Genomic DNA, 72,089 nt, shown 5'->3' with positions numbered 1-72,089 from the left:
CGATCGAACATTGTATAGCTCTCCTTATCAAAGTCTAAGTCTCATTCCTCTTGCATGAGACTCCTCCTCCTCCTTAGCTACTTACCTTGGACACGTTCGAGCCAACACTTAGGAAATCTTGGGAGGCTTGCCTCCTACATACCCTTGGGGTCTCTTAGGACCACATCCTCCTTGGGGTCTCCTAGGACCACTCCCCTTAGCTCTTCTAGAATGCATTCTCCATTTTTTGGGTATAACATTTGTCCCCCAAGTTTATGATACGATTTCCCTTGTATGATAAACTTTTCTTCTAGCAAAATATTCTTGAGATCATTCAAAAGCTTCTATCCGGTTGATAACTTTCCCGTAAACTCCCATGACAACTTGTCTGGTGATTTCTTCAAACTCCATTTTCTTGATACAATGAAAACATAAGCTCCATTTTGTATATGTTGCAAAATCATCATAGTATAGAGACAGGTTGTTGAATATCCTCGATTTGGTTGCGCTAGGATTAGAATTTCGGTGATCGCATCCGATCGGATGAACACTCTTCTTGGCATCTCCAACCACGTCCGATCGGATGAACACTCTTCTTGGCATCTTCAACCATGCCCGATCGGATGTTGCGTACCCTTGGCCCAAAACTAAGTCCATCTTTTGGCTTGTATGGGACTTCTCCTCTGACTTGGTCCGAGCCAACCATTTTGGAAGCTCACCAAGTTAAGGTCACATGCACGGTCTTCTTGGACATAGTCCGATCGGACATATGCATTAGGCTCCTTGGATATGCTCGGCTCCGATCGGACTCTTTGTAGCTTCTCCTTGGACCATGTGATCTGATCGGACTCTTTTGGGTATGCATGGTACCCTCTCCTCGGACTTGGTCCGAAGCAAACATTTTGGAACACATGCATGGTCTCCTCGGACATGGTTCGATCGGAGCTTTCATGACATGGCCCGATCGGACAAAGCCTGACCAAGGAAACGTCCAGCCTTGCCTCCACGCGAGCCCAGCGTGAAGTCCCCCAGGATTTCCGATCGGACGTAGCACGCCCGAGGAGAGGATACACGCCCACGGTCCGAGTGTTTAGCGCCTGGTATGCCTTGCGCCTCCGAAGCTCCTAGCCAGCAGCAACGTTTTATGTCTGATCGGGCATTGAAAACTTTAGGCAATTGTGTAGTCCGATCGGGCATGGGCGTCTAAGGGGGTTCAAAGTCTGCTGCCAAGTAAGTCGGGCACTTCAATGCAAAGACAGGTAAGTGTGGTCCGATCGGAAGTGATCACTCGCCTCGTTCAAAGAAATGCACGCCTCAAGCCTTAACCACAGCCCACCATCTCCGATCGGACGTGAGCTCCCGAGGAGCATAAAGTGTGGTCCGATCGGACCAAGTATGCCCAGAATTTTTGGCAAAACCGTGTTGCCAAAAGCCCCCAAGTACACACTTTGCCTACCCCAGACCCACATCAAATGGGCAAAGTAAATACAGCTGCCTGGACGAATGCTCCTTACTCCGCTCGGACATGTCCGAGCCATATATTTTTGGAAGCTCAAACTCAGGTCCGATCGGACTTTTCGTGACCTCTCCTTGGACCAAGGTGGTTCGAGCCAACCATTTGGGACACATGCATGGCTCTCCTTGGTCATGTCCGATCGAAGCTAAACACATTATCTTTCCTCGAACCAAGGTTCAAGTCAATGACTTGGCTTTTCCTAGAACATGGTCTGATCGGAGCTTGTGTGGCCTTTCCTTGGCCAAAATCTAAGTCCTTTGGCGTGGTCCGAGCCATCTTTTTCTTGCCATCTCCTCGGACCAAAATGGTCTAAGGCACCTCTCCCATGGCATGTCCGATCGAACATGACACCCTTCTCCTCGAACCAAAGTGGTCCGAGTCTATCTCTTTCAAGCAAGGTGCGATCGGACCCTTGGCATACATGCATGGTTCTCCTCGGACATGTCCGATCGGAGCCTTCATGACTTTTCCTTGAACCAAGGTCCACGCCAATAACTTGGCTTCTTCTCTAACATGGCCCGAACCAAGCTTTTGGCTCCTCCAACTAAGGTCCGATCGGTCACTTTGTGGCCTCTCTTTGGCCAAGGTCCAAGTCTATCTCTTGGTCGGATGTAGCACCTTAGGCACACTTCTTGTCCGATCAGACACTTTTTTTCTTGAGGTGCCAAGGACCTAGGTCCGACCGGATACTTCTTGTCTCCTCTTGGTCGGATGTAACACCTTAGGCACCAATATTTCTAGCCTAGATCCTTGGACGTAGGTGAGAGGCTCCTTGGATCAACATGTATCCGATCGGCCACCTCAAAGTATGCTTGGACACCAAATTTTTCAAACACTTTATGTAACGACCCAAATTCAGTGTTTAGGCTTAAGGGCCTGGGGAAGTGTGCCTGGAGGGCATGATGGGATTTTGTGTGTGACTTTAATGAGCTTAATGCATGATTACAATTTATTGCACGTTATGTGATTAGTTAATTAATTGAGATGCACGACTATGTGAATTAGTATGCATGTAGACCTGATTGTCTTAGAATGAGCATGATTGTAATCTGGCCATGTTTGGGCATATCTGTGATAATTGTACTATGTGAATGGTGCCATGTGAGTGCGATGTTTTTGTCAGGATGCACGCATCGAGACGGTCCTAGTGAGCCATTTAGTCTAAAAGTCACAACGGGATGTTGTACCCGGCTCAGGTAAAGCCTAGGGGTACTTTGGGAATCTTATAAGTTGAGTTGAGAATGAGTGGTTGGTTATTGGTTATTGGGTAACTTGGATAACCATTTGTAACTGTGGTGGGTAACAAGTTTTAAGATGGAAAGTGATAGAATTGAAATAGAAGTGTAAAGACTTAAGTGCCCTTGAAGGTTTAGTTAGGAAGGATTATTAAGAAGGGGTAAAATGGTCTTTTGGCAAGGGTAATAGACAAAAGGCAGCTGGGATATAGGGGGGCACGGTTTGGAGTATTGGGCATTTGAGTGTCTTGATAAAATTAGAAGAGAAGGAAAAGAAGAGGAGAGAAAGGCTAGGGCAAGCAAGAAGAAGAAGAAGAAGAGAAGGAGAAGTGGGAGTCTAGGAGGGGATCAAGGACTTGTGTGGATTCTTCATTTGAGGTAAAGGTTTTATACATATCTAAGTATGGATTTTTGTTTTGATTTAAGGAATTTAAATGCCTAAGCTAAACATTGTGGGGTTTTGGGGTTAGTTGCTGAAATTTGAAATCATAGGAGTGGATCTTGGGTGTGTTGATGTTTTGAATTGATTCTAGTCTTTATAGGGTGTTAGATTGTTCATGTAAAGTTTGGAATGGAGTTTTGTGGTTGAGATATGTGTTTGGGATGGTTTAAGGTGAGGATTAGAGAGTAAAATGGTGGGTTTTTCTGGGTTCGAAGGGTCGAGCCGCGGCCCTTCGAAGAAGTGGTATGCTGATGGAGAAGGGCGGGCCGCGGCATGGCCCAAGCAATGCCGCGGCCCTTACCTGTTTTTGGGCCTTTGAGGGTTCTGTTTGGGGGCCATGCCGCGGCATGGGTGGCCTATGCCGCGGCGCTTAAGGGATTTTGGGATTTTAGGATTTTAGGCTTGGGAATTTAACCTAGGGTGCTCGGGGTTGAGCCTTTTACCATGTTTGGTGAATTTTAATGTTCCGAGTACTAGAACTTGGCCTGGAAGCTCATTTAAGGTTGTTAAAAGTGTCTTTTGTGTGTTGTGACTAGGATTTTGGGAGAGGCTCGTGCTTGTGGACCGTGCTCGTGACCGTGGTACTTTGGAAAGCACGGGATACAGGTAAGAAAACCGTAACACCCGAGTTTAGGGCATGGCCCCACTGTGTGATTGTAGGGCGTGGCCCCGGATTGTATTACGTGCAAATGCTTAGCCTTAAATGAACCGTGATGTGTGTGAATGTTTATTTTGAATGTACTATATGTGTGATTATGATGAAACAAACGGCAGAGGCCGGGTACGGCATAGGCCGGGGCGGCCGTGGGCCGAAAGTAACACACAGCACATGGGATGCTTATATTCAGGGTGGGACCCAAGGGATACATGAGTTATCCTCGCGGTGAGAACCGAAACTCCAGGCTTTGGTAAGGCCTTGGGAGCGGCATGGCCGTACTTGTTTATTATGATGGTTTTCCTATGTGTCAGTGAATTATTGCCAGCTATTTGTTTTGCATATGTTATGTGTTATTTGGGTTTTCTTGCTGGGCTTCGGCTCACGGGTGCTCCGTGTGGCAGGTAAAAGCAAGGAGTCAGTCAACCGGCCATGAGTATGGAGAGCGTGGGGGCGGCGCGTACATGTTCGGCCTGCCCGACTGCTTTGGTTGGGGGCATTTTGTATATGGCTGTATTTAACCATTCTTTTGATAGCTGATCAAGTGTAAATCTATTTTGGTGTTGTAAACATTTTGTAAACCTTATTTTGGGATCCCAGATGTTTTATATTTAACGTTTTCAATGAAGTTGACCATTTTAAAAGAATACAGCCTTAAACTCTGGTTTAATCACACTTTTGGTTTTAGAAACCACTTTGAGTCAATTAAATGCACAATTTCTGTTTTAAACTCACTTAGTAACGGCTCTAAGGTAGTAGGGCGTTACAACTTGGTATCAGAGCGAGCCAAGGTTTATTGGTTCTGGAGAACGACCGAACATGTACGCACGCTGCCATTGAAAAGCTCGACTCAGGGTAGTTTGGTATGATCGGTTGATATATTCATGAATATGTGTTTAATGCTTTGTGTGCCTGCCTAAATTATTATGAGCATGATGATTGAAATAAAATATGCATGATGCCAGGGCAAGGCCCGTTGTATGCTGCATGGTATTTGTATGTCACTTTGGTCGATTGATCTTGGTTGTTGTTGAGATTGAGAGGTGGAAATTGGACCTTGTTATCATGCATAATGAGCGGTGTCATTGATTGCAGGCATTTAGTTGCAATGCCTCGCCAATCATCGAGACTCCGCGGCATTCAGGCCGAGGATGATAACCAGGGGCAGGACCCTCCACCTGCTCCTCAGAACTGGCAACAGATTTTAGCAGAGATGGAGGCTAGGTTGAAGAAAACAGAGGATGAGCTTAGTCAGTACAGGCAACCAGCTCCTCCACCGGCCACTGTGATACCACCACCGCCTAGTGTGGTACTGGCTCCGGTTCAACCTGTGACTGGGAACAAGTTGGAACCTCTATATGAAAGATTCAGAAAACAACAACCTCTTACCTTTGAGGGGGGAGCAGACCCACTGCAGGCTGAGCAGTGGATGAGTACAATGTCTGTAATCCTAGACTTCATGAGGGTTGAAGGAAGGGATAGGGTTGATTGTGCCAGTTATATGCTTAGACATGATGCACGAATATGGTGGGAGGTAGTAGGGCAGCGAAGGGATACTGCTATTATGACCTGGGAGGAATTCAAGAGCATTTTCAACGAGAAATACTACAGCGTAGCCGTTCGAGCGGCGAAGGCGGATGAGTTCAACAGTCTGACTCAGGGCAGGTTATCTGTCACTGAGTACGCCTTGGTATTTGATAGATTGGCGAAGTTTGCGCCAGAGCTTGTGCCGACTGATACGGCCAGAAGGGACAGATTTGTACGGGGATTAGGTGCAATGATCGCCCGTGACGTGAGTATTACAATGGCTCCAGAGACTACCTATGCGCAAGTGGTGGACAAGGCCCTCACTGCTGAGAGGGCTGAGGATCAGATCTGGAAGGATAACGCTGCTAGGCGTGATACCAGGAGGGTAGTGCCTTCTTCTTCTGGGCCTAGTCGGGGCAGCGGCCCCAGTGAGCTGAAGAGGAGAGTACCGGACTCATTTACTCCCTATGGTTCTGACAGGAGGGTTCGCGGTTCTGTGGGTGGCCGCCAGGGCGGTAATGACAACTGGAGGAGTTATCCATGGTGTCCTCGATGCAGGCGACGGCATCAGGGCGAGTGTCGGTCCGCCTCTGGAGCGGGTACCGGCATCAGGGCATGTTTTGTTTGTGGAAGCACCAGTCACTTGAAGAAAGATTGCCCGCAGGCTAAGAAGGAGGAGCCTAGGCAGGGAGACATCCTCGCACCTGCTAGGGTCTTCACCTTGACTCAGACTGAGGCAGAGGCCAGCCCATCAGTGGTCACAGGTCAGATTTTTAGCGCTGGATCCTTGTTTACTGCATTGATTGATTCTGGTGGTACGCACTCATTTGTTTCTGCTAGGGTGATTGATCAGCTGTGTAGACCTAGTATTTTGTATGCTAGGGGTTTTCAGACTATATTGCCTACAGGAGAGCTGGTAGTCTCTAGGAGGTGGGTTAGAGCCTTACCAGTAGTGGTAGACGGTAGAGAATTATTTGTTGACCTGATTGAACTAGATATGGACGATTTTGACATAATACTAGGGATGGATTGGTTGACGCGGTATGGAGCAACAATTGATTGTAGGCGACGAATGGTGACCTTTGAACCGGAGGGCGAGGCACCCTTTGTGTTCGTGGGAACGGTGGATGGACCGCGGGTACCTGTGATCTTGGCACTAAAGGCTAGAGACCTGATGCAAGAGGGTTGCATAGGATTCCTAGCAAGTATAGTGGATTCCTCTAAGGTGGCGGCAGTGGGACCGAATGAAACCAGAGTCGTCTGCGAGTTTTCAGACTTGTTTCCAGCGGATCTACCGGGGTTGCCGCCACAGCGGGAGATTGAGTTCGTCATAGAGTTGGCTCCGGGAGCAGAGCCAGTTTCCAAGGCACCTTACAGAATGGCTCCAGCAGAATTAAAGGAATTGAAGATTCAGCTGCAGGAACTACTTGATTTGGGGTTTGTCAGACCGAGTTTCTCGCTGTGGGGTGCTTCAGTTTTATTTGTTAAGAAAAAGGATGGATCGCTCAGGATGTGCATCGATTACAGGGAGTTGAATAAGTTGACCACCAAGAACAAATATCCATTGCCTAGGATCGACGATTTATTTGATCAGCTTCAAGGGAGTACAGTGTTTTCGAAGATTGATCTCCGATCAGGCTACTATCAGTTGAGGATCAGAGATGAGGACATACCAAAGACTGCATTTCGGACACGGTATGGGCATTATGAATTTCTGGTTATGTCCTTTGGATTAACCAATGCCCCAGCGGCGTTTATGGATTTGATGAACATAATTTTTAAGGATTACTTGGATAAGTTCGTGATTGTGTTTATTGATGATATCCTAGTATACTCCCAGTCAGAGTCAGAGCATGAGAATCATCTGCGCCTGGTGTTGCATCGGTTAAGAGAGCATAAGTTATATGCTAAGTTTAGCAAATGCGAGTTCTGGTTATCGCAAGTTTCATTTCTAGGCCATATTATCAGTAAGGATGGGTTACTAGTCGACCCAAGCAAGACGGAAGCAGTAAGAGATTGGCCTAGACCCAGCAATGTTCCTGAAGTTAGAAGTTTCCTTGGACTAGCAGGTTACTACCGGCGGTTTGTAGAGGGGTTCTCCAGAATTGCTACTCCGTTGACAGAATTGACAAGGAAGAAGACCAAGTTTGTGTGGACAGATCGATGCGAGAATAGCTTCAAAGAGCTGAAGCGGCGGTTGATTACTGCACCAGTGCTGAGCTTGCCAACAGATAATGAGAAGTTTGTGGTCTACTGTGACGCTTCCAGACAGGGTCTGGGATGCGTGTTGATGCAGGCTGGGAAAGTGATAGCGTACGCATCAAGGCAATTAAAGGAGTACGAGCAGAGGTATCCCACTCATGACCTGGAATTAGCTGCAGTGGTATTCGCACTTAAGGTTTGGAGACACTATCTGTATGGAGAGAGGTGCGAGATATACACTGGTCACAAGAGTCTAAAGTATTTCTTTACCCAGAAGGACTTGAATATGCGCCAGAGACGGTGGCTAGAGCTGGTAAAGGATTACGATTGTGATATCCTATACCATCCTGGGAAGGCTGATGTGGTGGTTGATGCATTGAGCTGGAGGGCCCCAGGACAGTTGTATAGTTCGAGGCAGATATCTGACAGACTAGCAGGAGAGATGACCAGAGCAGGTATAGAGCTAGTGGTTGGTAGGTTAGCCAACATTACTCTTCAGTCAACGCTCCTCGAGAGGATTAAGGAAGCACAGGGAAAGGACCCTCAGTTAGTTGAACGTAGAGAGAATGTCCTATCGGGAGCAGCTAAGGACTTCTCTATTTCTGAGATGGGTTTGTTGAAGTACAAAGGACGAATTTGTGTTCCGATTGATCCAGACATTCGGCGAGAGATTCTGGACGAGTCTCATACCACTCCCTACTCTTTACACCCAGGTTCTACGAAGATGTACCATGACCTGAAGGTTTTGTATTGGTGGTCAGGCATGAAGAGGGATGTGGTGGATTATGTGGCTAGATGCCTAACCTGTCAGCAGATTAAGGCAGAACACCAGAAGCCAGCAGGATTATTACAGCCTCTTGGGATTCCCGAGTGGAAATGGGAAGATATTGCCATGGACTTTGTGGTAGGATTGCCAAAGACCGTGGGTCAGCATGACTCGGTATGGGTGATTGTGGACAGGTATACGAAGTCTGCCCACTTCTTACCTGTGAAGACGACTTATACTGTGGAGCAGTATGCAGAGCTTTATGTTAAGGAGATTGTTCGACTTCATGGGGCTCCGAGGTCGATAGTATCCGACAGAGACCCCACTTTCACTTCCAAGTTTTGGAAGAGCCTGCAGAAGGCTATGGTCACGCAGCTTCGGTTTAGTACCGCTTATCATCCTCAGACGGATGGACAGTCTGAGAGGACAATTCAGATACTGGAGGACATGTTACGAGCTTGCGTGTTGGATTTTGAGGGATCTTGGAGTAGGTATCTCCCTCTGATTGAGTTCTCGTACAACAATAGTTATCAGGCGACAATTGGTGTGGCTCCGTATGAGATGATGTATGGAAGAAAGTGCAGATCGCCGATTCACTGGGACGAGGCAGGTGAGAGAAGGTATTTAGGTCCTGAAATGGTTCAGAGGACCAATGAGGCACTTGAGAAGATTAGAGCTCGTATGCTCGCCTCCCAGAGTCGCCAGAAGAGTTATTCAGATCAGAAACGCAGAAGCGTGGAATTCCAGGTTGGGGATCATGTATTCCTCAGGGTTTCACCCCTGAGAGGAGTAAAACGATTTGGCGTTCGGGGCAAGCTGAGTCCCAGGTTTGTTGGTCCATTTGAGGTTCTAGAACGAATTGGGGAGGTGGCTTACAGGTTAGCAATGCCTCCAGCTTTATCAGGAGTTCATGACGTGTTTCATGTATCCATGCTCCGGAAGTATGTTTCGAACACTACTCATGTGTTGAGCTATGAGAACTTGGAGTTGGATCGGGACTTATCATATGAAGAAAAGCCTGTTCAGATCCTTGATAGGAAGGACAAGGTCTTGAGGAGCAAGACCATCGCTTTGGTCAAAGTATTGTGGAGGAACAGCAAGGTCGAAGAGGCGACGTGGGAACTGGAATCAGATATGCGGGAGCGGTATCCCGAGTTGTTCAGGTAAATTTCGAGGACGAAATTCTCATGAGGAGGGGATAGTTGTAACGACCCAAATTCAGTGTTTAGGCTTAAGGGCCTGGGGAAGTGTGCCTGGAGGGCATGATGGGATTTTGTGTGTGACTTTAATGAGCTTAATGCATGATTACGATTTATTGCACGTTATGTGATTAGTTAATTAATTGAGATGCACGACTATGTGAATTAGTATGCATGTAGACTTGATTGTCTTAGAATGAGCATGATTGTAATCTGGCCATGTTTGGGCATATCTGTGATAATTGTACTATGTGAATGGTGCCATGTGAGTGCGATGTTTTTGTCAGGATGCACGCATCGAGACGGTCCTAGTGAGCCATTTAGTCTAAAAGTCACAACGGGATGTTGTACCCGGCTCAGGTAAAGCCTAGGGGTACTTTGGGAATCTTATAAGTTGAGTTGAGAATGAGTGGTTGGTTATTGGTTATTGGGTAACTTGGGTAACCATTTGTAACTGTGGTGGGTAACAAGTTTTAAGATGGAAAGTGATAGAATTGAAATAGAAGTGCAAAGACTTAAGTGCCCTTTAAGGTTTAGTTAGGAAGGATTATTAAGAAGGGGTAAAATGGTCTTTTGGCAAGGGTAATAGACAAAAGGCAGCTGGGATATAGGGGGGCACGGTTTGGAGTATTGGGCATTTGAGTGTCTTGATAAAATTAGAAGAGAAGGAAAAGAAGAGGAGAGAAAGGCTAGGGCAAGCAAGAAGAAGAAGAAGAAGAGAAGGAGAAGTGGGAGTCTAGGAGGGGATCAAGGACTTGTGTGGATTCTTCATTTGAGGTAAAGGTTTTATACATATCTAAGTGTGGATTTTTGTTTTGATTTAAGGAATTTAAATGCCTAAGCTAAACATTGTGGGGTTTTGGGGTTAGTTGCTGAAATTTGAAATCATAGGAGTGGATCTTGGGTGTGTTGATGTTTTGAATTGATTCTAGTCTTTATAGGGTGTTAGATTGTTCATGTAAAGTTTGGAATGGAGTTTTGTGGTTGAGATATGTGTTTGGGATGGTTTAAGGTGAGGATTAGAGAGTAAAATGGTGGGTTTTTCTGGGTTCGAAGGGTCGAGCCGCGGCATGGTTCTTGGTGAGCCGCGGCCCTTCGAAGAAGTGGTATGCTGATGGAGAAGGGCGGGCCGCGGCATGGCCCAAGCAATGCCGCGGCCCTTACCTGTTTTTGGGCCTTTGAGGGTTCTGTTTGGGGGCCATGCCGCGGCATGGGTGGCCTATGCCGCGGCGCTTAAGGGATTTTGGGATTTTAGGATTTTAGGCTTGGGAATTTAACCTAGGGTGCTCGGGGTTGAGCCTTTTACCATGTTTGGTGAATTTCAATGTTCTGAGTACTAGAACTTGGCCTGGAAGCTCATTTAAGGTTGTTAAAAGTGTCTTTTGTGTGTTGTGACTAGGATTTTGGGAGAGGCTCGTGCTTGTGGACCGTGCTCGTGACCGTGGTACTTTGGAAAGCACGAGATACAGGTAAGAAAACCGTAACACCCGAGTTTAGGGCATGGCCCCACTGTGTGATTGTAGGGCGTGGCCCCGGATTGTATTACGTGCAAATGCTTAGCCTTAAATGAATCGTGATGTGTGTGAATGTTTATTTTGAATGTACTATATGTGTGATTATGATGAAACGAACGGCAGAGGCCGGGTACGGCATACGCCGGGGCGGCCGTGGGCCGAAAGCAACACACAGCACATGGGATGCTTATATTCAGGGTGGGACCCAAGGGATACATGAGTTATCCTCGCGGTGAGAACCGAAACTCCAGGCTTTGGTAAGGCCTTGGGAGCGGCATGGCCGTACTTGTTTATTATGATGGTTTTCCTATGTGTCAGTGAATTATTGCCAGCTATTTGTTTTGCATATGTTATGTGTTATTTGGGTTTTCTTGCTGGGCTTCGGCTCACGGGTGCTCCGTGTGGCAGGTAAAAGCAAGGAGTCAGTCAACCGGCCATGAGTATGGAGAGCGTGGGGGCGGCGCGTACATGTTCGGCCTGCCCGACTGCTTTGGTTGGGGGCATTTTGTATATGGCTGTATTTAACCATTCTTTTGATAGCTGATCAAGTGTAAATCTATTTTGGTGTTGTAAACATTTTGTAAACCTTATTTTGGGATCCCAGATGTTTTATATTTAACGTTTTCAATGAAGTTGACCATTTTAAAAGAATACAGCCTTAAACTCTGGTTTAATCACACTTTTGGTTTTAGAAACCACTTTGAGTCAATTAAATGCACAATTTCTATTTTAAACTCACTTAGTAACGGCTCTAAGGTAGTAGGGCGTTACACTTTAAGCACCTGTATTGATCGTGAGCATGGACAAACAGGCATAAGCCGTGTTAACATGAATGCAATGCAATGCAATGCATGGAACAGTAGCCAGCCTTCTAAGCATGCACATCCGATCGGACATAGGCAGCATCACCATTTGGACGCTTCTCCTTGGAACTGGACTCACCTTTCGGACCAAACATGGTATACTCCATGCTATAATTTTTTCAAACATTTCACCTTTAGGAACTCTTAGGACCTTTTAAGAAAGTCCATCGAAGCACCTTGTTCGAGCCTCTCAAAATTATTTTGAGAGATTGATTTTTCTCAATAAATCTTGGTGAAAACTTGACTTCTCCTCTTGAAGACAAATTTTCACCATGTAGCATTTATTTTGCACGTATTTGTTTGATTCACTCCAGGGAAGTTGATTGGTGATACATGCTTAGCCTACCAGGGAAGTTGTATCTGCTCTCCTGAGCAAGAAAACTTTGCACCTGGTGAGCTAAACTTGTATCTGTTGGAATTTAGACTTTACCTCTCCTTGTTAACTTAAAACATTCTAAGTCTCCTCTAGACTTAAAAAGTTATAAGTTTTTTGTGAAGAGTAAAGTACTCTGGTGTATGCCTTAGATTTTCGCATGAGTACTTAGTTTTCTAACTTAGGAATTCTAGACATTTCATAAGTCCATGCTAAGTATACTTTCTCACACTCTTATTGCTCTAACATTTTATGAGCATGATTTTTATGGTCACACGAATATTTGCTCCTAACTTGAGATTTTTTAAAAAATTCCAAGTTACTTAAGCTTTGCCAAGCAAGTTAGCTTAATGGCCTTTTTGGACTTCGAAAATTTACAAGTCAGCCTAAAAATGGATATATTACCTCGTGCTCTTATTGCATGTGTTAAGTTATATACCAGCATACCCCATGTGCCCCCCAGGTGGTTGGAGGTTGAAAGATCCTTAGTCACTTGCTACCTGACTGAATCTGTTCGAGCAATTAACTACTCGTGAACACATAGAATATATGGAAAATACTCAAGCAGTTGAACACTGCTTGAACATATCGACCAGTTGAACACTGCTCGGATAATTAACACACATGCATATTTGTAGCAAGAATCGACCACGCTGCGCGTAGTCTCTTTTATTACTCGTAAATTAAAATGACAAAACATGTCTAACAACGAGTCTTAAACAACCAAAATTGTTCAAAATAAAATGACTGGTTAGCAAATAACCAGTTCATACACCAAACTTAAACAACAAGTCCAAAAAACTCGAAATCAAGCTACCACTCTGAAAGCGGTATTTAAAAATAATATCTCCTTCGATGCTTTATGTGCACGCCACTCCAGTGATTCCTGCTCCTAGCACTCCTCCTTAGCATACTCCTCCTCTTGCTTCGTTGCTCTCCTCAGCTAAGGGTGGACCTCCACATATAATGTCCACGGTGAAGTCCACAGGTCCAGGCTGCAAGGGTGGAGATCTTTGTCGCTTGAATCCGGAGTTGCTTCTACCTCCTTCTCCTTGGGGTGTCTCTGCTTGGTACTTCTTCAACTTGCCCGACCGGAGAAGAAATTCTATCTCGTCCTTGAGGTGGTTGCATTCATCCGTGTCGTGACCATAATCTTCATGGAAGCGACAATACTTGTTCATGTCTCTCTTCCTCATCTCTCTCCTGATAGGTGGAGGCTTCTTGTAGGGAACCTCTTCTTGGCTAGCAAGATATATCTCTGCTCTACTGGTTGAGAGAGTAGTGTAGTTGGTAAATTGAGGCTCATACTTGGTTGGCTTCTCACTTGAATCCACCTTTGCCTTCTTTTCTTCATGGTGGTCAGACCCATTACTTCTACGTTTCTTTCCACCATCACTAGGAGAGTCAGTTGGTCTGCTTGGGTTGTTTATGCCATTCTCCCCCTTCTCTATCGCATCATCCAAATTCATATATTTTTCCGCCCGGTCAAGAAATTGTTGAAATGTTGAGATTGGATGGCGATGGAGGCTGTCCCATAGAGGACTCCGATAAATTATCCCAGCAGATATGGCAACCATCTTCCCCTCGTCTCCTACAGCGGTTGCTCTATTGGCTTCTCTCATGAATCTCTATATATAGCTCTTTAGAGACTCATCTTTTCTTTGTTTGATATCTGCCAAGTCGTTGGCATAAACTGGTGGAGTCCGGGCAGTGCTAAATTGTCTACAAAACTCCTTCCTGAATGACTCCCAAGAGGTAATGGAGTTTGGTTTAAACCTCCAATACCACTCTTGGGCAGTGTCCGTCAAGGTGGTGGGGAAGACTCTACACCGATAGTCATCACTCACCCCGAGTAGTTCCATCTGGTCCTCAAACTTTCCAACATGTCTTATCGGGTCTGCCTTTTCGGTATAAATTGGCAGTACCGGTGCTTTGTATTTTGCTGGTGGTTGGGCTGCTCTTATTCGAGCAAAGAACGGGCTGCCACTCCGGTAGTCTATCGGATCTATCTCGGAAGGTCGCTTCGACAAACCTTGCACTGCAGCTGCTAGCATGTCAAGCTGGGCTTGGATAGCTGGTGCAACTGATGAGGTTCCAAGGTTTTGACCGCCTGGTCGGGCATTACCATCTGGCACGCCACCGTCAAGTATTTCTACTTGGCTGGTAGGACGGTCCAGATTTTGCCCTTCGATCGGGACGGTCCTCCTCTTGTTGGTGATAACGTCCCTTAGATCCTTCTGAGAAGCATGCTCTCCTACCCGATCAAACACCATACTCTTCGATTTCCCAGCGGGCTTACTACGTGGGACTTCCTCTCTCCTGCTACGCCGCTGGTCGGGGTGCAATGGAGGCTTCTTGGCACGCTCTGGGCAGTGTTCTCCTCCTTGTGGGTTGTGGCCCTCCTTTTCCTTGGATTGGCTGGTGGGATTACAATCAGCCTCATCCCTACCATGCCCATCTTTGAACTGTGAGGTCCTCTTCTCTCTAGGAGCTTTATTTTGCTCCTGCCCAGGTGGAGTCTTTTTACTGCCCGATCGGTGACTTCTGGAGGGGGTTCTAGAGTGCTCCCCTTGGGTTGAGGTAGTGTGCGATTGAACTCCATCTCCCTCACTAGGTGGGTTATTACCACCCCTCCTTGGTCTATCATTACCCCTACCACCAGCTTCTGTGGTCCTTGCTCCTGGAGTGGTTGCCCTCGTGCTGCAGCTTGGGCATTGGCCTGGGCCAACTTGGTAGCTACCTCCAAAGCAAGCGCTGCTTCACGATGTTTCCGGTTGACCTCCTGCTGCTGCTGTCTGAGCTCCTCACTTCTGGCCTCCATATCGCGTTTTTGCTGCTCTAAGGCAGCTCTCTGCCTGGCCATCTCTTCAGCAAACGCCTCTTGCCTAGCGTGGAATTGTGCCATCTCCTCCTGGAAGGCCCCCATGGTCTCTTGGAGCTCTTCAACTCCTGGAGTCACGTCCTCAAGCATGACCCTAGGCTCATTCTCATGATATTGTGGGCTAGGACCTTCAGATCTAGCAGGTTCTTTAGAGGAGTTTGTCCTCTTGGAAGCAGCAGTGGTGTTCTTAGGTGCCATCTTGCTTCAGGGACCGTCTGTTCTTCTCTTCAGGCTCTCAATGAAAGCACCAAAATGTTGACTGTCTTTTTAGCCAACGACGTGAGAATGTCAATAACGACAAGCCTTCAAGAGAAATAAAAACGACAACAGACGGTATAAACAAGAAAAGTAAATAACACAGGAGATTTTTATAGTGGTTCAGCCCCGATTGTCGGTAATAGCCTAATCCACTTAGAATTGTGATTTATAGACCTATACTCAAGATCAGATGGACTGAGCCAACTGAGTTTCTTCAGTACAGATTGTGAAAAATACAAGAATTCTCTCTTATTTCAGCACTTTCTCTCTCTAGAATAGACGGACCCAATTTTCTCTCTCTAGAAATAAGAAGCAGAAGGAACCCCCTCTCTCATCCCATAAACTCTCTATTTATAGGCCTGGGATCCTCAACTGATATCCCCTTATGATAGGGATATTTTATTATATTTATTACATTTAAACATTCAAAATTCGAAATGTAACAAACCCCCCATTTGTGGAAAGAATGAGAGATTCCCGCGTATGTTGTTGGAGTTGTGTCTGACTTAGTCTCCTCTAGCTAGTTGGTCCACCTCCTACCCACTACCCATGCAAGTACTGATTGATCATGCATGGTGGTAGGATATGCATGGTGGTAGGACATATTTTTGGTGGGTTGAACGTGCATGGTGGTAGGACATGCACTTCTCTCCTCTAACATGGCACTCTCCTCTAGCATGCCATGTTCCTCCTTGAACCAATCTCCTTGCTTCTCCTCGGACCAAGGTGGTCCGAGGCAACCTCCTTGGCACCCCACCTTGGACAACATTGAGGCAACCCCACCTTGGACAACATTGAGGCAACCTCACCTTGGACAACATTGAGGCAACCTCCTTTAGCATCCCCCAAACATGTCCGATCGAACATTGTATAGCTCTCCTTATCAAAGTCTAAGTCTCATTCCTCTTGCATGAGACTCCTCCTCCTTAGCTACTTACCTTGGACACGTTCGAGCCAACACTTAGGAAATCTTGGGAGGCTTGCCTCCTACATACCCTTGGGGTCTCTTAGGACCACATCCTCCTCGGGGTCTCCTAGGACCACTCCCCTTAGCTCTTCTAGAATGCATTCTCCATTTTTTGGGTATAACACTAGTATATATATATACTACAAAAAATATGGCTTTTGCGTCGACAAATGCTGTCGGCGAAAGTCCGTCGATAATATGACTTTTGCCGGCGCAAAACGAACTATGCCAGCAAAAGTAACTTTTAGCGACGCTGAAATGCGTTGGCAAAATACTGAGCAAAAACGTTTTAACAGAATTGTGAAAAACACTTTTTCCGGCACAACATGACGCCGACAAAAGTCAACCTTTTTGGTGGTGTAAAATTGCGCTGTCAATGGGTACCACTTTACCAACGTACGATTGCGGCGGCAAAAGTTTATGATTGTGCCAACAAAATTTGATTTTGATTAATGACACATGCTTTTGCCAATGCAATTTTGTGTTGGGAAAAGTAATATATATATTTTTAAAAAGATTATAAAAATATTAAAATATTTTTATTTAATAATTTTAATTTTAATTAAATTAATTAATTATTTAATTTTAATTCATTTAGTAATTATATTAATTAATTTAATTAAAAATAAAATAAAATCTCATTTGCACTTAATAAGAATTAAATTAGAACTATTAGTGTTAATTGTCTCTAATAAACATGAAAATATTAAAGTAGTGTAGTAAATTAAAACAAACATTGTCTCTAATAATATAAACTATAAATAAAGAAAAAAAGGTCTACAAATAGGTACATGTATCCTCATCATCTCCGCCCTTGTCGATGCACCATCATCATCGTCAAGATCCTCTTCTTGTAAGTCCATAGTAAAACCAAGAGCCATATTGTCTATCTTCTTCAACAAAGCATTGGACAAGATATCCTGACGCTGCTGACGACACTACAAAAAAGGAGACTTTTGCCGGCGCAAATTTGCGCCGGCAAAAGTATGGTTTTGCGCCGGCAAAAACCATGGAGTTTTTGCCGACGCAATTTTACGCTGGCAAAGAATCGCGTCGTATCTCCGTCGCTAATTTCACTGTTTCCGACGCAAATATAATGCGTCGGCAATGGCCTTTTTTGGCGACGAAAAAATACGCCGGTAAAAAAATCTGTCACGATATTGTGGAAAACACTTTTAGCGGCGCAATAGTTTAATTTTTTAGTGGCGCATTTTTGCGCCGGTAAAGGTGTATATGTGAAGTTAAGATTGAAACTTTTTGCCGACGTAATTTTGCGCCGGTAAAAGTATTTTTAAAATAATAATTTTTATTAAATTACTAATATTATTTTCAATATATTAATATTAATTAATAATTTTCAATTTTAATATATTAATAATTATTTAATTTTTTAGTAATATTATTTAATTAGAAATAAAATTAAAATTTTATAAATAAATAAATAAAAAATTACAACTATTAATATTTATTGTCTCCACCAAACATGAAAATATAAAAGTAATTTAGTAAAATAAATGTCTCATAAATTAAATTTTAAATAAATAGAAAAAAAGTTCTACAAATGAGTAGTGGCCGCCTCATCATTCTCGCTCCCGTCAGCATCATCATCCTCGTCTGAATCCTGGTCTGGTAAGTCAACAGTAAAACCAGGAGCCAATTGACCAACCTGCTTCAACAAAGCACTGAGCAGGAGATCTTGACGCCGTTGACGACTTTCAAGTTTAGTCGTATGCTTCTTTAGGTTATGATTTTCTAGCATAATGTCCTGATTTTGCTGCAAAATGGTGTCCACTTCAGGTGGCAATTGCCCGGACATTTGAGAAGTTGACGAAGATGCTGCCCTCTTTGCGCCAATTGCCTTCAACCTAGGCAACCCCCCAAACCCTTTCTTATAACGCGAGTGGGGTCCAAGGACATCCGTGACAATATCCATATCAGGCGGGAAATGACCGTCGACATTATCGCCGGCACAAGAAGCATGAGATGATGCAGGGGCCGTACTCTACGATGCTCATCGTTCGGTCATCTCATTCTGCACAATAAAAAGCACGTATTTCGAATTCCAATATAACATTATTTGAAAACCTAACTTATAAATTTTTAATATAACAACATATAAAATATAACTTTATTATCTATCTGCCAACATCCTATCATTAATGCCTGCAGACCAGTAATTGAAAAAGAATGTAATTAATTTTGTTCCCGTATCAGGGAGCAAGTGGGCTAAAGTAAATTTGGTCATGAAAATCCATATCTGAATGAAAATCATGAAGATATTATTGATATATACGGTAGGTGCAGTTAATTCCATTAATGGGGAATTTACGTCTCCAAACATATACATCAACTACATTTGCATGTTTTTCATTCAGATATGGATTTTCATGACCAAATTTACTTTAGCCCGCAAGCTCCCTGATACGGGGACAACATTAGTTACATTCTTTTTTTTTATCTTAGTCCACAATCATTAATCATAAAAATATTGGCACATAGATTATAAAGATTTCATTGTTAAAATTTAATTAATAATTAATAAATAATTACTTATTGACAACAACGAATTAATAATTAATATTTATTAATTATTTACTAAACTTTTTTAAAGTTAAATGATCATAAATTAGTTAAGGTTATGCAACTTACATGTTTTGTCGCCGCTGCATCACTAATCCACTTATCCTTCTTCTTTTGCAGGTGCTCGAATGTGTCGATCATGCTCGGGAGCTGGCCAGTAGATGGGTCCATCTAAAAAAGCAAATTATTTAAACATTGTGACATTTATAATATTTTCGTAAATGTAAGGATATAAGTTATTATAATTTACGTGATCATAAACATGGGCAACGATGGATTTGGAACCGTGTCCTCCTGGTATGGTCATTTTAGCTCGAGCTTCTTTATTTTTCTTCGATATACACTTCAAAAAGAAAACAGTACTCATTAATCTAAATTGTAATTTTATAACTAAAAATTAATGTAAAATCTACGGCATACCTGGTGAGAATCAGAAGCCCAAAAATCACACAAAATTGCCCAATCAGAAGAAGTAATCGACACAAAAGGTTTTGACTTCGCTCTCTCATTGTCCACCTCTCCTCCAACATCTACCCAGTGTTTCTTCATCGTGTGGCGCCAATCAGTCAGATGTTTTTGCATTTGTCTTACCATGGCATCGTTGATTACTAGATTGTCTTCTGGATAAATGAATTTTTCCTAAAATCACAATTAAAATTGGAATTTGTTAAAATATTATGAAGATAGACAAAATATTTAATAATGAGTTATTAAAGGTTTAAAGAATGCTTACAGATAGTCTCTTTCGAATAACTTCAATATCAGCTGGTTTTACTTGTTCCCAAGCTAGTGTAGTTGGGGGTACGGTGCTACTCAAATAACGAGCCATGGAATTGTTGAACCACTTGCCGTACTTTTGAATAGCTTTTCCAGTTTCTTTATCAAACTCTACTTTCAAATGACTAACTTTTTTTATGGCCAGCTCCTTCTCGATATTGGCACCGTAATAAGCTCCCCTGCCTCTCTTGGAGTCACCACCTGTGTCATTACTTGTTTCGGCCATTCTACATTAAAATATTCATTAATTAATTAATTCAAATTATGTATGTCTGTTGTTTTTTGTTATAAAATTAACATTTATTCATTATGGTATTTCCAAACCTACCCTATTCCGACCTAGTGGATCCCTTGGAGATAGTAAGGAGTCATGTACTTCTCCTCAGTTTTTTAAAATGTTTCTCCAACATTTTAAAAAAATGAGGAGCAGTACATGAATACATTATCTATCCCCAAGGCATCCACTAGGTGCATCACTATTGTTTTTTGTTATTGAATTAACATTTTATTACTTATTGTCTTTCCCAACCTACCCTATTCCGACCTAATAGATCCCTTGGAGATAGTAAGCAGACATGTGCGACTACCCATTTTTTCAATATATTTCATCAAATATATTGAAAAAATGAGTACCAGTACATGAATACATTGACTATCCCCAAGGCATCCACTAGGTGCATCACTATTGTTTTTTGTTATTGAATTAACATTTTATTACTCATTGTCTTTCCCAACCTACCCTATTCCGACCTAATAGATCCCTTGGAGATAGTAAGCAGACATGTGCGACTACCCATTTTTTAAACATATTTCATCAAATATATTGAAAAAATGAGTACCAGTACATGAATACATTGACTATCCCCAAGGCATCCACTAGGTGCATCACTATTGTTTTTTGTTATTGAATTAACATTTTATTACTCATTGTCTTTCCCAACCTACCCTATTCCGACCTAATAGATCCCTTGGAGATAGTAAGCAGACATGTGCGACTACCCATTTTTTAAACATATTTCATCAAATATATTGAAAAAATGAGTACCAGTACATGAATACATTGACTATCCCCAAAGCATCCAATAGGTGCGTGTGTACCTATATCTGATACTATCATTAATTAATGATAATAAATAAAGTTTTCATTGAATTAAATAAAAAGTTACATACACTTGTTTAAATTACATATCACTGTCCTCATCATCACTAACTACAACATCATTACGAACATCACTATCACTATCACTATCAACTAGAACATTATCGTCATCCTCATCGTCTTCATACTCGGCCAACGTGTCGTCTTCAAATTCAACTTCATCATCGACAACAAATTCATCTGAACCTTCGCCAACCAAATCATCAACGTTGTGCACTTCAGTGGCATTGACATCAACCCGATCATACTGAAGATTATCAAAAATTGGAAGTTCTACCCACAACTGAAATGAAGAAGAATTAACTTCTTGCAATATTGGTATATCATTTGTGGTCTCAGTATCATCAACATCGGAATTTGAGAAATCCCATACATTCCTCGGAATGTATTCATTAACGAGCCTCCAATCATCCCCATTTTTCACATCTCGAAGATAATACACCAACTTCGCTTGAGATGCGAGAACGAAAGGATCATCTTTATAACATTCTTCTTTCACATATACGCTCATAAAATTGGATTCTACTTTAATTCTACTTGTATTGAACCATCTACACTTGAATAGGACAACACTGTAACCCATCAAGTAGGACAATTCAATTACTTCTTCCAAAACTCCATAGTAGTTCACTCCTTCCTCACTTGGCACCATTACACCGCAATTTTGTGTTTTAAGCTTCATATCACGACCACGAGTCACAAATTTCACACCATTCACTATCATCCCTGGATATGAATACACGGTGCTGCTTGATTTGTTTACGAGAGCATACAATTCATTATTCACAGCAGTAGGTGTTGACTCATGCAAACCGTTCACCTATCAACATTAACATTGAAAGTTAGTTTTGGATTGACTAAGTGGGGTTTCTGAAAAGAATTGACTAATATACATACTCTTTCTTTGAACCACTGAGGAAAATCAGTTTCTTGTTGAACTTCAAGATTCGATCCCTCCCGTCTTCTTAATTCATCCATATGCTCACTACAAATGAACAAAAAAACTATGATTTTGGCATTTACTCAGTATATAAACCAAACATCATTATTGAAAAAATACTAGAAAACACACCTAAGGTACTCCTTAATTTCGGCACAATTGTTCAAGATATACCACTCAGCCTTTTGCTTTAACTGCGGATTGAGGAGCATACTTGATTTCTTACCAAATGGACGACCAACAACCTTATAAATAGAATATTCCCGATTTGGTTGGGATTCAACGCGATCGTCATTCCTCTCAGGTCGATTGAATCGAGTCTCAACCCCCCGCAGGTACATTGAGCAAAAGGTTAAAGCCTCGTTCACCACGTAAGCTTCTGCGATTGAACCTTCTGGACGTGCACGATTTCTTACATACTATTTATAAACTCCCATCGAACGTTCAATGTGATACATCCACCTAAAGTGCACGGGACCGCCAAGAATTGCCTCTTTCGGAAGGTGCAAAACCAAATGCACCATAATGTCGAAAAATGCTGGAGGAAATATCATTTCCAACTTGCATAAAATTGTGATAATGTCTGTCTCCATCTTCTCAAGGTCTTTCACATTCAAAGTCCGTGCACAAAGTTTTTTGAAAAAACCGCACAACTCAATAATTGGCTTCCGAACTTCCGGAACCAAAAACGACCTAATTGCGGCGGGCAACGACTGCTGAAATAACACGTGGCAATCGTGTGATTTCAACCCAGTTATCTTGCCATCATTGGCATTGACATTCTTCGAAAGGTTTGCAGCAAAACCGTCCGGGAATTCAAATGACTTCACAAATTCACAGAAAACTCGACGTTCCGGGACACTGAGGGTGTAACTGGCGTGCGGTTTCTTCCACTTGTTTCCCTCTTTGCGGAGGTGGAGTTTTTCCCTAATTTTCATGTCTGCTAGATCAAGTCTTGACTTGTCAGTGTCTTTAGATTTTCCCTCTAAGTTCAACAAAGTTCCCAAGACAATGTCGCAAACATTCTTCTCAGTGTGCATTACGTCCAAATTATGCCTCAACAATAACTCATTCCAATAATCAAGCTCGAAAAATATGCTCTTCTTCGACCAATTAAGTTCAATCGGAGCCCTTTTGCGTTTCACACCACCAAATTCTTTGTGTTTCCCAGGATGTCTAATCAGCAAATTCTCTAATTGCTTCAACACATCATCACCGGAGTAATGTTTCGGTGGTGGTCTGAGTTCCTTGTTACCGTCGAATAGTGCTCGTTTGCTCCTTCATTCATGATCCATATCAAGAAATCTCCTATGGCCAATGTATGTAATTTTACTTCTAATCCCTACAGAGGGAGTTTCTTCATTGCATGTGGGACACGCCTTGTACCCTTTTGTGCTCCACCCAGACATCATAGCATAAGCTGGGTAGTCGTTAATGGTCCACAAGATTGCTGCACGCATATTGAACAAGGTACTATTGTATGCATCTCTTGTCTCGACACCATTCATCCATAACTCCTTCAACTCGTCAACCAAAGGTCTCATATAGACATCGATATCTTTTCCAGGTGAAGAAGGACCTAGAATAAGAATAGACAACATTAATGACTGTGGTTTCATGCACTTCCACGGCGGCAAGTTGTATGGGACAAGTATCACAGGCCACATGCTGTAAGAGTTGCTCATGTTCCCAAAAGGATTGAAACCATCTGTAGCCAACCCAAGCCTAACATTTCGAGGTTCGGCTGCGAAAGATGGGTACAACTCATCAAGGTGCTTCCACGCCTTACTGTCAGCGGGGTGCCTCATCACACCATCTTCCCTTGGCCTTTTAGAATAGTGCCATCTCATATCCTCTGCACTATATCTGGAACTGTACAGCCTTTTCAATCTCGGTGTCAACGGAAAGTACCGCATGACCTTATGGGCCACTTTCTTCCCGTTCCCACGATTATCTTGCCAGCGACACTCACCACAAACCGGACAGAATTCCAAATTCGCATTCTCCTTCCAAAACAGTGCACAGTCATGCTTGCAAGCATCGATGGAATCATATCCCAATCCAATACTCCACAACTTTGCCTTCGCCTCATAGTTAGACTTAGGTAAAATTGTTCCATCAGGCATAGCGTCGACTAACAATTCCAGCAAACCATCAAAGTAATGATTGCTGCACTTGTTAATTACTTTGAGATGCATCAACTTCACCAAGAAGTTCAACACGGAATACTTTCGGCAACCCGGGTACAGTTCACTTGACATCTCCTTAAATAAATTGTCATACTTGTCGCGATGTTGAGGATCATCTTGGGGAGGATCATTATAGTTTCCAGCGGGAACGTCATCTTCAGCGTAAACATCCTCCAGGATATCCGCTATCTCATCTCTATCATGATCTCGTACCACAGCTGGTGGCGACGGCAGCGCCTCTCCATGGTAATGCCACACTTTGTAGGACTGTACGATGCCATTGTTGAATAAATGCATCGAAATTGCATTTATAGGCTGGAACTTAACATTCCCACATTTCTTGCACGGACAGCGAACCAAACCCCGATCGTTCAACTGATTTTTGGCGATATCGAAGAACTCCTTAACACCATTTCTATACTCCAGAGACCAACGATTCCTCGCACTCATCCATCTCCTGTCGCTCGCCATCTTTTAGCGGAATAATTAAGAAAATATTAATAATTGTCTTAAAATGAGGGAAATGATAGTCAAAGTATTTCATGACTGTTTGTCTCCCTAATTATCACTAACTGATAATAATATCCTATCTCTGGCAAAAATAATTATTTATAGAGATATTTCCGGCTAAATTACTCAAACTTACAACTTACTAACACTTAAATGACACGTGACACCACATGATTGGTACACATTATTATTATTATTTTAAATAATTTTTCATAAAAAAAATCATTTTATATTTTTTATTTTTTTAAAAAAATCCAATTTATTGTTTTCCAATTTAAAGGTAACAAAAAATAATTTATTTTTTCATTTTTTACAAAAAAAAAATCAAATTTGCTGCTTTTAATCAATTATTTAGGATTAAGTAAAAAAAATATTTAATCTTAAATTATTGCTTAGATTTTAAACAAAATTACTTAATCTTTAATTTCAAACAAGTAGACAAAATGATAAATAGGAAGATTTTAATAATAATAATAATAATAATAATAATAATAATAATAATAAATTAAAAAATTTGAGGATATTAACAATATAAAATTAAATTTTCAAAAAAATGTATTTTTCATACTTAATCTTAAGTTGAAAAAAATTTTGAATTTTTTTAAAAAAAATGTAAATTTTATTTTTTTTGTTAAATTAAAAAATATTTTAAGAATAATAACAAATTTTATCAATCATGTACTGCTACGTGTCTGTTGACTAGTCTACTTTAACATTTACTTATTTATTACTTTTAATTTAAAATTAATTTAATTATACATTAATCTCCATTTTGTAATTTTTTATTAAATTCTTTAATTTGTATTGGATTATTTACTTAATCAATAATAATTTTATTATATTTATATTTTATTAAATCATTTATATTTTTAACTTTTTCAATTACAAAACATCTAATATTAATGTTAAAATTAATTATTAATTATTATGATTGGTAATTTTATTTTATTTAAATTATAGTTAAAAATTATTTTTTTGATGAATTTTTAATTATACTTAAATTTTTATTTAATTAATTATTAAAATTTTATTAATTTTACTAACTCCAACAAAAATTGGGCAGCATAACGACTATATTTCAAACTATCCCAAAAATTGAAAAACCTACAAATTAAACACATATATAACCAGAATAGTCCGAGAGCAATATACAGAAAATTCTCATAACATGCACAACATAAACCAAGATTAATAACATATATCAAATCTTTTTATATCATTTTATATCAGTAACATCAAAACAATTTATTTAGTAAATATTTATAAACAAATAATATTTAATATAAAATATAATATATATTTTTTTAATATAGATAATCTAATCTATTTTTTAATATACATATTAAGCATTAAAATTAAAAAAATATACATTCTCAAATCAATTTTTTTTTTAATAAATACTAAAATTATATTTTCTTTTTCATTATTAATATCATTTTTCTAAAACTACACATTTATTTATTTTTTAAACAGAAAAATATAATTATAATAACAAATATCACACACATACATTTATATTAATCAATTTTCTAAAAAAATTTAACATTAAATAAACATATATACACACCCATTTACAGAAATACATAAACATATATCCATATACAAACATATATACAGAAATATAAAAAAAAAGACAAATTTAAGTATATATATATTCAGATATAACTAATATATATAAATATATACATATATATAAACTAATATATATATACATATATATATATTCGGATATAACTAATATATATAAATATATACATATATATATATAAACTAATATATATAAATTAATATATATATATATAATCAGATATAAATATATATATATAAACCGAAATATATATAAACATATATAAATATATATATATAAACTCTAAACCGAAATATATATAAACATATATAAATATATATAAACTAACATTTGCTCTTGTTTCACCGAGAGAGTTACAACACACCTGTTCATAAGGAGAGAATAACAAAAAAAAAAATACAATTACAAAACATAATATTGAGAAAAAAAATCCAAAAATGTTAAAAAATTTCTCATTTTACTAACCTTGAGAGAAGCTTCAATATATAACTTGAGCCACGGCGTGGGATTATGGGACACCGGTGGTCGGAGAATATCACAGAGGAGAGAGAGAGCTTTGCTTTAACAAACACAGAACTGAAATGGGGAAAAAGGAGGCTGCGGCTCTGATATATCGTTACGATTTTTGCCGGCGCGTTTCGTTGCGCCGGAAAAAGTAAAAAAATGCGCCGGCAAAAGTGTTCACTAAACCCTACTGCAAAACGACATCGTTTTAGTTATTACGACTTTTGCCGGCGCAACGAAACGTGCCGGCAAAAGTATACCCACCTACCTTCTTTAAAATGTGTGTAAATTTAAAAAACACGTTGAATTTTGCCGGCGCGTTAGGTGAAAGGCGCCAGCAAAAGTTTGTGGGTTTTTTCAAAATCTGATGGTACTTTTTCCGGCGCAATTGGTAGTTGCGCCGGCAAAAGTGATGCAATTTTTAAAACCCAATACCTTTGCCGGCGCAACCCCTAATTGCGCCGGCAAAAGTCACATGTCCCGGCGCAAATTTGCGCCGACAAAGGTGTTCATTTTTGCCGGCGCAATTCACCATTTGCGCCGGTGAAAGTCGTTTTTGCCGGCGCAATTCCGAATTGCGCCGGCAAAGAGCTTATTTCTTGTAGTGCGACTCTCAAGTTTCTTTTTATGCTTGAGTATTGCGTCCACGTGTGGTGGCACTTGCTCAGACATTTGTGAAGATGAGGATGAAGGTCTTGCCCTCTTACCGCCAATTGCATTTATTAGCCTAGGCAATGCCCCAAACCCTTTCTTGTAGCTCGAGCAGGGCCCAAGGACATTAGTGACAATGTACATATTAGGCGAGAACTCACCGTCAACATTATCGGCGACACAGGAAGCATCAGATGATGCAGCGAGCGTAATTTGCGATGCTTGGCGCTCTGTCATCTGATTCTGCGCAATAAAAAATACATATATTAGATTTCAATATAACATTAAAAGAAAACTTAACTTAGAAAGAAAATAACTAAACAATATGAACATTTCTAAATTAAAGTTATCAATTATATAGTTTCAAAGTATAACTTTATTATCTATTTATCAACATCACATCATTAATGACTGCAGACTAGTGATTAAAAAAAGCACGTAAATAATTTTGTTCTCGTATCTAGGAGCAAATGGGCTAAGTTAAATTGGTTAGTATAATCCATATCTAAATAAAAAAAAAATGTAGATATTGCTGACATATATGCTAAGAGCGGTAAATTCATGAGGGAATTTACGCCTCTAAACATATATATATATATCAACAATATCTTCATATTTTCTAATAAAATTTGGGCAGCATAACGAGTTTATTTTAAACTATCCCAAAATTTATAAAATTTGCAAACTACACACAAAATATCCATAATATTCTCAGAGCATGCACAACATAAACCAAGATTAATAATATATACCAATTTTTTTTTCAATAGCACCAAAAAAATTCATTTAATAATAATTTATAAGCAAATAATATTTAATATAAAAAATAAAGTATAATAAGAAAATACAATACAATATAATAATATAATCTATTTTTTTAAAATAAACATATATAAACCATTAAATGAAAAAATACATATAATTACAACTTTATATCTGTTTTTTTTAATTACAAAAGTTATTTTTTTAACAAATATTATAAACATATAATTTAAAAATAAATTAACACACAAAATAAACAACAAAAAAATATTATAGTGGGGGCTCAAGCAGAGGCTCAGCCAAGGGGGCTTGGGCTACACAGAAACTAGAAAAAATCATTGTTAGTATTCATAAAAAAACTAAAATTAAAAAAATTAAAAACTTGCACAAAGAGAGGAAGGGGCAACTCGGAGGGAGGCGTCAGCTTGGACCTCAGAAAGGAGGCGGTCGAAGGGAGACGACGACAAAACGTGGTGGTGCTCGGTTTAAAAAGATTACAGAGAGAAAGTTCGGGTGGAATATAAGGAGTAAGAAAGAAAGGGTTCGTGGTGGTTATGGAGGTGATGGTGGGCTCGTTGTGGTGGTGGTGGAGCCGATGGTGGGCTCGTGGTGGTGGTGGTGGAGCCAATGGTGGGACTGAGAGAAATAGAGAGAGAGAGAGAGTTAGAGAAATTAGAGAGAATAATAGAAATGGGGAAGAAGGGGTTCAGCGGCTGTGTATATCGCTATGAATTTTACATGCGCGTTTTGTTGTGCCAGTAAAAGTTGCCAATGTTGCCCTAATTTAATACGATATTTAAGGGGACGTTTGCCGACACAACAAAACGTGCCGACAAAAGTCAAACCAACACCCCATTTCTCACATGGACTTTTGCCAGCGTGCTAGGAGAAACACACTGACAAAAGTTTTTTCCACTTGGGTCTCGAAATGGGACAAGGCAGGAATTTTCCCGCTCGACTTTTCCTGGCGCGTTTTGACATTGTGCTGACAAAAGTATTTTTATTTTTTTCTGAAATTTTTTAAAAATATTTTCAATTATCTAGGCACAATAATTGAAACATTTATTGTTTCTAAACAACAAAATAATGCTTAATCTTGTAATACTTTCGGGTATTATATCGACCGACAATAATCATACATTATCAACGAATTAGGTTAATTTTCAGTACTTCTTAACATTTTGAATTTTTTAACACTTAGGGTTTAATCAAATTATTTATAATGTCCACATATAATTACTTATAAATACTAAATATTTCTATAAATTTGTGAGTTTTGATGACATGCAGTAATTATATATCACAAGAGTTTATCTACTCAAGCCATCAATACGATCACTATTAATTCTTGTTAATGATACTAAAACATCAGTGATATGATCGACTATTCTTTTATTGCTCAAAAAATGAATAATTATTTAAAATTCCAACAAACTGTCAATACAATTTAATTTATCAACATTAATTGAAACATACATATATATTATCAAAATAGAAATACTCACGAGTAACAATAATAATGCTCACTAAGACCAAGATTAATTGTACATTTATTCATAAACTTTGTGTGTAATAAATTTTTTTATTAGACCTATGGTATTTTTTTAAAATAAGCGATAACTGTATGGTTAGATAAGCATAATCGACTATGATCACAACAGTTTAACTCTAATAGTTGATAATTACAAAGTTCATTAGTATGTTGTTAATCTTAGAACAATCTAACAACACTATACGGTTGATTAGATGTTAAATACTCATTAATTTATGAATGATACTACAGGAAACTTTAATCACTTAAAAAAATCTAAAAAAATTGTGTATTTCTATTGTGTAATATTTTTACCGGTGCAATTTTATATTTTCCTGACGCGTTTATGATTTTTACCAGCATGTTTAAATGAATTTTGCCGGCGCGCAATTGCGTAATTCGTTGGCAAAAGTAGCACTGTCAAAATAACTCGGTTTGCGAAAAAATCACATTTACCGGTGCAATATGTCTAATGCGCGGGCAAAATTATATAGTAAAAAGTGCATATATATATTATTTTTACATGTAAGATAAAAAATTAATAAATGTTTCGCTACTTTAAAATGTGGCAAAGGTTTCCAGGATATCAACAATGTGCTAGTGATGCTTGGCAACAACAGGTGAATGGTTCTCCTATGTATAGAGTGGAAAGTAAACTTAAGAGAGTAAAGGCTGGATTGAAACATCTGAATACATGTGTAATAGGAGATATCAGTGCTGCTTTTTCTCAGTCAGAACATGATCTATATAATATATAGCAACAATTGCATAATGATCCACAAAATTGTCAGCTGATTAGGGAGGAGGCGTGTCACAGGAAGACTCATGAGAAGCTAAGAGGTGCTTATTCCGAATTTATGAGGCAAAAGGCGAAACTAAACTGGCTATATCTTGGTGATGCTAATACTCAAGTCTTTCATAGGAGTATTCAGATGAGAAGATTGAAAAGCTCTGTTTCAGCTGTCCGTGATGAATAAGAGCAGTGGCAGGATTCTCAAAATGGAGTTCAAATTGCTTTTCTTGAGCACTATTAACATCTTTTGGGACACAAAAATCTTGGAAGGAAGCGAGTCGAAAGTTGTGTAATGAAAGAAGGGTCGATTCTCACATCTACTGATATACATACTCTTTTGCAGCCGTTTGAAAGACATGAAATCAAGGAGGCCATTTTTTCTATTCCTGGAGACAAAGCACTGGGGCCTGATGGCTTTAGTAGTTTTTTCTTCCAGCAACATTAGGATTTGATTGGTGAGGAGGTTAGTGAAGCAATTTTATCCTTTCTTGAAACCGGTAATCTATTAAAGGAGATTAATACCACCACCATTACTCTAATTCCTAAAATTCAATGCCCTGAGAATGTTAGTGATTTTCGTCCAATTTCCTGCTGCAATGTAATATACAAGGTGGCTGCTAAGCTTATATGTAGTAGACTGAGGAAGGTGTTGCCGGGAATCATGGTCGTTTTATTCAAGGCAGATCTATAGCCCATAACGTGATGATATGTCAAGAGTTATTTAGACACTATGGGAGGAAAGGAGCTAAGCCCAATTGCCTTATGAAAATGGATCTTCGGAAAGCTTATGATACGTTGGATTGGGATTTCCTTGAAGAATTGCTTGTAGCCTTTAGATTTTCGGAACAATTTATTCAGCTAATTATGGTTTGTGTGAGAACTCCGAAGTTTTCTATTATGCTAAATGGGTCTTTACATGGTTTTTTCAACTAAAAAAGGGGGTTGAGACAGGGAGATCCGATGTCACCATTGCTATTTGTATTAGCTATTGAGTACTTAACGAGAATCTTGAAAAAAATTGCGAGGGACAAGGAGTTTCGATTTCATGATAGATGTGCGGATCTACAACTCAATCACCTATGCTTTTCTGATGACGTGGTTCTATTTACTCATGGTGACTTTAAATTAGCTTATAGAATGCTTCATGGCTTTGAGTTATTCTCTTAAACTTCGGGGTTACAAGCTAATTATACCAAATCGGAGCTCATAACCGGTGGTATTCCGAAAGTAGATGTTCAAAGAATTTTTTCAGTGTCCAAATTACAGCGAGGTACTCTTCCTTTTTGGTACCTTGGCATTCCCATTAGTGCAAAATGTTTCTCATATTGTGATTGTGAGGGATTAATTGATAAAATGGTCGATAGAATTAAAAATTGGAGCTGGAAATTCTTATCCTTTGCTGGTAGACTCACTCTCATTAACTCAGTTTTAATATCTTTACATACTGATTAGCGAGTTTTAGACTTGTTTTAATGTGTCTGCTTAGGAAGTATTTTAGAGGTTTAGGATTGTTTTGTTCTATTTTACGCTTGTTTTGTGTTGTTTTTGTTTATTTTCAGGTTTTGAAGGATTGGGATGATTTAGAATGAAAAAGATGTCAAAAAGCACAAAAATTCGTAAAGCTGTCAAAAATGCATTTTCTGAGAGAGTAGCGCGACCTCGCTACTGTAGAGCGCGATCGCGCTAGGTTGCTGGAAATTGAAATTCGGCAGATTTTTAAATGAAGGGCATTTTGGTCCATTCACAAGGGCTAATTTAGGGTAACGAGTTCTGATGCGATTTGGGGAGAGTAAAAACGTGAATTAGAGGCTAGAGACAAAGGGGAGGTGAAAAGAAAAGAAGGAGAAGCTTGGAGCAAGCGTGGGCGATCTGTGACAATTCCCCATCTAGTTTCATTCTCTTTTTCTTTAAATTTTCTATGTTATTGTTTATGTTTAATTTGATTATGGATATGAATATTGAGATTATGAGCTAAACTCCTATTTAGGGATTTGATGGATATTGACTGAGATAATTCCATGGATTAATGCTATTTGATTATTCATTCTTCCTTGTTTATGTGATTTGTTCATTTTTGTGCTCAATACATGTTTGAGATTGATCACCTTAAGCATGATTCATGATCCTAATGTGAAATCTGAAAAGTGAATATTAGGAATGCTCTAAATGAATAAACATAGGTTTTGATGTGAAACGAAAGTATTCGCATAGCTTATGTGACTTTTAGATTATTGCTTAATGCGAATTGTTTGTTGTACTATCTCAGAGATGCAATAGTAGACAATGCCATTTAGTACCTTTATGATTGAAAAGAGTTTAGGTGATTTTATAATCTGTCATTACATAGGAGGAAGAAGAATAGTTGACTAGTATTAACAATTGGGTAATCAAAGCAATTGAAATCATATTCCTAATTTCATATTCATTGTCAAATCCTTTTTTTTATTTGTTGTTTTGCTTGTTTTGTTTTCTGCAATTTAATTTAAAAACCAATTTTTATTGTCGCCAAATAGAAATATAAATCCAATTTGGTTAGTACTTGGCTGCAATTCCATTGGGTTCGACCTCACCTGTGTGAGTACTACTTGTATGATACGTGCACTTGCGTGTATTAAAATATAGCAACACATACATATTGGGCGCACATTGTTGTTCTTCCTAGGAGAGTTATGTGTAGAATTAATGAGATTTGTAGAGGTTTTGTTATGGAAGGGAGTTGCTAAGTTGGGAGGGCCAGGGAGTGTGGCCTAGGAGGATGTGTGTAAAAGAAAGTATAAAGGAGGTTTGGGTATTCGACATATTGAACTGTGGAATTTAGCAACTTTAGGGAAATATGTGTGGGATATTGCAGCGAATAAGGAAAACCTTTGGGTTAAATGAATCCACTCGGTTTACCTATTAAGGGTGAGTTTTGGTGGGAATATGAACCTCCCTTGCAAGCCAGCTGGTATTGGAAGAAGATTATAGTAGTGAAAAATAGATTGAAGGAAGTTTACTCTTATCATTCTTTTATCTCCAAAAAGTATAGCATTAAAGAAGTTAATGACAAATTTAAGGGAGTTTTAGAGAGTGAGAATTTTGCTGTTAGTGTAGCTGCAGCTACCTACTATTTGTGGAGAGTGCGCAACACGACTCTATGGGATGGAAAAGTTATTAGTATTGTTTGTATAGTCAGTTGTATCAAAATGGACATTAAAGCTAAAGGGCAAATTGTTTTACAGAATAGAATTAACATGTTGGATAGGAATTGGTTTGGAGATTTAACTGTATAGTTTCATTTTTGTTGTTTGTTTGGTTGGTACCTCTGTTTGGGTTGCTGTTGGTGTATTTGGTGTTTTTGATTAATGAAATTGCTTACTTACAAAAAAAATTAATAAATGTTTAAATTGTTAAAAAGATAAAATGAAATCAAACTATACTAATTTAATTATGGAAATATATATACTAAAAACAGCTATGGGCACGTGTTCTCCTGTCTCTAGTTCAATGAGCAAAATTACAAGGTGGAATTATGCGAGATGATCACGAACAAATAATATTGCAGGCACGAATGTATATATTTTATCATTTCAACGACTAACATTTCAAGTATTATAAATATATGTGTTTATAGAAAACAAAACGCAGTTATATATGATTTAATTATGAAAAATTATATTAAAAACACACCAAATGTGTATATATATATATTATATGAAATATGCTAATTTTGACTTTGAAATCTTCAAACACAGACATATGTGTTCATACTATAAATAAAGGTAACATTTAGTGACAATGTTTTAGTCACAATATATATTTTGTGTGACTAAATGTCACTTTTAGTAACAATAAAAAATTACTTGTGACTAAAAAATCATACTTAATCATAAGTTATCACTAATGTAGTTTTAGTCACAACCTATTATTTTTTGTGATAAAGTTTGTTGTGACTAAAAATACATTTAGTAACAACAAATTGCGATTTTTGTGACTAATACTTTTAACCACGAACTTTTTAGTGATAACATAAGTAAAATGATTTTTCATTAGTCACAAATTTTTTATTTTTAGTTACAAAATTTATTGTTACTAAAACTAAGATATTTTTGTATCTGTATTTCCGTATATAGAAACTCTCTAAACACAAGAGACTACACTAATTAATAATTTTATATACAGAAAAAAATGTATATATGTCACAGGCACGATTGAATAGCACGTCTATATATCGAGCTATACATGACTTTATTAATAGTTAGTTATAATACAATGTCGTGCCAAGCATATGTAATTATCCAACTAATCCAACATTTCATATCATATCATCATAAAATAAACATTAATTATTATTCCATATATCCAAATAAGTTCCTATAAAAGCTAGCTATCATCATAGCTCATCACACTGCAATAACTCATCATAAAATCCTAACCAAAAGAGTGGTGCACACCCAAGACATAGAATATAGATATATGAAAATGGTGTGTAATATGAAGAATAATAATAGGGTTTTGGCCATGGCCACCATCGGCCTCTTCCTTATTTTGGGTCTGAGTGAGCAGTGTTATGGTGCGTTGCAGCCTGGTTACTACAACCAAAAATGCTTCATCACAACTACAACTGGTGCATGGCCACTTACGAAATCTCAAACAACAGAAGTGAATGTTGAGGCCACTGTCAAAGCCGCCATGAAATTAGCCTTCACTAACGACTCCACCATTGCAGCCGCATTGCTTCGTATGCAGTTCCACGATTGCTTTGTTAAGGTAAGATATATATATATATATATATGAGTAATGATATGTTCATCCAAAATATGCACCTAAACATCACACATAGTGATGTATCACTGCTTTTTAAAATATTGGGATATGAGTAATGATATGTTCATCCAAAATATGCACCTAAACATCACACATAGTGATGTATCACTGCTTTTTAAAATATTGGGATATGAGTAATGATATGTTCATCCAAAATATGCACCTAAACATCACACATAGTGATGTATCACTGCTTTTTAAAATATTGGGATATGAGTAATGATATGTTCATCCAAAATATGCACATAAACATCACACATAGTGATGTATCACTGCTTTTTAAAATATTGGGTCCTAGTTTTAATAAATGTGATTGGCTAAACCAAACTGCCACATCATTGTGTGTAATATTTGTGTGTATATTTTGGGTGCACATATCATTACTCTTTATATATGTATATTAGGTAGAAGCAACATCTAATGCATGTTTGTTTAGTTTTAAAATTGTAAACATTGTTAATAATTTTAATGAAAAACTCTTCATTATTTTTTAATATATATATATATATGTATAATAGAATAAATTATAGTTCTATAGGATATATAAATATTTATATCAACAATCTCTACATATATAACATTTAAATACAACATTTATATATATATTTACATGACTACATAATATATATATAAATAAAATACAATAATATTTAAAAATAAATGAATAATAAAAACAAAATAAGAATAAATATATATGCATCAACTTTGTTTAGTTTCTAATGTATCTCGCGCAATAATGAACAAAATATTATATATTATATATTTAATATAATATTAAGTTTAAGTTTAATTAAATTTTATTTAAGTTAAAAATATATGATTTTATTATTTTTAAATAATTATTATTGTAAAATATCTCAAAAATATCTTATTTTAATTTTTTAATTATTAATTTATTTACGTTTAAGTTATGTTTATAATTTACTATTAAATTGAAAATTATTCTGTTAAATATAATAATATTCTGTTAAAATTAGTATAAATAAATTAAAAAACAGTCAAAATCAAGAATTTTGATTATCTATACATTTATTATATAATAATAAAAGAGATATATACACATTTTTATTAATGATTAATTTACAATAAATAATATATATCTATGTGTGATTATAGGGATGCGATGCTTCAATTCTTCTCGATGGTAAGCAAAGTGAGAAAACTGCAACTCCAAATCTGAGCGTAAGGGGTTATGAAGTTATAGATTCTATAAAGAAAACTTTGGAGAAGAGTTGTCGTCAAGTTGTGTCTTGTGCTGATATCATTGTTATGGCTACCAGAGACGCTGTCAGCTTAGCCAGTGTACGAAATTATATCAATAATTATTATAAATCTCTTTCATATATATATATATATGTATATGTGATACTTATATATATATTTCATGATATATATATATATATATATCAATCAGGGAGGAAAAGTGAATTATGGTGTGGAAACAGGAAGGTTGGATGGAAAAGTATCCAATGCTTCCAATGTCAATCTCCCTGGTCCTACAATATCAGTGTCTGACTCAATCAAAGCATTTCAACAGAAAGGACTTGGTGTCAATGACATGGTTTATCTTCTTGGTACGTATATATATATATATATGCATTATACATGATTTATAAGAGTACTTACTTTACTCGTTGCTATAAAATTTGGATGAGTTATTATTAGAAAGTGGTCGGTCTTAAAACTGTGCTGAACACCATCTATCTATCTATCTATATATATGATGAGAAAATATCACATATTTCTTACCATATTATCATGCACATATTCCACATTCTCACTATGGTACGGTGAAGTAAAGAAAACTTTAACGAGTATATATTTGATCCAAATTTAAAACTGAGCTAAAAGAGCCACTTGTAATTCGGGAATAATAAACTAAAGAGCCACTTGTGATCGAGTCGTCCAAGATTGATAAGCAAAAATAGTCATCAGGGAGGATGTTAGAGAAAATATTACATATGAAATATATTACCAATTTGTTTTGAGATGAATCTCATACTTCTTACCATACACCCCATTCTACTTACACATTCTAACAATCTATATATATATGTGTGTGTGCAGGTGGTCACACTGTTGGAGTGGCACACTGCTTTCTGTTCCAAGATCGTCTTTACAACTTCAACGGTACTAACAAGCCTGACCCAACAATGGACCCAATGTTGGTAAAAGAGTTGAAGCCAAAGTGCCCTCAAAAGTTAAATATCGCCAACACAGTTTTCTTGGACCAAACTCCAAGCAGTTCCATGGTGGTGGATAAGGCATACTTCAACCAACTAGTGAGGAAGAGAGGAATTCTTAAGATTGACCAAGACTTAGCCATTGCTAGGCAGACTAAAGATGTTGTCTCACAACTCGCCGGCGGCAAGGACTATGAGTTTGCTCAGAAATTCGGACAGGCCATGGTCAAGTTGGGGCGAGTGGAGGTCATCACTGACACCCGTAAGGGTGAGATCAGAAGATCATGCAACCTAAAAAATTAATAAATATGATTATTAAGAACCCTTTTCTTAATTTCATAATTGATGATGATGGTGATGATCGAGTTCCAAAGATTGTTTTTTACTTCTCATTTATTGTTAGCTTTCTTCTTTTTGCTTTTGAAGATTTTTGTTGTCCTTTCCAGTTTTGTCTATTTCATTTTTTTTTTTCAAATTGTAACTTGATCGTGTAATAATAAATGATTGGATATCATTTATATATCCAATAATAATAAAAGCATCTTTTCATAGTATACGTGCAAATATATTTTTGTTGGTGATTGGATTTTGTTCGCAAACATATTTTTTTGTCCTCTTTTTTATATTACAGGCTTGATATATATGAATATTTTTAGGTAGGACATCAGTTTTGAGGTATTTTCTGTTTTCAGCACTTAAAAAAATTATAACCCACTTTTATTTTTATGTATGATGACCTACATCATAAGCATAATTAACAAACATTCCGTCAATTTTCAAGAAATTCTGAATAATTTACAATGTAAGAGTTCAAACAGTCAGTTGCACGCTTGACTATTTGTTTTTATAGATATGGAAAACAATATAAACTTTGATTTTTACAATATAAATTATTCTGAATTTCGTGAAAATTAGTAGGATATATACCTACTATATATAAAGCTATCATGTACATTATCATACAAAAATAATAAGTTATAATTTCTCTAAGTGTCAAAAATAAAAAAATGTCCCTACAATAGAGGCAAAAATAATGCTTCTCTAGAGAACTTCACAGAAGTTAGAAGAAAATAACATAGGGATTTTACATGGTTCAGACTATAAAAGAGTCATAATCCACGTAACTGATATTAGTGAGTTTGAATCTTGTTTCAACCAGCTTCAATGGAATCTCACACATCGTATATATTTCTCTGAGTTTACAATGCTTAATTAGCCAAAGTTCTGAAGCTTTTCCAAGGATATCCCCAACTATATTTATAGAGGTCTGGGTCATTAATATCCTTAATTAACAATTAATACAACATTCCCTATTATTTGGGGAGTAAACTGCTAATTAATTATATAGGAATGCACTAACAAAGACCATGGGCTCAAGCGGATTGCACGGGGCCCATTTACAGAAAGCTTCCTACAACTTCATGGGAAATAAGTATCTGACCATGTCAGGATATATGGCGCACGTTTGCCCTTTGTTAGGCAACGTTGTGGGAAATGTCGATTGTTGATGATACAAACTCGACACAACTATAATTTCTCCTATATTCTCTCTACAATCTGCTCCACAATGTACTATTGCAAGTCTTGCCGAGCTACTTAAATCAACCTCTCTCACACATTCTCAAGAGAAATTTTTCAAAAATATTGCTTTTATACTATCAATGTGCAAAAATATAAGAATTATACTTTTCTTAATTTGGATGGAAAAATTTATTAAAGAAAAAGTTAAAGTATGAGAAACACAATTAGTAGCTAACTGAAATATGGAAATGCCACATTTTTTTTTTATCATAGTTATGTTTTCTTTGATTTAGAAGGTAATTTTTAAATTTTTTTTAATATTTCCTTCATTTTTTAATTATTTTTTCTTTCTTTTTTTCCTTACTTATTTTTTGTTCCATTTTTCATTTTTTTTTCTACCAATTTTTTCCTTCATCCTTATTTTTTCTTTTCATTTTTTCATTCTTCTTCTTTTCATTTTTATTCATTTATCTATTTTTTTATTTCATTTTTATTGTTTTGTTTTTTTGTTCATATTTTTTTAGTTTTCTTTATTTTTTTTCTAGTAATTTTTTCATTCATATTTTTTTTCTTTCCATTTTTCCATTATTTTTCTTCTTTTCATTTTTATTCATTCATCTACTTTTTTTTCTTCATCATTTCTTTTTTTTTTTCATATTTTTTTAGTTTTCTTTCCTAAGTTTTTTTTCCTTCTTTTTTCTTTATTTTTTGTACTTATTCTTTTCTTGTTCCATTTTCTTTCTTTTTTTCTTTTTTTTTTCACACATATTTTAACATTACATAATTATTTTACTATTTTTTATTTATTATCTTTTTTTATTGTAATTTTTTTATAGTTATTTCCACTATATGTAAAAAAAATTCGAATCAATTTTTTCAACATTTTCTTTTTACTGTAACCCTTATAGAAACAACAAAATTTGGAAAGAAAACTAATAAAAATAAAAAAAACGTGAATGAGTAACCAGTTACCCTGATGAGAACATTCAAATATAGTAAAAAAATTAGATGAAGAAGATGGGAGAGAAGGGAAATGGGGTGGATCTTTTTTTTTTCTTTTCTATCTTTAGATATGTGGTAACTGGTTACCTTCTCGTTTTTGTGTGTGTATATTTCTGGGGGTAATTTGTTACCTTCACGTTCTTTGTGTGTATATTTATAGGGGGGGGGGGGTAATTGGTTACCTTTATATTCTAACGTGTGTGTATATTTCTAGGTTCTTTATGGTAACTAGTTACCTATGTTACTAAAATCATAGTTACTTCTTCTTCATTTTTTAATGAAGTGCTCTTCCTCTTTTCTTTCAAATTTGATGTTTATTTTCATATTTAATATGAGTAACCTATCACCCCTCTTATGGTAACTTACCTCTCTTATGGTAGAAAGTTACTCCTCTCAAGATAATTGGTTACCCCTCCTAGTACATGTTATTTAACCTAGCTCTAGGATTTTTTTTTACATAATTGTCAAAGATCAATCAAGTAAATGGTTACCTTACCCATGATTTGAAAAAAAAAACGTACAATCTAAAAGGAAAAAAATGTTTATAATAAATAAAAAAATAATTTTAAACACAATTCATATTACCAAAAAAAGATAAAAAAAAAATTCAAAAATACCAAAAAAAAATTAATATAAAAATAATATAATAAAAACAAATAAACTAAAAAATTAATAATCAAATTACAAACATACCCTTCCAAATTAATAAAACTTGATTAAGAGTAAAAATATGACATAAACCAATTTTTATGCAAAAATATTGGAAAAGGACATAGAGTAACTTTTTTTGAAAAGAAAAGCCATAATTTTGCATACTCTATTAAAAATCACATATAAAATGTAATTTCATCCCTTCTCAAAGCCCAAAATTACTTCTAAGAGGCTCACACTAAAGCCCATATACTACTATCATTATAGCCCAATAATACATTATTATACAGGAAGTTTGAAAGCAAATCCTCATCAACAAAACTCATTACTTTTTCTTTCAAAGGTCAATACTATTTTGTGTGACCAATTCAAATTCATCGGAATTCAAATATCATATTTCAAAGAAATATCAAAATAAAACAATAATAATGAGAACTATATATAATTTTAAATCAATGGCCATATAATTAAAACTATATATTGTCAAAATCAATGACCATATAATTCAAGCTCAAAATCAATTGGATATGAGAGCTTTGCTTGATATCTGAATTGAACACAATACACACAACAAAGGAACAAGAAAAATAATAGCAGAAACAAAATAAATAGAAACAAAATTACACCAATATACTTGGTTCAGAGATTCCAATTAGGATCTCCTACATCCAAGGCAGGGAATTTATCTTCCTTAGTCGAATCCACTATGAAGAAGAGAGATTTACAGCACTAGAATTCACCAGCTACAGATCTTTACAAGTCATTCACCAGACCAAAACCCCAAAGCTCGCAGTCACTCTTGTTTTCTTTCTCCACAAGAACAGAGTAGACAAAACAGAACCTTTTAGCACACTAGACTCTCTTAACACATCTCTTCTGAACTAATCTATGCCTTTTATAGATATAAGGCTTACAAGCAAAGACCTATAGATAACCTAACTAACTGATCTTGACTTAACATAATAAAACAACTACTTGGGCTGCAGCCCAAGATAACGGTTTTAACTAACAGCCAAGAAATGCAAGTCACACATTAACACTCTACCTTTTTCACCAGCCATGTACCGTACAAGTTTTTCATAACTCAGCCAATCATTTGCATCAGAGGTGTAATGATTAAAACACCTTAGAAAATGATTGTCAAACCAATTCTGCAGCCCCATGTGTACCAACTGCAAATTCTAGTTGTCACCTTAATTTTAAATCACCTTTTCTCCACTATTGAGTTGTTTGCTTTGCCATAAATATATATATCAGAACATGTGGTCTGAATATGATCCTGTTATGTTAATGACCGTTAATTACCGTTAGTCCTTTATTAATGTTTGTACAGGTCATTAGTTATTGTTAATAACTAATACCTTCTTTTTGTTTAGTCTATAAATAGACTTCAGTGTAATAGAGTCGATGTACAAAACAACAGATACTTCAATAACAGATTGCTATTCATTTTTGAGTTACTTCATTCTTGGTGTTTGTAAGTTCTGAGTTTGTGAACAGATTAGATCATTGTTCCTCAACAGATCCTCAACAATATTGCTCAAGACAATTGTTTGAACACTGAGATATTAGCACATATTCTAAAGATTTTTCACTCACTGTTGCTTTCCCATTGGCTGTAATTGCGCAAGAAGATGAGCTTCGCAGAGAAATTCATAGGCCAAATTTTCATTTGGACTAAGAAATATGCAGAAGTTATTTCATCTCTAAAGAAAATGCAGAACCAAATGCAACTCTGGCCAGCATTGCCATAAGCTAGCTATGTCTTACTCTTGACCACTTAGTCATATGGTAACTAATGTGAGAGACATCCTTAAATAACAGTTATTATAACTAAAACAAGCCTAATCATATTAACTAAAAAGGGTTTAGTTGGTTTGTCGATAACTGACTTTTTCACATATATGTAATAATTTTTTATTTTTAAAATGAGTGCTTTAATATTAATTTGGAGTGTAAGTATGACTCCCATTTTCCAATATCCAACTTCATAGTGCATACCCAATTCCCTCAAAGCCACTTTCTCTTATGTGCCCCACAACAACCAGAATATTATTTCCTCAAAAGTTCCCAAAATACAGTCCCATTCCTCATTCTAGTCAACCCAATAAACAGAAATTACCACTCTTTCATCTATTATAGATAATACTAAACCAGCCATAAGGTTCATACGACCAAATAAGTACTCTCTCTCCCTCTCTTTCTATTAGACCAAATTTTCAAAGATTCTCATATTAAGTACTTGCTTTATAGCCTTATAGGTCTATTGAAATACTTGCTCATTCAATATACATCTATGTTACAGACTTTTTCTTCGAAATTTTACAATATTTATCATGTTTGACTGAAAAAAACCCCACATTTTAGTTAAAAATGCTACCTAAATAAGAAAAGTCAGTAGTTTTGATTCCTTGATCTAAAAGACCAACAATTTTGCTATCATAAGCTATTATTCCAGGTAATTGAATATGTGTTTATAATATTTTTAAATTCAAATTTACTATTAGTCCATCTACATTTGATTGGGCACTGATTGGTTGGTAGTATGAGACATTATAATTTTAATACAAGCCACTCAGTCAATCAAATCTTCTCTTGCAAAAACTTTGTCAAATTTTACTTTTTCTTTTATCAAGTTATGCATCAGTTGTAGATTTGTGGTGGAATTTCATATATAAGTTATGCATCATACACATCACTTAGAAATTATTTCAACATTCAAAATAAGATAGTACAATTTGATATTGGCAATATGTATAAGTTTCTCATCATACTCTTGCCTCACTACAAGGAAATAAGTCTAATAATGGCTTATCATAATCAAGAAACGGTTCAAGAATCACTTTTATTGTCATGAATAGCACATTCTTTTCTGGCATAGATTCATATATACTACATGAAGATTACTAATACCAATCATCATTGCAGTTTTGAACGAAATAAATAGAAATTGTAATAATTCAAATTCTAAAAATTTACATGATAAACTTTGATTTGTTATATGAATGATCATCGCACCTCAACAACTGTTATGCTTGTATTGCATGATGGTGCCTTAGAAAAGAAGGAATGATATCTCTCCCACAAATCTGTGTTGGTGAAATAGGCTGGTGGTTTGGGTTGAGGCAACACTTTCTCACCGCTCAACATTAGAATAACAGAAGACATATTAGGCCTATCAATAGGTTTTTGTTGCACACACAAGAGACCAATGTGGGTGCAACGCAATGCTTCTTCCATGTTGTCGTTTGGATCTCTTAACAAGCACTTATCAATAAACATAAATGTGTTGCCTTCTTTCATCAAAGTCCATGCCTAACAAATATTATAAAAATATAAATAAAAAAGAAAAAGCTAAATACTTACCAATCCAATTAGGTTAAGTATGCTATCTAAATACTGACCAATCTAGTGAGGTTAAGAATGCTATCTTCATCGTACAGGCCTCTACTTTTCTTTCCACTTACAATTTCAAGCATCAATGTGACAAAGCTAAATACGTCAGATTTTGTTGAGAATAAGCCATTGGAAGAATATTTTGGAGCCAAATAACCACTACATTCGCATAACATTATTTATTAGTATACAATAGATTTATATTAAAGAAAGTAAAAGGATTTCAAAGATGACTTACTAAGTTCCAACTATTTTGTTTGTGTTTCCTTCTATTTGGTCTCCACCAAAAGTTCTAGCCAAGCCAAAGTCTGAAATTTTGGGATTCATGTCCTCATCAAGTAAAATATTACTAGCTTTGAGATCTCGATGTATAATTCTCAATCTAGAATCATGATGAAGATAGAGAAGCCCCTTGGCAATTCCACAAACAATCTGGAAGCGCGTAGGCCATTCTAATAGATTGTGTTTCCTTTCATCTACAAATGTTGGCTTCTACTTCTATTAGAACAAAATTGGCAAATTACATGTATAAAACATCACATGTATTAAAAAAGGGGGGAAAAGAGTATTACCAAAAATGAAATAGTCAAGGCTTTTGTTAGACATGTACTCATAAATCAATAGTTTCATTTCCCTATCAATGAAATAACCAAATATCTTTACAAGATTTCGATGTTGAAGCTTAGCAATTAACTTAATTTCATTTTTGAACTCATCGACTCCTTGTCCAGAAGACATTGATAGCCTCTTCACAGCAATTTCTTGGCCTCCTTCCAGCGTACCCTAATGTATCACAATGGAAGTAATTATTTACTTATTTCAATATTTAATTACCTATATCTATATCTGGTAGAAAGAATGGAGAATGTTGTGAAGCAGGTAAATGAGAACTTACTTTGTATACAGGTCCAAAACCACCCTCTCCAAGTTTATTATTCTTTGAAAAATAATTAGTGGCAGTATCTATTGTATGTAGGTCAAATAATGGAAGCTCCAAGTCATCATTTTGGCTTTCGATTGTCTCTGAAAAATTACAAAGTGGCCATGAAGATTAAAGCCTCAAAAACTAATGAAAAACAGAACATACAAGATGTAAACACAACAAGATACATGGTTCTAGAAATATGCCATTTTAAATTTTTTATACATATCTTGGTGTGTTGTGCTACTAGAAATGTCTCCAAATATTACTTCTAATTAATACTATATTTGGAAAGTAAATTAAAACCAGTGTTACAATGTTCAAGAGTTGAATATAACAACCAACATTAAACATGTAAGAAACAGTTATAGGCAAAGCCATTGAGTTGCAGTCCCATTAACTCACATATTTTATATATCTGTTAATTGAAATATTTTACCCCGAAATATATATATTACAAATTTCCTATCCAATCCATAGAAATCATGTCTCATGCCAGATTATTTATATATTCACAAGAACAATGCTTTTGTTTTGTATATATTCAACTCAGTATTTTCTTCAAGTTCTATTCAGTTTCTTAAGCATTTAAATTTTATACCAAGAGGACATTTGTTAGTAATAAAAACATGTTATTTCTATTCAGTTTCTTATGCTTAAAAAAATGGAAAGAATGAAGTAAAGGGTAGAGACTGCTACCATATGAGTATCTCCTCTTGCAAATGTAAAAGCCAACTAGAAACATGCCACCAACTAATCCGACTATGATAGCTGTAATTATCAATGTTCTCTCTACCTTGACCTTTCGATCAGTTCTTGCTTTTTCATGATTAACTTTTGGAGCAGAGAAAAGCAAATATTAGAAAATCCATGCAGAACATACTAGTGTTGACCCTGATTTTAGTCAACTGACATGGAATCAAAATGGTTGATGTGGACAGATACGTTGAAATGAATATAATGACAAAAATAGTAAAGCACACAAGAATTTATAGTGGTTCGGCCCCAGAAACTGGTAATAACCTACATCCACTTGAGCTATTATTGATATGAGTTCCCAAAGGAGTGATCAAAGAACTAGGGTTCTATGAGTTTCACCAACCTCTGAAGAATAAACAATATATCACAATGTAATAGCTCTAGTTCTCTCGCAAATCTATAATCTCTAGTAATCAAAAAGCCAAAAGTCCCCTCCTTGAACTATCTTTCACTATTTATAGGCTCAAGGAGGATTACATTAATTTGCTACAGATATTCTCTCCTAATTAATCGGATCATCAGGAATTATTGGAGACAATCTCGAGATTGACTATTGTTTACCGAGATTTTTGGAAACCACACTAATGGATATTAGCTAAGAATAATGATATGGAAAGTAGAAGATTAACACGGGATTTTTACGTGGTTGGGGCGTTAATGAGCCTTAGTCCACGAGTCAGTTGTATTAGAGCTTGGAAAGTATTTTACAATGGAGTTTCTCTCTATGTTTTGACAAAGTAACTGTATACAAGTCGAAGAGAGATCCTTTTTCCAGTGTTCTATCGCTTGTATTTATAGGCTCATGGGAACACTGGGCCTGGGCTGGGTATGACCCGGGCCCATCAGAGATATGGATACTCTTAGCTTCTCTGGTGGAAGCCCAATATAAAAGATAAAACATACATAGATTCAGGACTAATTAAGGCCCAATAGGGTGGCCCAAGAACCATATTTCGCCCGACAAAACGGTGCTTTTGGTCTGGACACTTCGAGTTACGAGGCTGATTCAGGGGACCAAACCAGTCAGAGTACGTGTCAGTGCAGGTCTGAAACAACAGTGTGCAATCCCGAGGTGGCCTTTTCTGCAGGTGAAAAGTGGGGACAACCCCCACACGTCGTGGGGCGACTTCAGGGTCACGGATGTTTTTCCTTACCAACCGGGGACGATCTGATCCGGGTTCATTTACCTTTGTCCCTCTTCGTTTACCATAGGCTCGGACCGTTTACCAAACTCCGGGACCGTTTTACGTATACTTCAAAGGGATTCTGGGCTGCCTGTACTTCTCCCGAACAACTGTCCTAGATCACCATCCCGAACACCGTCCGGGCCTAGAACCGCACTAGGGTCGGGCCCCTTGGATATTCCTGTACCAAGCGAGCTTGGCCCGGGCCCACATTTGAACGCCCAGACCATGGGCCTAGACCACCATCCCGGGCCCATGTCAGGAAATGGGGATAACATTTACCCCCCAAGCCTTCGCCTGGGGCCGCCAGGTGGATGCTTGCCTTGCTCCCAGACGATCCACGGTTGCCTTCCCAGTTCCTGCTTGGAATCGTGGGTCCGTGACAGAGGGCAAAGACGTTGGCCGTATGCTGGGCCCGGACCATTTACCAGTGTCCAGGTACGTTTAGCTAAGTCCCACTTCGTGATAGGGGTACACGTGTCACCAGGTGACTGCTGCATGGATGGGTCTCGACCTTGAAAGGTCACCTAGCCATCTCAAGGGCGCTAGGCCTAGGCCATTGTGTCAACACAGATCTCGAAGCATCCCATCCGCACGGGGGCCCTTCATTTATACTCCTGGGTTGATGTGGACCGTAGGATGGGGCAACCTTTGGCATCCGCCCCTCCTGGGCCGTTGGATCTGAGATGGCAAGGATCCAGCCTGAGAGGGCTCTTAAATGCCCTTGCACGATTCTGGACTGTCTGATGGGGGACACCTATCCATTGGATCAGAGGCCAGGATTTGGGCCTTTATAAAGACCTACTTGTATCAGGGGCTAATAGAGCCCACCTATAAATAGGTTTCGACCCCTCAAGTTGAGGGGTTGGAAAATTCATGGTATACTCAGGCTATAAGGAATATATGATCTTTGCTCCATTGTAGTTCTGTATTTTTGCTCTTTCAAGTTCTTTACATCTTCTTCCTAGCTATCTTTCGCAATATAATTTGAGTTTTCTGACCTTATATCGTTGACGAGTTCTCACCGTCAACAGTTTGGCGCCGTCTGTGGGAAGAACGAGCAATGTTCCTTCATCACCTTCAGAAAGGAAGAAATGCCAAGGCATTCGAAATGCCTACGTCAACTACAAGATGTTGAGGTTTGCCTGGATGCAGAGCAACTGAGGGCCTTTCGGAAGGAACCCCCTCCACCTAAGCTGAGGGACATGCTGGAGGAACATCCTCCACCAATGGAGGAGAAGGAAGCATCGTCCCCAGCTATCTGGCCCAACGGAGGTCACTAAGAGCCACCAGCACCTCCACGTCCCCGACCCCCGGTGGCACCGCTCCAGCCACCGAGACCCAGTTCCTTGACACGAAGGCCAGGAAAAAGTCCCTATGTACACTCGGTGAGTTCCAGCTTGAGGACTCGCTTCTATGTGGACGAAATTCGCGAGTTGCACAAGAAAAACCGAAAGTTGGAAGCCATGCTAGAGAACATGCAGGAGGTCTTAAACGACCTGCTGCAAGGAAAGTCGATCCTACCCATTCCGAAGCACAAGGAGAAAGAGCAAGAAAGAGGGGAAACCGATGTCCCCGTGGATGATGGGAGAACCCGACTCTCCACCAGCAACACCCCCTAGAAAAAATACCGTGAGGGACCTAGATCGGTGAAATATCCCCAGTAACAGAGACGGAGGAACAACGATGGTCTTAGGAATGAGGCAGAAGTCACCTCTAAGGAAGAAATTCCTAACCTAAGAGAAATCTCAATGGGAAGAGGGCAGAAGTGAGGACAACACCCCCTGTGGCCCCTCCGAAGGGCGGAGAAAGGAGAAAGGTCAATCCCACTGAGATAAGGGACTCCTTACATAAGAGGCGACAAGATCTAGACACCGAGATGAGGAGCCTTTGGAGCAAGATTGTTACGGCATCCGGGGGGAACATTAACGATGAAGAATTCGACTACGAGTCACATTTCACGCGAGAAATTCAGTTGGAGCACCCTAAGTACCACTTGGATGCCTTCAATGATTTAATGAAGCTGAGAGGGATCAATAGTAGAGCGAGATTTCACTGTTTCGCACGCTGAAAGAGCATGCTTACAAATGGTTTAAGAGACTGAGGTCGGGGACCATTAGGTCATGGCAGTAGTTTTGCGACGATTTTCTCCAACAACATCATGTCGTGCGAGATTACACCATGACGGGCACCAGTCTCGCTAACATAAAGCAAGGTGAAGGAGAAAGTTTAAAGAGCTATATTCATAGGTTCAACATGGAGGTGGCCAAGGTGGGAAGCCTGACCAGGGGAGAAGTCAAGATGGCAATCACGGTTGGAGTGTGCGCACGTAGCAAGCTTTGGGATAATATACTCAATAGGGAAGTCACCGACTTAGATGACTTCTACGAAAGGGCACAAAAGTACATTCGTGTTGAGGACAGCCATGAGAACTTAAAGGCGAGAAAAAATGAATCGCATGTTCAACCCTCACCCCATGAAGGATCGAATAGGACAAAAAAGAAGAGGGTGTACGAGGGACCGAGAGATGACCACCAGAGAAGGCCCAAACACGGGAGTGACCCCAGATAAGCGGCTTACACCTTCTATACAAACCAGAGAACATATCTATCTCACGAATGAAGGTCGAGTTCCCATCAAGAGGCCCCCACCGATGAGAAAAGATCGGTCCAAGAGGGACCCTAGCAAATACTGTCAGTACCACAAGGACATCGGCCATACCACAGCAGAATGTACCCATTTGCAGGAAGAAATTGAAGAGCTCATACATAGGGGGCACCTGGGCAGATATGTCAGAAGGGAAAATCAGAATTCGGAGGACGAGCCGATGATACCTCAGGCCCAAGAAAGAGCCTCGGAGATACAAGGAGAAGTGAGAACGATCTTCGAATGTTCGGGGTTTGGAGGAGAGTCCAGGAAAGGTCGAGACAGGTATGCTAGAGAAGCCAAACGAAGTCCACTACTGTGTGTCATGAGTTTGGAGCAATGACCCCCAAAATGCTTTAAGGGAGAAAATGATTCAATTACTTTCACGGAGGAGGATGCACAAGGAGTGCACTTTCCCCATAATGATCCTCTGGTGCTGATGGTTCAATTGGCTAACATGTGGGTGCATCGGGTCCTCATAGACAACGGAAGTTCCGTGGATATCTTGTATCACCCCACCTTGTAGAAGATGGGTTTGGGCGTCAGACACTTGAAACCTGCCAATCCTCCTTATACGGATTCATGGGGGACTCGATACAACCCTTAGGGGTGATCGAATTGGCACTCACCATGGGATAACAACCCAGACAGACCACAGTCATGGCAAACTTCATCGTGGTAGACTGTGTTTCAGCTTTCAATGCAGTATTGGGGAGACCATCCCTAAGAGAATTGAAAGAGATAACTTCAATATATCACCTAGCCGTAAAGTTCCCAACTCCCAGTGGAATAGCGAGTATGAAAGGAGAACAGAGAGAAGCAAGGGAGTGTTATAACACCTCCCTTCGCACGTCTGTGAAACTGCAAGAACCAATGGCGATGGTAGTACATGGAGGCACAAACCCGCGGGAACTAGACCCCAAAATCATGGAGGAGCCAGGGCGGAACCCGTGGAGGAGGTAGAGGAAATCGTGGTGATGGAAGAGCTATTGCGAAAGTTGAAGGTGGGAAAAAACCTTCAGGACGACACGAAGGAGAAGTTGGTGAGATTTTTAAAGGACAATCTAAATGTATTCGCCTGGAGTCACGAAGACATGGTGGGGATAGATCATGCGATCATGTGCCACCATTTGAATATCACTCCCGATGCAAGGCCCGTTAGGCAGAAAAGACGAGCGCATGACCCGGAGAGGTACGCAGCCTTAAAGGAGGAGGTTGACAAATTGAAGGCCAATGGGTTCATCTGTGAATCATTCTATCTTGTATGGGTATCGAACCCCGTACTAGTCCTGAAACCGAATGGAAAATGGAGGACTTGTGTGGACTTCTCAAACCTCAATAAAGCTTGTCCTAAAGACAGTTTTCCGCTTCCAAGAATAGATCAGCGGGTGGATGCGACGGTCGGGCACGAGTTACTTAGCTTCATGGATGCCCACTTTGGATACAACCAAATACCTATGAACCCAGCTGACGAAGAGCATACATCATTCATAACGGATAAAGGACTCTACTGTTATAAAGTGATGCCTTTCAGATTGAAGAACGCAGGTGCCACCTATCAAAGGTTGGTGAACAAAATGTTCGCCAACTAGATAGGAAGGAACATGGAAGTATATGTTGAAAATATGTTGGTGAAGACCAAAAATTCTGCAGAACTCAACAGGAACTCGAGTGCTCTTTTGGTGTCTCCTCGGGAGAGTTCTTGGTTTCATGGTCAACTCTAGAGGCATTGAAGCTAATCTTGATAAGATAAAGGCCCTAATAGAAATGAGTCCACCCAAGAACTAGAAGGAGGTGCAATGTCTAACGGGACGAGTGGCAGCCCTTAATAGATTCATTTCAAGGTCTACGGACAAGTGCCTCCCATTCTTCAACATCCTAAAAGGGAGCAAAAAGTCTGCTTGGGATGGAGAATGTGAGGATGCTTTTACCAAGTTGAAGGAACACTTAGGGTGGACCCTGGGTGAACTGAGTACGGGGTACTGTGCGCTTCTTCTAAAATCATCATCTTAATCCTTTGATCATTTGGTACGCATACCCGATCCTTATATCTCAGTAACCCTTGGCTTGATATTGAGAAATATGTGGCCTTCCCTTCTCTAACTGCATCCATTTATGCCACTAATGTGTCATCATGCCCTTGCCCGATCTGTATATCTTCTAATAGACTTGACTGGATAGACAAGTTAGCCTGCTTACTGATGACTAATTCTATTCCGGCACTGATCAACTCCTGCTGTAGCGGCTTTTCTATTCCGACTAGTACTGCTAGACATCCATAACTCTTCCTACTTAACGCATCAGCAACTACGTTTGCCTTTCCCGGGTGGTATAGGATTTCGCAATCATATTCCTTCACTAGTTTTAACCACCTGCGCTGCCTCATGTTGAGCTCTTTCTGAGTGAAGAAATACTTTAAGCTTTTATGGTCCATATAAATCTGAAACCGTTCTCCGTGAAGATAATGGCGCCAGATTTTCAACGCAAAAACCACCGCGGACAACTCCATATCGTGACTTGGATAGCGTTGCTCGTACTCTTTCAGCTGCCTTGAGGCGTAGGCTATCACCTTGTCATTCTGCATTAGCATGCAACCCAACCCTTGCTTCGACGCATCGCAGTAGACTACAAACTTGTCGCTGGGTGTCGGTACACAGAGTACTGGTGCTGAGCACAGCTTATCTTTAAGCAACTAGAAGCTTTCTTCACACTTATCAGTCTAGTTGAACCTTTGTTGTTTTTGGGTTAGGTTGGTAAGCGGAGTGGCTATCTTAGAAAATCCCTCTACAAACCTCTGATAATAACCTGCTAATCCCAGAAAGTTTCTTACCTCTGATGCGTTCTTTGGTCTTGGCCAATCCTTTACAGCCTCTACCTTACAGCCTCTACCTTAGATGGGTCTACTGCAACTCCGTCTTTGGATATTATGTGCTCGAGGAATGCTACTTGCGAAAGCCAAAATTTTCACTTCTTGAACTTAGCGTAAAGTTGATGCTTCTTTAGTTGTAATAAGATCAACCTTAAATGTTCCTCGTGTTCGACTTCGTCCTTTAAGTACACCAAGATATCATCGATGAACAATACAGCGAATTTATCCAAGTAGTCCTTAAAGACCCTATTCATTAAGTCTATAAACGCGGTTGGAGCGTTGGTAAGACCAAATGACATAACTAAGAACTCGTAATGCCCATAACGAGTTCTAAAAGCTATCTTAGGAATATCTTCTCCCCATACCTTGAGCTGATGGTACCCAGACAGTAAATCAATCTTTGAAAACACGGTCGCACCTCAGAGTTGATCAAACAAGTCATCAATTCGGGGTAGTGGGTACTTATTCTTAATCATCACCTTATTCGGTTCACGGTAATCTATGCACATCTGCATGCTTCTGTCTTTTTTCTTCACAAATAGCACCGGTGCTCCCCATGGTGAGTGGCTTGGTCTAATAAAACTCAAGTCTAGGAGTTCTTGTAGCTGCGTCTTTAACTCCTTAAGTTCGGTAGGTGCCATTCGGTATGGTGCCTTGGAGACAGGCTTGGTGCCTGGTACTAATTCGATTGTGAAGTAAATTTCCCGAGTCGGCGGCAACCCTGGTAAGTCGTCAGGAAATACTTCTGGAAATTCCTTTACAATGTGGACGTCTCCAACCTTTAGTGGTGTTTCCTTTACCACATCTGTGATGTTGGCTAAGAATGCTTGACATCCTTTTCATATCATTCTTTGAGCTTTGAGAGATGATATTAACGGTGTGCGTAGTTCTGAAACTTGTCCCATAAAGCACAGTCTCTGGCCATTGGGAGTCTTGAATGTCACCTTCTTGAATTTGCAATCGATGGTTGCGCCATGCCTTGCTAGCCAGTCCATTCCTAGTATCACGTCGAAGTCTTTGATCTCTAGTTCTATCAGGTCTCCTTCTAGTTCTATGTCCTCAATCTTGATTGGTACACCTCGTACTATATGTGATGATAGAACTACTTTTCCCCGAAGGCAACTCTGTTACAAACCTAGTTCTAAATCTTTCACAAGGTTTGTCTAGTTTTTCTATCATTCCTAACGAGATATACAAATGAGTGGCTCCCGAATCAAATAATATAGAACATATATTATTGAGGATAGAAACCTGACCTGTAACCACTTTATTGCTAGCATCTGCTTCTCCTTGGGTTAAAGCAAATACCCTAGCAGAAACCATCTTGTCTTCCTTTTCCCCTCTGGCTTGAGCTGGGGACAGTCTCTCTTCCGGTGTCCTTCCTGACCATAGTTGTAGCATCCCTTGGTGTTTGCTCGGCATTCACTAGGAAGTTTCCTCTGACATTTAACACATTGCAGGTATTCTACATAACCCGGCCTATTACTTCCATTATTCGTCCGTGCCCTTTTATCGTTGTCGGACTGCTTATTGTAAAGATGCCTTCTTTTCTGACCGTTATTGTTGTTGGACTGATTGTTGTTGTTGTTGTGGTTGTTCCGACCATTCTGAGGTTGACTTAGCTATTTAGGCTCAGACTTATTGGCCTCCTATTTACTAACATTCGCCTGTAGCCTTTCCATTTCTATTGTTGTTTCTAGAACATTGGCATAAATAGTATTTCCTGGGTTTGCTAACTTAACCCCTAGCTCGATCTTCGGTTGAAGTCCACTAACAAACTTAGACACCCTCATATAGTCAGTTGGAACTATTTCCGGTGCGAACTTAGCAAAACGGTCGAACTGCCGAGCATACTCTGCCACTGATAAACTTCCTTGCTTTAGGCCAGCGAACTCCTCAACTCTTTAAGTGAGCACAGCCGAATTATAGCACTTTTTGTGGAACAGCTCCACAAACCGAGTCCAAGTCATGGTGGCAACATCATGTGTCTGCTGGACTAAGTCCCACCATATCCTGGCATCTTTCTTAAGGAAGGACGAAACACAAGATATGCGGTCTGCGTTGCTGAGTGATAACTCTATATTTTAGAGTTATTAATTGAGCTTTTGGACTTAAAAAGTTAGGTGAAATAGGTGTTTGTGCTGTTATTGTGTGGTTTTAGTCACTTTGTCTCTTAACTTTGTTTGTGTAATTTGTTTTAATTAATGATAACTCTTCTGGAAAATAATGGAATTATGTTCTAAAAAGGTGGTATCTATTTTGAAGGCATAGCAAGAGGGTGCTTGGAAAGCTTAGTGAAGCATGTGTAAGGAAATCATATTAGAGCTGAAATTCTGGCAATTATTGCAACATCAGTCAACTTTGCTGCAGCAAAGTGTGGACAGTCAGCAACATAAAGTCTACACACTTGGCATGTACTTAGATGAGGTGGAAAGGAGCTGCAAAAATTCTGAAAATGAGTAGAATGTTGTCCCCCACGTGTAGAGAGAGAAGGAGAGGGTTTATACCCTTTGTGAGCCCAAAAAGATATTATCTTCTTCACCCAAGAAAATAGAGAAAGAAGAAGAGAACCAGCTACCCAAGCTCCATTGAAGGGGTCTTCTCTGAATTTCTTTGAGCTGAATCATCAAGAAGAGAAGAGGAAAGAGAAGGAAGCTAGAAGAAGAATAGGATTAGGAGTTAGAAGACAAGAAGAGAATATCTCTATCAATTTGGCTTATTTTTCTAAACTCAACTTTCATAGAATTTTATTTTATTTTTCTTCCTTCCTTGAACTCTTGAGATAATGCTGAATATTTATTGTGGTGGCTTGGATATTTTTACTATGACTTCAATTATTTGTGTTAGGGATATTGATGAACCCTAATTTGTAATTGCCCCCAAATTGTTGACTGTTTTATGAAATTTTTCTCTTGTTCAATTGAGCTATTTTTATTGTGCAAATCTCTTGCTTGAGAATGATCAACTTATGTGAGAGACAAGCTAGTTTTAAATTCCGGAAGGGTAAAAATTAGTGGAAATGCTTGATTGATGCATGTTGATACTTTTGTATTGATTAGTGAATAACTTAGGAATATTTTATTCACCTAGCAAACTTGAAGGATTGATGCTGGGAATTATGTTCTTGAAATTAAATTTAGCATAGGAATATGTGAATCTAATTGATGGAATTTTAACATGAGCATTTGGTAAAATGGCATGTGCATTAAATTGGAAATCCTAGTTACAAGAGAACTTTGCTATGAACTTTGTTGCAACATCAGGGGCAAAACTATAAATTAGGGGGATTTGATATGCCTAACTTTTATCATCATAGCAATCGCAATTTCTCATTTTCCAGCTTTATTGTTAAACGCCTAAATTAATTATCTTGTTTAGTTATTTTTGTCCTTTAGTTTAATTGATTAGTCATTAAAAAAAAAGGGATAGTTAATTGTACCCCAAATTGTTTGATGATGCTTTTTACAATATTTGTTTTCCAATCCTTGAAAAGACGATAAAAATTACTTTCATTATATTACTTGTTCAACGATTGTGTACACTTGCACACACTTAGGAAAATCCGCAACAAGTTTTTGGCGCCGTTGTCGGGGATTGCTTAAATTCAATTATTGTAAAGTTGATTATCTTGCAATTTGGTTTAATTTTTCTTTCTTTTGTGCTAACTTGGGTGATTCTCGTGCAAATTTCAGGTTTATACATTGTATGAACGAGAATCAAGACCCTAAAATACTTCCCATTGATCTAGAAATCGAGCGCACTTTTAGAAGAAGGCGAAGAATACAAAAGTCAAAAAGGGAAGTAGTAATGATGGATGTTGAGCAAGGGGCTCAACAGGGAGCTGCCCAGACGGCTGCTCCTCTACCAGGAGTCGCTCATGATCCACCAGTAAATACAGCAGGAGGTTCTCAAGGGGGAGTAGCTGCCAACAATGGGCAAAATGCAGTTATTGTGGCTGATGACAGAGACCATGCTATCAGGAAATATGCTCTCCCCCTCTTCAATGGGCTCAATCCAGGCATCGTCAGACCAGAAATTCAGGCAGCACAATTTGAATTGAAGCCAGTCATGTTCTAGATGCTTCAAACTGTGGGCCAATTTAGTGGGATGCCAACCGAGGATCCTCACCTTCACCTTCTCTTGTTCTTGAAGTAAGTGACTCTTTCAAGCTGCCCAGAGTAACAAAGGATGCATTGAGACTAAAGTTGTTCCCATACTTCTTGAAAGATATAGCCAAAGCTTGGTTGAACTCATTGCCATCTGATTCCGTGAGTACTTGGCAAGAGTTGGCTGAGCGGTTCTTGATGAAGTATTTTCCTCCCACTAAAAATGCCAAGCTTCGCAATGAGATTACTTCATTTCAACAACTCGATGAAGAATCCTTATATGAGGCATGGGAGCGGTCTAAGGAGTTGTTACGCAAATGCCCTCACCATGGCATTCCTCATTGCATCCAAATGGAAACCTTCTATAACGGTCTTAACGCTCATACTAGGATGGTGGTTGATGCTTCAGCGAATGGGGCTCTTCTTGCTAAGTCCTATAATGAGGCATATGAAATCCTTGAGAGGATATCCAACAACAACTATCAGTGGCTCACTTCTAGATTGTCTACCAGTAGAAAGGTGGCCGGTATTCATGATGTAGATGTCATCACTTCTTTGGCGGCCTAAGTGTCTTCTATTTCTAATATGCTCAAGACAATGAATATGGGGATGAATCAATCAATGGGACAACCTATGGGGACACAAATGGGGCAAATGGAGAGCATTTCTTGTGTGTATTGTGGTGAGGGTCATACTTTTGATAACTGTCCCTCTAATCCGACAGCTGTATGTTATATGGGGAACCAAAATAGGAATGGTCCTTATTCTAATTCCTACAACCCATCATGGAGGCAACACCCCAATTTTTCATGGAGTAATCAAGGAGCTGGCCCTAATAATCCTTCAATGCCTCCAAGACCAAATTTTCCACCGGGTCACCCCCCTCAAGCACCACAACAACAGACAATGCAATCTAGCTCTCTTGAGAGCATGTTGAAGGAATACATAGTGAAGAATGAAGCCATGATTCAGAGCCAAGCGGCTTCATTGAGGAACTTAGAAAACCAAGTTGGGCAACTAGCTAATGAGCTTAGAAATTGTAATGACCCAACTACTCTAGACTTTTGGACCATTAACGAAACTATACATACTAATCCTTAATAAAACTTACATTGCGAAAATACCATAACTTTATTAGGAAACTTGTAAAAATAAGAGTTACTTACATAAAATGTCAAGTAGGATATGGGATCCCATTTCAAAAAACAAAACATAATTTAAAATAAAAAGGAGTTACATAGCAAGTGCGGAAAAATACATGTAAACCATAAAAAACAAGACTACATCCTCGAAAATCGAACTCTCGACTCCTTGAATCCATTCATCATCGATACACATTCTCCAAGCATCCACGAACCTTACCGCCACTATAGCTATTTTCCTGCACATATAAAAAAAAAAAAAGGAATGAGCCTAATGCCCAGCAAGGAAAATCGAACACATATTTCATATACATAAATTCCATAAGAAACATAAAAAGAACATAACATAACATTACATTACACTTATATCATACACATACTATAATGGCCATTATTACTTGGGGTCCCATAGACTAAACAAGTCATATGCCCATTAGATTAGTGGGGTCCTACTAGCTAAGCAGGTCATATGCCCATAATCTATTTGGGGCTTGTTAGTCATATGGGTCATATGCCCAAGCCTACAAACATACATATTATAACACTTATCATAAAATAAGAAACATAAGATAACATAAGCATATAACATATAGATTCTATCCTATTTTCCTTACCAAAATACTAGGATAAGAGGACAGCGCTGGGACTTTGGAACACCCCTAATAACCATTATGAAAGGGAGAGTCTAATGAAGAAAAGGAAATGAAAGGAATGGAAGGACTAAACCATTGAGAAACATACTTACCAAAAACTTATGTGCAAGTTCTTAGATTTCCTAACCAAAATAAGAATTAAGGTTAGAAGACTGAGTAGAAGACTATGAGAAAGAAAATAACATAATACCAATGAACTAGAGTGTGGAAATACCTTGAAGACTTGTAAAACCAATCTAAACCTCGAACCGAAATACTATGAAACCTTACTTCCCCAAGTGATTGATAAGCTTATGATTTCCCCACCCAAGTGTTTAACTCTTACACTCACTTAGCAACTTGCAGCCTCTGAACTTAGAGTAAGAGGTGAATAATGGCTGAGTACTAGGTCCTATTTATAGAGTTTAGGAATGAAAGGATCTTAATTTTACTTGAATAAAAATAATGGCTTTTTAGGTGAAAATAATTTGAATAATCATTCAGCAGAGGCTGAAGACTCGTTCAAAAAGGTGCTGGACTTATCAAGAGGTTGAATGGAAAAAGAATTCAAAAACTTTCAAAATAAGCTGAGAGGGGCGATATATCGCCCCCTGTAGGCGATATATCGCCTGGGCCAGTATGCCCGAGGCAGTCGTGCATCGTTTCGTGTTTTCCGTATCTACGTGCTGCGATATATCGCCCCCTATAGCTGCGATATATCGGCACACGCTGATTATTTAAACACGAAATTACACATTTTTAGCTTAATTCAAATTGAGTAAACAGCCTTGACTAAGCCCTCAAACGTATTCAAAGCTGCTGACTGACCTTAGAGCATTCAAACTTTACCCTTATTAAATTTAATCCTCAAAATACTTAATCCTTAATCACCCATACATAACATGTGCTTAAAATTCTATTGGTTCTCATCTAAACCTTATGGTATAATAAATATTATCCCTAATATCAGTCATATTAATCAAACCTTAGGTTAAAATTAATATTCTTAAACTATAGGTTAAACTTAGAAAATCTACAAGTACTACTATGAGTGTCCAAATAAATCTCGGTCTGAACCAAAAATCCACAGTTATAAAGATAATACTATAAATACTATAATACTACTATCTAACTAGCTAAGTAAAATTCTTGGACTCTACAGAAATAGACCCCACGGTACACTGCCAAATGATACCGAGAATCCAAGGAGTATGGGGAAGGAACATTGTAAAGCTGTCACTTTGAGGAGTGGAAAGGAGTTGGAGAAGGACAAGACCGAGTCTGGGCATGAGGGTGAGCCCTCTTCAATCCAAATAAATGAGGAATTCCAAAAGGATGCTGAACTTCCTAGTGCACAAAAATCTACCTCTGTCCAGGATACTGCAGGGATACCGCAGCATTGTCAACCAGCAAGCTCAATTTCAAAGAAGCCACCTCCATTTCCTCAACGTTTTCAGAAGCAAAAGTTGGATTCTCAATTCAAGAAGTTTCTAGATATGTTGAAGCAGTTGCATATCAACATCCCACTGGTAGAGGCACTTGAGCAAATGCCTAACTATGTAAAATTCATGAAAGATATTCTTACAAGGAAGAGAAGGTTAGGAGAATTTGAGACAGTGGCTCTTACCAAGGAATGTAGCTCATTCTTGTAAAACAAGCTGCCACCGAAGATGAAAGATCCTGGGAGTTTTACCATTCCATGTACCATTGGTAATTCTTATTGTGGCATGGCATTATGTGACTTGGGTGCTAGTATAAATCTGATGCCTATGTCTGTGTATGCCTAACTGTGTATAGATCTCTTGCTTATCCAGATGGGAAGATTGAGGATGTCTTGGTAAAAGTTGATAAGTTCATTTTCTCAGTTGATTTCATTGTGTTGGATTATGAGGCAGACAGGGAGGTACCAATCATTCTAGGGAGGCCTTTTCTGGCTACTGGTAGAACTCTGATTGATGTGAAAAAGGGTGAACTTACTATGAGGGTTCAAAATGAACAGGTGACTTTCAATGTTTTCAAGGCTATGAGATTTCCATATGAGGTCGAAGAGTGTTCTGTGGTTTCAATGGTAGATTCTTTGGCTTCAAAGGAATTAGAAAACAATTTTGATGATCCTCTAGAGAGACTCTTGATGTTTGATTCACATGCAGAGGATGAGGATGAATACTTGGCTTGGATAGAAGCTAGCTCAGAAGGATTGCATACAAGAAAGCATTTTGAATCTTTGGAGCTCTCTTCAAGGTCTTTCACAACCCATAAACCATCAGTGGAAGAGCCTCTGGAGTTGGAATTAAAAGCTTTACCCTCACATTTAAGATATGCCTATTTGGGTAAGTCTTCCACCTTACCTGTGATTGTTTCAGCTGAGTTAAGTATGGAGCAAGAAGAAAAGTTGCTGGATGTATTGAGGATGTTCAAGAAGGCCATTGGGTGGACCATTGCAGACATAAAGGGCATTAGTCCTTCTCTATGCATGCATAAGATTCTGTTAGAAAACAATGAAAAATGGTCTATTGAAGGGCAAAGAAGGCTAAATCCTATCATGAAAGAAGTGGTGAAAAAGGAGATTATCAAGTGGCTCGATGCAGGTATTATTTATCCCATCTCTGACAGCTCATGGGTCAATCCTGTCCAGTGTGTGCCAAAGAAAGGTGGGATTACAGTAGTGGAAAATGAAGACAATGAGCTGATTCCTACTAGAACCATGACAGGGTGGCGAATTTGCATGGACTATAGAAAACTGAACAAGGCTACTCGAAAAGATCACTTCCCTCTTCCCTTCATTGATCAGATGTTAGACAGACTTGCAGGGAGAGAGTACTATTGTTTTCTAGATGGCCACTCTAGTTACAATCAGATTGCAATCGCTCCAGAGGATCAACACAAGACTACTTTCACTTGTCCCTATGGTACTTTCGCATTTCGAAGGATGCCTTTTGGTCTATGTAACACACCTGCCACATTTCAGAGATGTATGATGGCTATTTTCACTGACATGGTGGAGCAGTTCCTAGAGGTATTCATGGATAACTTCTCTGTTTTCAGTGATTCATATGACGATTGCTTGAGCAACTTGACCAAGGTTTTGCAAAGATGTGAAGAAACAAACCTTGTTCTTAATTGGGAAAAATGCCATTTTATGGTTAAGGAAGGTATTGTTTTGGGCCACAAGATATCAAGGCAAGGAATTGAAGTTGACCGAGCTAAGATTGAAGTTATTGAGAAGCTCCCTCCTCCTACTTTGGTGAAGCATATTAGAAGTTTTCTTGAGCATGCCGGGTTCTATAGGCGATTCATAAAAGATTTCTCCAAGGTCTCTAAGCCTCTCTGCAACCTATTGGAGAAAGAGGTGCCATTCCACTTTGATGAAGCATGTTTGAAAGCCTTTGAAGAGTTGAAAGAGAGATTGATTTCAGCACCAATAATTGTAGCTCCAGATTGGGACTTGCCTTTTGAATTAATGTGTGATGCTAGCGACTATGCAGTGGGAGTTGTTATGGGGTAGCGAAGAAGCAAGATATTTCACTCCATTTATTATGCTAGCCGCACTTTGATATGTGCTCAACTTAATTATACAGTGACGGAAAAGGAACTCTTGGCTATTGTCTTTGCCTTTGACAAGTTTCGGGCTTATTTGGTGGGCACCAAAGTAATAGTATACACAGATCACTCCGCTATAAAGTACTTGATTGAGAAGAAGGATGCCAAGCCTCGTTTAATCAGATGGGTGCTTTTACTTCAAGAGTTTGATGTGGAAATTCAAGATAGGAAGGGAGTCGAGAATCAAGTGGCAGATCATTTGCCAAGAGTGGAAGGTGAAAAAGGATCCAGTGTTCTAGTGCCCATCAAAGAGACATTTCCAGATGAGCAATTGTTTGAGGTCAACCACTCTCATGTTGTTCCTTGGTTTGCGGATTTTGCTAATTACTTGGTTAGTGGATTGTTGCCTCCGGATTTGACAAACCAACAAAAGAAGAAGTTTTTGCATGACGTGAGGCATTATTTTTGGGAGGAGCCATTCTTGTTCAAACAATGTGTCAACCACATGATTAGGAGGTGTGTTTCCGAGCAAGAGATGGAGGATATCCTGCATCATTGTCACTCTTCACCTTGTGGTGATCATTTTGGGGGATCGCGCACCGCATCTAAGGTACTTCAATGTGGATTCTTTTGGCCTTCCTTATTCAAAGATGCTCATGCTTTTGTGTTGAGGTGTGATCGATGCCAAAGGGTTGGTAATATTTCCAGAAGGAATGAGATGCCCTTAACTAATGTTCTTGAAGTTGAATTGTTCGATGTGTGGGGTATCGATTTTATGGGCCCTTTCCCTCCATCTTATGGCGACTTGTACATTTTGGTAGCTGTGGATTACGTTTCAAATTGGGTGGAAGCAATTGCCTCTCCCACTAATGATGCTAAAGTTGTCATGAGGTTCTTACAGAAGAATGTTTTCACTGGTTTTGGCACTCCAAGGGCAATCATTAACGATGAGGTGACCCATTTCGTGAACAAAGTGTTGGCTAGCTTATTGGCTAAATACGATGTGAGGCACAAGATAGCTACTGCTTACCATCCCCAAACTAATGGGCAAGCTGAGTTGTCTAATAGAGAGATAAAAGGTGTCCTTGAGAAAGTGGTGAGTCCCAACCATAAGGATTGGTCCAAGAGATTAGATGACGCATTGTGGGCTTATAGAACAGCTTTCAAGACACCATTGGGGATGTCACCATATCGGTTGGTATTTGGAAAAGCATGTCACCTACCAGTGGAACTTAAGCACCGTGCTTATTGGGCTATTCAAACACTCAACATGGACTTGCAACTTGCAGGAGAAAAGAGAATGTTATAGTTAAATGAATTGGAAGAGATGCGATTACTCTCTTATGAAAATGCCAAACTTTACAAGGAGAAAACAAAAAGGTGGCATGACAAGCCTATTCAGCCAAGGGTGTTCGAAGAAGGCCAGCGAGTTTTGTTGTTTAACTTGCGTTTGAAACTATTCCCAGGCAAGCTCAAGTCAAGATGGTCGGGCCCATTCTTGGTGGTTAAGGTGCATCCTTATGGAGCAGTGGAATTGCGTGAAGAAGGCTCCGGAAGGGAATTCAAGGTTAATGGCCAAAGGATCAAGCATTATTGGGGAGGTGAGGTTGAGGGAAACAAGTGCTCAATCTCCTTGGAGGATCCTTGAAGAATATGTAAAAACTCGGGTTGCTGTGGAACTTTGAGATTTAATTGTAGAGCAACCCATGTTTTATGTAGATGTATATTATATATATATATATATAAATAAAAAATAAAAATAAAAAAAAAAGGAGAAGACAAGAAATATATGAAAAATATATATATGTATGTATATAATATATTTCTTTGGAACATCGGATTTTGATGGTTTAATGTACTTATGGTTGTAGAAAAATAGAATTAAAAAGGGGTTGAAAAGTTGGAGTGATGTAGCATCATATTGGGCTTGCTCTCTGACTTGGCTATTGCTGCAGCAAAGTTCCATGATGTTGCAACATCAAAATTCAGCATGCTCTCTGACTTGGTTGTTGCTGCAGCAAAGTTCCATGATGTTGCACATCAAAATTCAGGTTGCTCTCTGACTTGCCGTTGCTACAGCAAAGTTCCATGATGTTGCAACATCAAAATTCAGCATGCTCTCTGACTTGGCTGTTGCTGCAGCAAAGTTCCATGATGTTGCAACATCAACATTAAAACAAAACACATTTTTGGTCTTGCTCTTTGACTTAACTTTGCTGCAGCAAAGTTCTATGATGTTGCAACAAAGTTGTTAAAAGACACATAGAGTAAAAATTTGACCCATTCCATTTTTGAAACCCTAAACCCATCATCTTCATCATCCCCATTTCTCTGAAACACACCCAGCCACCACCCACACCTCCCAGCCCCCTCACCCACGGCCTCACCACCTCACAACCCCACCGACCCCGCCTCCTACAAACCCAGCCCCGAACCCACCGGCCTCACACCACCTCATGAAACCCACCACCAGCCCACGATCCCCGACCCCACCTCACGGACCCAACCGACCCCACGGCCTCATGCCACTCACGAACCCCAGCCACGAACCCACACCCCGACCCCACGAACCCAGTCGGCACCACACCCAGCGAACCCATCGACCCCACCTCACGAAACCCACCCCAGCCACGAACCCACGACCCCCGACCCCACCGGCCCCGCCTCCTACGAACCTACCAGCCCACCACCCAAACGACCCCCCACCCACGAACCCACGAGCCACGACCCCACTAGCCCCGCCTCCTACGAACCTACCAGCCCACCACCTCACGAACCCCAGCCATGAACCCACGCACCCAGTCGCCCCACTTCATGAACCCACTAGCCCACCACCCAAACGAGCCCCCACCCACGTTCCCCACCACAGCCGACCCACCCACGGCCCACAACCCAACCCGACCCACGGCCCCCTCTTGCACACAACCGAGACCCACCCATACCTCTACGTAAGTCTTCACAACATCGCGATTTGGACAGCTCCTTGCCTTCCCTTGGGTCTCACGACAATTTTGCCACCACCCAGTGCATTCACAAGGGTGTCCTGCTCCTATAAGGTACTCTATTACCCTTGTCTTGGCACTTTGGGCATCCCACCTATCTGTGGCTGTTGTACTTTTGGTTCTTGCAAATTATGCCTCGCAGCAAAAAAGTTGCCAATAGAAAGAAAAAGTTGTGGCCGACGAACCACCTGTTGTTGCCAAGTTTATATCCCCGAGGGCTGCCGACAAATTCAGGAAACTTATTGGGCATGACTTTTGGTTTGAAAGAGCTTTCCCCACTGATGAAAATCCTGATTATGTGACCAATGTGCTTAGTAATCGAGGATGGCTTAATTTTTGCACAGCCCCTCGCGAGGCGGTTGTCCCTTGGATCAAAGAAGTCTATGATGGACCCAAAACGGGTATGTTTAAATATTTATACTCGCAAGCGCACGAATCGTATTTATAGAATAGTTTTCGTGAAAGCACGAGGTCGAACCCAAAGGAGTTGTCTAAAATAAAAAAGAAAACTATTTTAAATCAAAAGTAATAAATTCTAACCTAGTTCCAAAGATTGATGAGTTTTTTGTATAATAAAAATAAAATATAAGATACTAATAAAGAAATTAAAGACAATATATATAACATAAATTAATAATAGAAATGAAGATGGTAAAATAAGATTATTAAGGATTAGAATCCACAAAATATAAGTTCAATAATATTTATAAGTACATTGATTCTCAAGTTTTAGTGATAGTTAAAATAAATCAAACTATCATTTTCTAAATAAATCTATAATTTTAAGCACAAATTATTTCTAAAAAGATAGGATTTTTCTTCACTTTTCAAAGTTATAATTTCAAAGCATTTAGTGTAAATCAATCTAATGAAATAACAAATAAATCAATGAACATTATTTATAAGGCAAAACATAATATTTTTGTTCTAAGCATGGATGTGTTCAATTTAATGACACATCTTACACAAAGAATATTATGTATTTGCACTAATGAAGAACAAAGTTTAAATATGTGCTAACAATCCAAAATACATGATATTTAAGATGAAAGAAGATATTTGAAGAAGAAAATTCCATAAACTTTGTTGCACAAAATGGGAAATCAAGATACAAAATAAACACTATCTAGTTACACATTGTTTCATCATCACCTTAATAATCTTAAAAAGATTAGAAACACATAACTAGAATAGCAAATACAAACTAAAAATTACAAACATAAATAGGAAAATTTGGAGGAGAAACCCCCAAAATTTCCTCTAAAAATACATAGAAAATAACCAAAAAGAAGAAGAAGAAGAGAATAGAGAGGTTTTGAAATGTATAGAATTTGGTATAGTAACCTCCCTAAAAATATCACCCACAAATCTCTTATTTATAGCCAAAAAATGATGATTAAAATAATCAATTCAAATTAATTAAATTGATTAAATTAATTGAATTAATTATAAAATGGCAAATAGGGATAAATTATAGGGTGTAATAATTATGTTTTTGGGTAAAAAGTATAGAAAGTGAGGTAAAAATGTGGTATTTTTAGACATAGGGGACAAATGGTACATTTTGCTTTTTTATGGGCTCAAGAAAATAATACTTTGTGGCATGCTTTGGGTGGCTTCGGCTGGCAGGAGGCCAAGTGACTGAAGGCAGCAATGTGGGCAGAGGAGTACACGGCTGGGCATGTGATAGCCAAAAGATAGTGCTGAAGGAAGCTTGAACGAATTGATTGAAGAGAAAGGATTGAAGCTTGGGCATAAGCTTGGGCCTTGCTTGGGCTGGCTGAAAGTATTCAAAAATACCAACATTTCATTTCTTTTTTCTAAAAAATGCCACCTTTCTTCCTTCTTTTCCTTACTTTTCAAAGCCCAAAATTGCAACAACTTTCCTACAAAATAAACATAAACTAAATCATAATAAAATATTTTCAACTATAAAATAAATCAATTTAATTCTTTGAAAACATTAATTATAACTTAATTTATATTTAACATTTAAATTTAATAATACAACATTTTTTTACCTCAAATTCAACTACAATAATTCAAATAATTAACTACATCATTTTACAACAAAATAACTATAAAAACACACAAAAACATATAAAATCAAAATAAACCCAATAAATTCAAAATTACTTAAAAACTCAATAAATCAATTAAAAACTCAAGATTTAAGCAACAATTAGCACATAAAAAATGGTAAAATAACTCTATTTTGTAGAGTTATCAGTCTACGCCAACTTTGTCTCACAAAAATTGTGAGAAGTCACAGTCCGGGGCAAACAGGTTAGTTACGCCCCTCAAGCCATAAATTCTGTTTTTGGGCTGCCCAATATCGAGGCGGCTGAGTATGGGGACGTTGCCCCTCAACAAAGTGAGGCAGACTTTGCCAAGATGTTAGCCGAAGTTGCTTTGCCGGGCACCCAATGGAATGTTTCGCCAAAGATTGGGGTTCACACTATACCCCGCACCTCCTTGACGACTCTTGCTCGTGTGTGGAATCATTTTATCAAGACCAATATGTTACCCACCACTCACGATACCTCGGTAAGCAAGGATCGTGTCGTCCTCCTTTATAGCATCTTGACTGGCCTCTCAATTGATGTGGATGAGCTCATTTCCGAGGAGCTTGTTGCATTGGGTGTTATCAAGACCAAGGGCCCGTTGTTTTTTCCCACGTTGATCACTGCTCTATGTCGCCGCGCAGGTGTACCCCTCGCTCTAGATGATGAGCACTGTCACTCTCCCGATTACATCGATGCCCATACCATTCGGAAGGTGACCAAAGTTGTTTCCCATCCGAGAGAGCAAGCGTCGCCCTCTGCCCCACCGCCCTCGTTTAGCCATAGCTCTGCTGAGCCTTCAAACCCCACTATCGTGGATCTTTACGCCACTCAGCAGAGTATGATGAGCATGATGCATCATATGGAGGCCCAGCAGCACACCTATTGGGACTATGTGCGCCAGCGTGATGATGTTTTGCGTCAATCTTTCCGGCCCCTCGAGCTTTTTCCACCGTTTCCTGAGGCCATCATGGAGCGGTGGCATGCACCTGAACCATCCGCTGCGCCTGCCTCTTCCGACGAGCAGGAGGATAGCGAGTAGAGGGAGTTTCCTTATTTTCCACAATCTTTTCTTTTTCTGCTCTGTTTATGTTATTTGTTTTTTTTTTGTTTCCTATTCTTTTTGCTCTGTTTATTTTGTGCACTGAGGACAGCGCTCTCCCTTAAGTTTGGGGGGGGGGGGTGTTGTTGATAACTGCTGTCGTGTTTTAATCTCCTTTATGTTTATTATGTTTTAGGCATTGTTAGGCGTGTTTTGTTTGAAGTCTTGAGTCTTGAGTCTAGTTATAATGGAATCAATTTGGTTGTGTTTAAATGTGGAACAGCTCGATGATAACATGTCAGAAAACAAAAATTACAACCCTTGTGTATGAGCGAGCCTTTAATACTTAAAGTTTTTTATGCTAATTCAACCATAATGAGAATGTGTCCCAATTTTGTGTGCATAGCTCGACCAATAATTTCTTAAACCCTTAAAGTAGCAAGATTTTTGGGAGAGCTTACGTTTCTAGAATTGCTTAGTGGTTCCCTTGAGGCGAAATCCTAGACAACACCAAACCAAGGACATGATTTAGGCCATCTTTGGACCGTTTGAGCCTTTCTAGCCAACCATTATATACTATTTTATCCTTAGTCACCCCATTGAGCTTATTAGACTCCCTTTCTTTCTTCACCACATGCTAGCCCAACTATATACATATCCATTCATCATACCTTTTGAGCACCTTGATTTTTCTTAAATATATGTTGAGTGTTGCATCATGAGAGAGGGTGAGAGGAGTGTGCCTTTATGAATGGTATTTTAGTGTGGATTTCATTTTAAGTTTGGGGGGAGTGGATCTCATGTTGTGTCACTGCCATTGTTTTATTTAAATTTAGAAATTTATATATATAAAAAAAAGGTGTATTTGTAAAGAAAGAGTGCATCCCTTTAAAAAAAAATCATCAAAGAATTGAAAAATTATCCATAAAGTCGAAAGTAAGTTTGGGGGTGTAGCATCTTGTTAAAAAAAAAAGAGTATTATCTCATTTCCCTTCTTTCTTTTCTTGTTTCTGTCTATGTTAGAAATAAAGAAGAATGGCGAGCGTGACTTTGATTTTTGGGGGGTAATCTTTTGGGGAAGTGATTGTGAGCTCTTACTTAGTCTTAGGAAAATTAAGGTGCTTTTAAAGTGAAATTGAGCCTAAAATGACTTATCTTAACCACCCGCACCAAAGCCTTACACTACAAGCTTGATAAAGACATTTTGATCCTTGGTTAGTGTTTGTCTACATTAGTGGAGAGGGAATTATTAAGTCAACTTATGGAGATAATAATTAGGCTTTAGGATCAAGATCTAATTTACTTTAGGGAGAATTGAGAATGTTTGGGAAGAGCTATGTATACACTTTAAGGGTAAACACTTGATTTTTGGTTTGATATCATCTTAATACTTGAGGAACTTGGCTTGCATATACACTTGAGTTATCTTTTTAATCACTGATTTGAGAGTTCTATTCCCACTTGATATGACCATGTCCAAATTGATTCCTAGTGTTGTTTTATTTTGAGTCTTTGTGTTGTGGGTTGTGTTTGTTATAGTTGTGTGGTGTGTTATGTCGTCTTAAGTTGTTATTTTGCGTGTGTGTCTTGTGTTAAGTTAGATTTCTTTGTTTCTTTTCTTGTCTTTTATTTTTAAAGTCATCACGCGGGGCGAGCAATGGATTAAGTTTGGGGGTGTGATAACTCTATATTTTAGAGTTATTAATTGAGCTTTTGGACTTAAAAAGTTAGGTGAAATATAGCGTTTGTGCTGTTATTGTGTGGTTTTAGTCACTTTGTCTCTTAACTTTGTTTGTGTAATTTGTTTTAATTAATGATAACTCTTGCGGAAAATAATGGAATTGTGTTATAAAAAGGTGGTACCTATTTTGAAGGCATAGCAAGAGGGTGCTTGGAAAGCTTAGTGAAGCATGTGTAAGGAAATCATATTAGAGCTGAAATTCTGGCAATTGTTGCAACATCAGTCAACTTTGCTGCAGCAAAGTGTGGACAGTCAGCAACATAAAGTCTGCACACTTGGCATGTACTTAGATGAGGTGGAAAGGAGCTGCAAAAATTCTGAAAATGAGCAGAATGTTGTCCCCCACGTGTAGAGAGAGAAGGAGAGGGTTTATACCCTTTGTGAGCCCAAAAAGATATTATCTTCTTCACCCAAGAAAATAGAGAAAGAAGAAGAGAACCAGCCGCCCAAGCTCCATCGAAGGGGTCTTCTCTGAATTTCTTTGAGCTGAATCATCAAGAAGAGAAGAGGAAAGAGAAGGAAGCTAGAAGAAGAAGAGGATTAAGAGTTAGAAGACAAGAAGAGAATATCTCTATCAATTTGGCTTATTTTTCTAAACTCAACTTTCATAGAATTTTATTTTCTTTTTCTTCCTTCCTTGAACTCTTGAGATAATGCTGAATATTTATTGTGGTGGCTTGGGTATTTTTACTATGACTTCAATTATTTGTGTTAGGGATATTGATGAACCCTAATTTGTAATTGCCCCCAAATTGTTGACTGTTTTATGAAATTTTTCTCTTGTTCAATTGAGCTATTTTTATTGTGCAAATCTCTTGCTTGAGAATGATCAACTTATGTGAGAGACAAGCTAGTTTTAAATTCCGGAAGGGTAAAAATTAGTGGAAATTCTTGATTGATGCATGTTGATACTTTTGTATTGATTAGTGAATAACTTAGGAATATTTTATTCACCTAGCAAACTTGAAGGATTGATGCTGGGAATTATGTTCTTGAAATTAAATTTAGCATAGGAATATGTGAATCTAATTGATGGAATTTTAACATGAGCATTTGGTAAAATGGCATGTGCATTAAATTGGAAATCCTAGTTACAAGAGAACTTTGCTATGAACTTTGTTGCAACATCAGGGGCAAAACTATAAATTATGGGGATTTGATATGCCTAACTTTTATCATCATAGCAATCGCAATTTGTCATTTTCCAGCTTTATTGTTAAACGCCTAAATTAATTATCTTGTTTAGTTATTTTTGTCCTTTAGTTTAATTGATTAGTCATTAAAAAAAGGGATAGTTAATTGTACCCCAAATTGTTTGATGATGCTTTTTACAATATTTGTTTGGCAATCCTTGAGGAGACGATAAAAATTACTTTCATTATATTACTTGCTCAACGATTGTGTACACTTGCACACACTTAGGAAAATCCGCAACACTGAGGTTCATGTGCATCAGGATTGGCTCCATGTTTCTTAGCCACTCTTCTACCTCGAAGGGATCTGTAGTCCCTTCAAAGTTCGAAGCGTGTTGCTTATGGAATTGCTCATAAACTGGCTCCATGTGTTGTATTGGATACGGCGCATAATTCACCACTGGCCATCCCCCATATGGACCAACTTGTTGGGGTGCTGAGGCCATTTGATGTGGCTGTGGCTGTGGCTGCGGCGGAGGCTGAGTCTTGGGCTGAGCCTGTTGTCGTTGTTGCTGCAATAGTTCCTCAACTTGCTATCGCAGTCGGGCGATCTTCACAGTGTTGTCAGCTGACGGCGGCGGCGCGTTGCGGCTAGCAGTAGCACGCACTCCCCTTCTGCGAACTGGAGGGGCTTCATTGTTCACCGGAGCAGTGTTGGAGGCGTTTCTGTTGGTGCGAGCAGATCTTCGGAGCGACATCACAACAGAGTTTTAACAGTTGAGAGAAACATGTCAGAACTTTACCCTAATAGGCTCTAAGGCAAAAGCTTAATCTAAACAAACATAACTCGGACCTATTAATTATGACTTCTTATGAAAATTATAAGCCTTCTTTATTGTTAGAGTGGGTTTCTATACTTAGAAAAATAAGCCATCTTTATTTTCTAAGTATGTTTCTAATCATCCTATATGACTAAATTCTCAGGCTCGAAACTCATCTTTGTTCCAAAGTTAACCATATTGAAGGAGGGCTGGGATCAGTAAAATCGTTCCCACTACTATGCCCCCCTAACTCTCAATATAGAAACTTGGTTCATTGATTTGTATCCACCCCCATTGAACTTAGTCATTATTTATTTTATTTATTATTTATTATGATTGCAAAATAAAATCAAACTCATACATGATAACAAAATAACCATGATATTAATTTAGAAAAGAAAGTTTTCACTATTTACAACCATAAAAGAAAACAAATAATAAATTAAAACAAACAATGAAACTAATTATTCTAAAAATCGGGATCTTCTATATCCGATCCTTCATCTAACATATCATCATTTAACTCCTCATAGTCCTCATTATCATGTGCCTCAAAATGCCCTCGAG

The 72,089-nt window shown here is 38.5% G+C and overlaps 2 protein-coding genes and 1 non-coding gene across 3 annotated transcripts; 1 reads left to right on the top strand and 2 right to left on the bottom strand.

The window, feature by feature from the left end:
* The first annotated feature begins 34,822 nt into the window (after positions 1 to 34,822).
* On the top strand, positions 34,823 to 37,912 carry LOC133792645 (peroxidase 60-like). The gene is made up of 4 exons (XM_062230552.1): positions 34,823 to 35,110; positions 36,284 to 36,469; positions 36,582 to 36,741; positions 37,235 to 37,912. The coding sequence occupies exons 1-4, from the start codon at positions 34,823 to 34,825 to the stop codon at positions 37,651 to 37,653; spliced, it is 1,053 nt and encodes a 350-aa protein (XP_062086536.1). The 3' UTR covers positions 37,654 to 37,912.
* A 5,621-nt stretch (positions 37,913 to 43,533) lies between these two features.
* Positions 43,534 to 47,042, bottom strand: LOC133792644 (G-type lectin S-receptor-like serine/threonine-protein kinase At4g27290). The gene is made up of 7 exons (XM_062230551.1): positions 46,883 to 47,042; positions 45,542 to 45,676; positions 44,816 to 44,943; positions 44,493 to 44,703; positions 44,159 to 44,396; positions 43,929 to 44,079; positions 43,534 to 43,839 (listed from the first exon to the last, which is right to left on the bottom strand). The coding sequence occupies exons 1-7, from the start codon at positions 47,040 to 47,042 to the stop codon at positions 43,534 to 43,536; spliced, it is 1,329 nt and encodes a 442-aa protein (XP_062086535.1).
* A 9,592-nt stretch (positions 47,043 to 56,634) lies between these two features.
* On the bottom strand, positions 56,635 to 56,741 carry LOC133792958 (small nucleolar RNA R71). The gene has a single exon (XR_009874417.1). It is a non-coding gene; the product is annotated as a small nucleolar RNA R71 (small nucleolar RNA).
* Between the last annotated feature and the right edge of the window lie 15,348 nt (positions 56,742 to 72,089).

Source organism: Humulus lupulus, chromosome 7, assembly GCF_963169125.1.
Source record: "Humulus lupulus chromosome 7, drHumLupu1.1, whole genome shotgun sequence".
Classification (NCBI taxonomy): Eukaryota; Viridiplantae; Streptophyta; class Magnoliopsida; order Rosales; family Cannabaceae; genus Humulus; species Humulus lupulus.
The sequence above is the reverse complement of the archived record's forward strand: the minus strand, read 5'-3'. Positions and strand labels throughout refer to the sequence as shown.

What these genes read in the sequence shown, in the direction of transcription:
- LOC133792645 (XM_062230552.1), top strand. Translation starts at nt 34,823, where the DNA reads ATGGTGTGTAATATGAAGAATAATAATAGGGTTTTGGCCATGGCCACC. An exon ending in TCCACGATTGCTTTGTTAAG is followed by an intron (nt 35,111 to 36,283) that starts GTAAGATATATA and finishes GTGTGATTATAG; the next exon opens with GGATGCGATGCTTCAATTCT. An exon ending in ACGCTGTCAGCTTAGCCAGT is followed by an intron (nt 36,470 to 36,581) that starts GTACGAAATTAT and finishes TATATCAATCAG; the next exon opens with GGAGGAAAAGTGAATTATGG.
- LOC133792644 (XM_062230551.1), bottom strand. Translation starts at nt 47,042, where the DNA reads ATGGGCCCGGGATGGTGGTCTAGGCCCATGGTCTGGGCGTTCAAATGT. An exon ending in CAAGAGGAGATACTCATATG is followed by an intron (nt 44,944 to 45,541) that starts GTAGCAGTCTCT and finishes GTAATTTTTCAG; the next exon opens with AGACAATCGAAAGCCAAAAT. An exon ending in TTCTTAACCTCACTAGATTG is followed by an intron (nt 43,840 to 43,928) that starts GTCAGTATTTAG and finishes AATATTTGTTAG; the next exon opens with GCATGGACTTTGATGAAAGA.